The sequence below is a fragment of the Haematobia irritans genome, chromosome 2 (assembly GCF_050003625.1).
Source record: "Haematobia irritans isolate KBUSLIRL chromosome 2, ASM5000362v1, whole genome shotgun sequence".
Lineage (NCBI taxonomy): Eukaryota > Metazoa > Arthropoda > Insecta > Diptera > Muscidae > Haematobia > Haematobia irritans.
In genome coordinates this window covers 103,187,451-103,259,539 of record NC_134398.1, presented here as the reverse complement: position 1 = coordinate 103,259,539, position 72,089 = coordinate 103,187,451, and the positions used below count along the sequence as shown (strand labels likewise).

The following is a 72,089-nucleotide window of genomic DNA, read 5'->3' as shown; positions in this document are numbered from 1 at the left end:
ACAGCAGGAGAAAGTGGATAATGCTTATGGATAATGCTTTACAGGTGTTGCCCCTCGATTAGTTTTATTTCATATTTTTCCAAGAAGGTGCAACCTAAGCCCTTTTCCTCAAATGTTGGAAATAACTTTACTACATCCTGAAGTTCTTTCTGTTGTTCTGGAGGTAATGTATGCATCTTGCAGTCATCTTGTATTGATTCCCCATGGATCTTTCTTTGAAGGTCTAGATTCACTTCTTCAACTTCAAATATTTCTGGAGCTAAATCAAACGCAAGCCAGAAATCTACTACTAGATACAGATGTTGTTCCAAATCGAGGCATAAATATAAATCTATTTGTTTCTCATTTTCTTTGTATTTAACTTGAGCATATATCTTGCCTAATACTCGGTGTGGTGTCCCTGATGCAGTTTTAACAATCGAATAAAAATCGATTACCGGTATCCCTAAACGATCCACTAGTTCTCGACATCCTTTACCTAACAGACTCACTGTAGCTCCTGAATCCAAGAGTCCTCGAACATCCACACCTTCAATTTCCACATTGGCATACGGTCTTACATCATTTTTATTTTAGAATTTCTCGATGGCTTCACATATTTGTTTCCTTAACATTTTGTTTTCTCTCTGCCGCTGCCTTAGTTTCAATATCTTTTCATTGATTTTTCTCGCCTTTTCTGGATTGTGTCTCTTCAACAGTTCGATGGGCCTTTCCGTTTCGTTTTCTACAGTGACCTTTTCTTCAATGATTCGATTTCTCGCATTATCGTAAACTTCATTTCTTACTTCAATGGGTAGGTAATGCCGTATAGCCGGGTAACTCGGTTCATTGTTTACAAATTGAGTCTCTAATGTTGTGTTGGCAATGCGGGTTGCTCTGAACGCAGTAACCATGTTCTTTTTCGTGTTTCCCGACTTGCAACTAATGCATCTCGGGGTGGTTGTATTAGGTTTGCCACACTTGAAGCAAAAGAGGTTACGTTGAGTAGATGGACAATCCCTAAAAACGTGACCGGGAGTCTGGCAGTTCCAGCATGTCACAACACCTGTTATAGCTTCAACTTCTACACTATCATTGTCATCTCCGTGTTCGAATTGTTGTTCCTCATTCATTATAGCATCCAACCGCATAGGTCGTTGGGGTAATTGTGGCATATGTTGCTGCTCCCGTTTAAAGAAAGTTTTCTCTATCTCCAAACATTCAACCCTTAATTGTTCCAGGGAAGAGACTTGCATAGGTTAGGTTAGGTGGCAGCCCGATGTATCAGGCTCACCAAAGATAATTGAGAAGAAGATGCAGTCTTGTCATAGCAAAACTGAAGCACCAGAGGACTCTGCCAACAAAATATCATAAAGTTTGCGTCGACGTGTCTCTCAAATGTACTGCCGTTTGCGTCGGAATATATCATAACATTAGCGTTTTTCATAAATTTCTGAATAAAAACCCACAAAAGCAATACCGAAACGATTGTAGAAAATTAAAATAAAACGTATGTGTATTTTAAAGCGAATATTCATTATGGTTTTATGTGAATATTGCCGTTTTAAATTTATTCCTGGGCATAGCTGCTCTGGAAAAAATTGACAAATAAAACAATTTTTTTCTCATAGCCCTCTACACCTTGACATTTGTTTTCTCTTTATAAGAGCACAATGCTTAATCTTGTTATACTCAATTATCTTTGGGCTCACTTAGACTATTCATTCAGTCCATTGTGATACCACATTGGTGAACTTCTCTCTTATCACTGAGTGCTGCCCGATTCCATGTTAAGCTCAATGACAAGGGACCTCCTTTTATCGCCGAGTCCGAACGGCGTTCCACATTGCAGTGAAACCACTTTGAGAAGTTTTGAAACCCTCAGAAATGTCACCAGCATTACTGAGGTGGGATAATCCACCGCTGAAAAACTTTTTGGTGTTCGGTCGAAGCAGGAATCGAACCCACGACCTTGTGTATGCAAGGCGGGCATGCTAACCATTGCACCACGGTGGCTCCCTGAGACTTGCATAGAATAGACGATACTAGATAAAGATTTTCTTATATTCCGTTTAGCTATTCGTATCATCTCGAATTCTGAAACTGGACGTTCTAGTTTAGAGCGCATTATATTCAGGTCGTGAAAAAATGAGTCGATACTTTCACCGGGCATCTGTTTTCGTTCCAAGAGATCTCTCATTTCCTCAAAACAAGATCTCCTAGTCTTATATCTTTCGGTCAATGCATCTTTCAAAGAAGACCAGTCTGTTACAATTTTGTTGCGTTGCTGCAGCCAAAACCATTCTAGGGCTGAACCTGACAGTAACAAGTGTACTTCACCCATAATTTCATCCCATCTCAACCGGTGATGCTTCTGAAAGTACTCTAGACGATATATGAAATCATCTACTGTTAGCCTGTTTGGGTTCCCATCGAAATTCAACCCAAAGCGCTCGATCTTAATCCCGCGATTTTGCCCATCTCGATAATTATTTGGTACCATTTGATTACCCATATCTCCCGACTGCCCTTCTGATGATGATTCAGACGTGGATGGCCGTCGGGGATTTGGTAAAATTTCATTTGGTATCGCCAACCCTGGTTCAGAATTATCCCTATTACTTGCTAAAGCGTTGATTGTCTCGGTTAATTTCCCTATTGCCGCGTAAACCTTCTCCATCTCTTTGCTCATACTAGCCCGTACCAACGTCCTCAACTGTAACTGTGAATCATTAATACTTTCATTGACCAAACCCTGTATTAAGATATCAAACTTGTCTGACCTATTCGTGGCACCAGCCAGGGCTGATGATCCCATGATATCCTGACCTCTTCTGTCATTAAAAAATTGCTGGTTATTGATTGTGTGGGACATATCAATTATTGCCGGGTCAACGTTCGAGGCATTTGCCATTCTGACACCGTTTAAATCCTTGGCGGATTTAGGCTCTGTTTGAAAAGAAATCCTGCTTCTATCGAAGGCAGTCAAGCAGTTTCTCTTACTTCTTCTCTTGCCATCAAAAACAAAACTCATTGAAAATTATGGAAATACAGCAAAAGAAATGAACAGACTGTCGACAGTTTAAAATCCCAGAATTTCAGAAACAATAAAAAAATGTATCGAATTTCAAGGAAAAAATAGAATAATAAATAAGTGATGGACAGAAATGCATAAAAACAAACGTGTAAAAGCAAGGGGTCATAAATAAAAAAAAAATGTCATGGCTAAGTAATATATCAACAACGAGAAAAAAATAATTATAGATGATAAAAAAAAAACATAAAAAGGATAAATTTGTTAAACAGAAAACGATTACATAAAATTAGTATCAAAATCAAACACCACATAAAACTTTGACGTTCTCGATTTTCTTTTTTTTTCCGACAAACACTATACATTTAGGTAGAGGAGGCTCTCAGAGTGTTATTTTCAAGGCATTTCTTTGTGACGAGTGTGGAGTTGTATTTAATGTCTCAACATTTCATAAAAAAGGTAACCCAATTCTGGACCGCCGTGTTGAAAGACTGGACAATAACAATACGAGTACGAAAAATTACATAGAGTTTCCATCGTCATGGCAGTTTTCTTGCATCTAATATTCTAGAGATCTCATGACTCAGGGTACTTCACAATACAGACCGCATTTCCCATTGGCATTCGGTAAGCTATTGTTTTTTCCCATTTCGAAACTCTCACACTATGGACATTACTTTACACGCTATTGAAAAAAAAACAGGTCATCGACAATACAATCTTTGTTGTACATTACACGAAACAAGATATTGACAGACCTATTGATTAATGGGGGCTAAAGCCCAAATTTTTAATTTGCTTATAACTAATATTGCACATTATCACATTTCCCTCAGAATTTGTGGTTGCAATAATAGCCAGAGAATCAAAAATGTGGTTTATCCCTTTCATACCTATTGATCCCTATTGTCTATTGCACGGTGTATAGCTGTTATCACACCGAATTCATATATTAACCTAAGCCACATCGGCCGCCATTTTGCCGCAATGAAAACGCGAGAACTCGCGGCCTATCCTTATTGTCGGCTTGGGTTGCGTCATTCGTTTGGGCGCCATTACTGTTACGGACCTCATATATCAGCACTAAGGCGATGTCCGGTAGCTCATGACAAAATTCCAGAGGGTTCCAACCCTTTGCCTTAGCCCACAAGACCGAACACTAAAAAAGGTAACTTTGACGAAACAAATCTCACAAAAAAACGATCATTATACACAAAACACACTGCCTGACGGTGGGAGCTTGGTCTTCTTCTCCTCACCTTCCCCTCCCTGCCATGATCCTTGTTGTCTAGCTCATTATTTTACTAAGGACCCCATATTCCACACACTCACCTTACATGCCTATCCCACTCAGATTACCTACTCATAGTGTCAACACTAGCACATCATAATTTCAATATCATAAAACATTACAAACATTTTGGTCAACATTTGGTCATAATTAAAGATAGTAACGCTAACATATAAATTACCTTAAATACTAACTTTGTTTTTCCTTAAGATATTACACACTGACAAAAAAAAATACACTGAACAACTAACACCAATTTTAATTATTAAGGTGAGCCATTGGCTCAGATTTGCCTATGTTTAAGATTCCAGACGTATTTTGATGTCTCAGCCCTTTAACGGCTCGCAAAAATTGTTTTACTTAAACTTTCCTAACTGAAAGAGCTCTCTTAATTAAGTTTGTGGGATCTACCCAATCACTGATCCCAAAAGATGAAACAGACTAAATTAAATAACTACCGTCTAGACCCTTTTGCGACAAATCCTACGCTCACGAATTTTGGCATTAATTATCCTTACAATAAACACAACACTAATTTAGAAATTTTCCTAACACTTAACAACAAAAAAACTAAACAAATCTTAACCTAGTTAGTTATTAGTGTCTTTGTGTGTTTTAACTGCTAGTTCGTTCGAAGATCTATATATTTTTTTAGTTTTGGTAGTGCATTTAGTAGTATATTATGTGTTTTAGAATTTTAAAATTATTTTTCTTTAATTTTTCTAGTGTATTCAGTTATATATTATGTTTCAGAATTTTAAAATTTTTTTAAATTATCACCAGTAAGTAATAGCCTTTTTTCCTTTCAGAAGGGATGTTGAAGGATGTCCAAACTATTTCCTGATGAACTTCAAAAGTCTAGGGCGTCCAAATCCCTCGATTTCAACTGTAAGTAAAATAATCTAGTTTTACCTTATTTTTCAATGGTAATATTAGAAATCTTTCGTTTTAATATTTTAGATTGAAGCTCCGTGGATTACAATTGCACCCTCGCTGAACACTATATGTAGCCCAGTCGAGAAATCCAGCGCCGTTGACAAAAACAACTCCATCCGCAATTTTACTAGCTACTAAATATCGCTTTGTGCTCCGTGCTGTCGCGGATTCCGGCTGACCGATTCCTTGTGTGGCCGTTTTTTTTTTCAAAATGTACGGCACAATTCACACAACAAACCACAATTAATATTAATCAATAAAGATATCGATCTAAATGTCTCTACAATTCACTTGGTGACCACTTCTGAAAGCTCTTTTATTTGAAGCTCCAAAGTATACGCTAAATCTCACTGGCGATAATGCCCTTTTCGACTCGCGTCTACCCTTATATAGCCGTCCCTAGACGCTCCAAACTTCTCCTAATTTTTCGCTCGATTTGTTTGTTTCTATATATTCATTTATGTATGTGAAAAATAACAACAATTCCTATAGTCTGTCCCTCCTTATATTACAGTGTTGTATCGCCCCCCATACTATACTCCAGGGTTGTACCCCACCCTTAAAACTTGGCCGCACTTTCCTCGACATCGCCGAACATCTGGTTTCTATAAACCACGCTTTATTTCCTGCGTTGCAGGAAACCGAATCCGTGCCTACACTCAGCTAAATCAATACATCGCATTCTACTGCAACCAATTAATTATTAATTACTTAAAAGACGCACATCCTACCCCGCACCTATTTCGTTATGGGGACACCATTCCCCATCAGAGGACCGAGACTGTAGTGCCATGCGCTCCACCCCCGTCTCCAGCTGAGATACCCATGATTCGGTCATCCCAACATACGCCAATGAATCTCGGTGGACGTCATCCCCGCCCTTAGGATATCAGTATATGCACCAGCAATAAGTTGTAAACAACAAACCTATTATGAACAAACATTTTCATTAGAGGTGCGTACTAGCTTTCGAAATTGAACGTTACCGAAAATTTCGTTAGCATAAATAGCGATGCATTTCTTATGGGAATGAAATTTTTCGCTAGAGGTGCATACCTGTCTTAAATAGCACTGTATTTCTTATGAGAACGAAATTTTTCGCTAGAGGTGCATACCGGCCTTTATTTGGATCCGAATTTATAATTTCCATACTTGTTTTTAAAATGTAAAGGTGGGTATTAAGTTCGAGATAAATGTGAGTACTAAGATCGAGTTTAGTAATTCTATATTCCCACTGATTCGTTTTTCCAAAAGATTTCACCGTTCATACCGAGTTGAGATGTTTTAGTTTGATAGTTAGGTATTTTGTTTTTTTTTTCGAGTTGAAAAACTGACATTTATAGCATGGCGCCATTTGCAATGTGAATTAAGAAATAATTTATTTATTAAAACTACACTGGTAGAAAAATGGCGGTACGTGGCCATTACCGTGTGGTATTAACAAATTGATTCGCGTTACCTTTTAATTTTGATACCACATTGTATCCAATCATTTACATCAGGTATTATTATGGTATTAACAATCACATAACCGTAAGATATGATATGTAGCCGTTGCGACCAATTGTAATTGGTCGCCTTGGTAGTTTATTATTTCATATGGGTTGTAAAGAACTATATTTTGGGATAACATGGCTACAGAAAAAATTAATTCTGTGAATATAGCGAAATATAAGTAAGTATAATACTTTTTAGCAATATTAATGTTTACTAATACAAATGTTCTTTAATTAGATGCGCAAGTGACATACCAAACCCATCCATATACCACAACAGACGACTTGTGGAATGCAGTGCTGAGGTGTGGCATGGAACTGAATTGGTAGAAAAACTTTGCATGGTGAAATGATAAGGTGTATGTATGTATGTTATGTATTAAATGCATTAAAGAAACAAAGATTTTTACTTGTGTATTATTAAACTATATACCATAATTAATACTGTGTTTGTATTAAAACCCAATACCGTTTTGGTATTATTTGGTAATACCGCACTGTTTATACACCAATACCTTTACGGTATAAATATTAATACCGCTTAGGCTTTGTGTTTAATACCATATTGGTATGGTAATAATTTTTCTACGGGTGTATTTTTGTGGATTATAACGCAAACGCGGATTATATTTTTGTTCCGAAAATGTACAAAGGAGTAGCAGATCAATTGCCCAAGGAAAAAAATGTTAATTTTGTAATAGCACGCAGCAACCACCAATTTAATTCAATATCGCTCCCTGTTAAATAGCGCTCCCTGTTACTTAAACAAACACCGCTTTCTAGTTGCGAAATAATGGTTTCTATTACTCAACCGTCGAACTGAACGGACGTGTTTTTTTAATAGCGGATTATCTCATCGTAATAAGTACTTATTATGAATTTCAAGTGTGGTGGGAAATTAAGCCACCATGCAGCGAAATTCAAAGTCATTCACTGGGTTGCTAACTTTAGGGCTCAGTGGACGGGTATCAACTGAAGTTATAAATTTGGGCAATGACCAAGAGTTAGGACCAATTAGTAGACCTGCAGACGGGTTGCGATAATTTGCCAAGTCGAACCTTACGTAAGGAAACGACATCAAAAGGAGGTAATTTCTCAAAAAAGAGATTTAAATAACGCAGAAATGCCTTGTTAATCCTAAAGAAATTAGGATCAGTCGACCCAAGCACGTTGTCGACTAAGCAAAGCAATTCCTTAAAATGGGCGCAAGGAATTGTTGAAGCTGGAAAGAGGGAAAGATCACCGGATGAACTGCCATCGTCCAAAAGGGATCAAAGATCGATTGCCTCAGTGGAAAAAAACGGTCTTGTGATGGCGATTGTTAATAGGGGAGCAGTGGACGGTATTGTTCCAAAGCACAAGTGGGGGGAAATTGAGAATGCTTTGTCTGGCTGGAAAAGTTTCCCGGCCCAGATCCTCGACACCAAGAGGCTGGTTGGTATCAAAGACGATTTAAGCTAGTCGCATTTGAGGACCAGAGGTCTATAGAATGTTTTAAAGCTGCGTTGATACTAATTGGTGAAGTTTGGGAAGGAGCTGCTCTAGAGTTAGTCGAGAAGAAAGACATACCGACTAGACCTAGAGCACATGCGTGGAACCCTGCAAACGCTCCTGACCCTGAATCTATTTTAAATAGACTGACACAATGCAATCCAGATCTTCCAACAGCTGATTGGAAGGTTGGCCGTTTGGATGAAATGGATGGACCAAGACGACATATTGAACACTCAGTCTTTGCCACATATAGCAAAGTCCCAGGGCAGTGTATGTTATGGCTTTCATTATCTCCAAATGAAGGTATATAGAAACGATCATTTAACCCTCTAACGCCCCAATTTTTTTGCCAGCTGATTTTTTCAATGTTAACGACACAAAAGCAAGAGAACTAAGCAAGAAAAATGTATACGGTAAAATTCAGCATATGCTGCAAAGCCTCTTGAATAGTTTCAAATAAGTTTTCTTTTTATTTTGTCCATTTTTGTTGTCTTAAGGTGTGTTTTACAAAAAGCTTCCTTATTAAATGAAGACCGCCTAAAGGCGGGCTTGGGCATTAGAGGGTTAAGGGATTCGGAAATGGACAAGCCTTTATCTGAATCAGAAATAAGCGGATCCTCTTGCGAAGTCGAGGGAGATACCAAAGATGCAGACATGGATAGACACCGTATGCGAGAGGAATTTTCTACTGCTTCAAAACTCACCAAAGTTGAACCCATGGTTATTGCGAGAGTCACCGAGATCTCTGAAGAGGACATTCTTGATGACTCGATTGAAACGGTTGATGTGACGGTTGTTGGAAATCACGATGGTCCTACGGATCCTCCAGATAAATCTTCACCATTTTAAAGCTACTTGTGCTGCCTTAAAAGTTCTCCTGATGAAAGGGGACATATATATAGTTCTTATTCAAGAACCATATGTTTATAGAAACAAAATATGTGAATTAAGTACTCCGGAGTTCAAACTATTGCAGTATACTGGTAATGATGTAAATCGAGCCTGTATAATTGCTAAAAACGAGCTTAACTTTTTTTCTGGGAATCAGATGGTTGACGGTTCTGGTGGTGCCACAGTGGCTCAGCGGACATTTCCTATCAAGGAAATTGTATCGGAATCTAGAATAAAATGGGCGTTAAATAGCTTTGGACCATTCAAATCCCCCGCAACTGATGGAATTACTCCGGCGGAGTTACAAGCAGTGACTGACAGAATTATCCCCTGGTTGTCGGTGATATATACAGGATGTATCAACTTAACATATATTCCAGGAAAGTGGAGGGAAACAAAAGTCGTTTCATTACTTAAGGCGGGAAAAGCATCTAACTCGAATGCGAAGAATTTCCGACCAATCAGCTTATCCTCATTCCTACTTGTGTATCTCAGACTCTGGAGAGGATGATAGATATTTATCTTACAACTAGAGTAAATTCATGTTTGCTCTCGAAACGACAGCATGCATTCTCGAAGGGCAGGTCTACTGAGACTGCATTGCATGAACTAGTCAGTGTTATTGAAAGCTCACTATCTGTCAATGAATACACAATCGTGGCGTTTCTAGGGGCGTTCAATAACGTCCATCCGAGCTCGATATTAAATGGACTGATAACTCCGAATGTTGATCCAGGTATACTTATGTTAGGCTGTTAGACGAACTTCTAATGAAGAGACGTATTTCAGCCACACTAGGACAAGCAAACATACAATACAAACATATGTGAACAGAGGCACTCCCCAAGGAGGAGTTATATAATCTCTTCTTTAGAATGTTGCTATAAACAACCTTCTGGTTTCCCTAGAAAAATAAAGGATAAAAGTGGTGGCATAGGCAGACAGTAGTATGTTAATGCCGATTCTAATTCAATTTTAATGGGTTTAAGTCCGTTATGTAAATAATCTTTTAATCGGTTTAAGTCCGTTATGTAAACAATTACACAGTGGGGTGGGTTGTTTAATTGGCTAAATTAAATTGTTGTGTAGAATTTAATGGGTTTGAGGACATAAAGTAAACACTTGATCGGTAATGCTGCTTCTAGATTTGTTTATGAAATTTAATTGGTTAGTGGGCTTTAATGGGTTTGAGGCCGTTAGGTAAACAATCTCCGAGTAGGTGGGGGTGTAAAAATTTAGTGTCGATAATGCCGCTTTTTGATAAAAGAACCGCTAACTATGGATTAATGGTTTTGAGGAAGTTAAGTAAATATGATCGGTGATTTTTTAAGGCCGTTAGGTAAATAATCTCAGTCGGTGGGGGTCTAAAAAAATGTGGTTTGTTTATGAAAATTTGAAGAAAATTATTCACTTGAAGGATATGGAGGCGAACAAAGACTATGAGATCATTGGGTGCTATAGAACTTCTACAAAGTATGGCGAATCGGTGGTTCTCAATCTGAAGGAGGATGATCAGATGTTTTATTTACCGAAGAGGTTCAACACCTTCACCCAAAGAAAAGAAGACTTCTAAAATCAAGTTTCAAATTCTTATTTCTAGCCTGAATCCGCATTTAAAATTTTAAGTATGCAAATACTAAGTTATACTCATATTAAGTACAAAGTGCGCTTATTTGTGCAATTCAATTACTTAAAATTTGATTTAAGCTGGTTTTGAGTTAAAATAAGAACATTTTTACTTAATTCGTCTGTGAGAGTTAACTAACGAGAGCGCAAAATAAAGATGGCTCTCCTCGATACTCTCATAGATTTTTAACCCCCGAAAACTGTTTTTTTTCTTACAGAGAATTTTCAATTTAATGTTTGTCTTTTAGTGTTAGTGTTGTTGTTTGGCTTGCATTTCGTCCGCTGTCTTAAGCCGACTACGGCTTAAAATAAGAAAACTTTAACTTGATATTCCTTTATGAATCATATCAAATCAGAATACCGAATATGTAAAGGTTTTTGGTTTATTGTTTGCATGTATGTATGAAGCATTGTGAGTGTGTATGTGTGTGTTCGATTTCGAGCTTGTGTTTTTTGGCTTCGCTTGCATTTTGTATTATTGTTCTTTTAGTATTATTGTGTGCTTTGACAATAATTGACAGCAAACTAGTTATTGTCTCCTCACAAGAAAGTGAGAAGGAAGATAAATTAATAAATACTTAAAAGGTAAGTAATATTAAAGTTTATTATTTTGAAATATGTATTTCGATATATATTCCATGCTTTTTACATTTTTCAGGCAAACTTACTATTTAAGGCAACAAGACCTCGAAAAGTTGAATTCCGCTGAGTTGCTTGCTTCATGGTCCAAACTTTCTACTGACTTGGTAAATAAAAATACATATATATTTATATTTTGTATTTTATTATTTATTTTTATATCTATTATATGTTATATATTTTGTTATATAATTTACAGATATTATAAATATATGTATTTCCTTTTTCACCTAGGTGTATTATATGTATTATGTATTATCCTATTTTACGTCATTTTCTTTTCATTACAAAGTATGTATTGATAAAAACAAATAATAATAAATATTTTAAAAATATATGAACCAATGTTTATTTTATGGGTACATGGTTAGTGGTATTCATTATAAACTGAGACAAAGGTCGGATTTAGACAGCTGTATCGAGTATCTTTTAGTAGAAATATTAACATCGTCCAATGAGAAAATGCTTTTAGGATGTGTCTATAGGCCTCATAGACATATTGATTTTGCTTCTGTAGTAGAAAACATAAGAATTATTTCTTTGGATTATAACGACGTTGTCATTGCTTGTGACTTCAATAGTGATTTGTTGGTAGAAAACTCTCTTGCTAATGCAATGGAGGCAATCGGTCTCTTCCCAACTAATATTACTTGGCCAACACATTTCACAAGTACATCGACTACTCTGCTGGATTTGTTTTTTGTAAGTCAAACATCGAAAGTGCTGCTATATGATCAACTTTCAGTTCCGGGATTCTCAAAACATGATCTAATCTTTCAAACATATGAATTCAATGTTGTTAGGAAGCAACAAGTTGTAACATATCGAGATTTCAAAAACCTTAACCAACATGAGTTAGATCAAGCTATTGATGAAGTTCCGTGGAATTTAAGGTATGAGCTTGAATCAGTTTATAATGCTTTATAATTCCTTTATTCCTGTAAAAACCATAAAAATAAAAACACAAAAGCCACCGTGGTTCAACTCTAACATCAGAAAATTGATAGATGACAGAAATCTAGCCTACAAACGCTGGAAACGTTATAAAACTCCGCACTTACATAATATCTTTAAAAGCGCAAGAAAACTAGTGGAGAAACATGGCGAAAAAATCATATTTTCAAGAAAGATTCCGGAAAGCCGTTGATTCTAAAAGTAAGTGGAAAGAAATTCGTAACATCGGCATTGGGTCCGAAGTACATGTACCAAATAAATTTGAAATTGATATTAATCAGCTGAATAAACGTTTTGCTAACATCGAATCAACGCCACCTTCTCCAGAAATTTATGACCAAATGTCTACTGCACCTATTGAAAATCCATTTACATTTCGATGTGTTGACCAGAATGAAGTTTATGAAAGCATCGAGTATATTAAGTCTAACGCCACAGGACTAGATGAAATAAATCCACTGATTCCTAGGCTGTTACCGTACATTTCACATATTTTCAATACTGCACTAACAAAATCAAATTTTCCTAATGAATGGAAAGTTGCGAAAATAATCCCAATACCCAAGAATAATAATGAGTATAGGCCTATAGCCATACTACCGTTTTTGTCGAAAGCTCTGGAACGAATCATGTCTCTTCAGATGATCAAATTTATAGAGAGCAGAAATTTATTGACTGACAGACAGTCTGGCTTTCGGAAAAGGAGGAGCTGTACAACCGTTCTTATAGATGTAATTGAGGACATACGCCATAACATGGATGAAAAAATGGTATCTTTCTTAGTTCTTCTGGACTACAGCAAAGCCTTTGATACTGTCGACCATCACATTTTAGTTACTAAACTTAACAAACTATTTCACTTCTCTGACTCGGCATGTAAGCTTCTATCTTCGTATTTGTCAAACAGAACACAAGCGGTTACTTCAGATAACGTATGTTCTAGTATGTTGGAATTAACCAAAGGTGTCCCTCAAGGATCTATACTTGGGCCTTTATTGTTTTCTATATATATAAACGACCTACCAGACGTGCTAACCAATTGTAAAACTCAAATGTACGCAGATGATGTACAATTATATACTGCTCCAAAACTGTCTGAAGTTCAGCAATGTCTAGTAAACATAAATGACGACTTATATTGCGTCCATGCATGGGCAAAGAGTAATGGTCTATGTATAAATCCCATGAAATCTAAACTTTTAACAATTTACAAGCGAAAACTACAGAACTGGATAACATCAGCATTAAACTCAATAACAGTATCATACCCAGTGTAGTTACAGCCACAAATTTAGGATTAATGTTTAATTCAAATTTGAATTGGACCAATCACATAAATCGAAATATTGGAATGGTGTATGGGATGCTACGAAATTTATGGGCTGTACGCATGAGCACATCTTTTGAGATTCGAATGTTGCTGGCAAAATCTTACCTAATCCCTACTCTTTTATATGGCAGTGAAATCTTCGGTAGCTGTAACTACAACGATAGTCGCAGACTTCAAGTTATCATCAATGACATAACTAGATACGTATACAATCGGAAACGGTACGAAAGTATATCACAATATACACATCAAATATTTAATGTGTCGTTTAAAAATTATTTGAATATAAAAAGCCTTGTTCTGCTACATTATATCATAAACACTGGTGAACCTGAATACTTATTTAACCGACTGAAATTTGCTCGCTCACAGAGAGGAATGAAACACCTAGAATGGTATGTCTAAATTCAGAAAGACAATTTCTTCCCTCTACAATACGTCTCTGGAATGAACTACCTCCAAACATACAGCGCATAAGCAACTCTACATGTTTTAAAACTGAGCTCTATAAATTATTTAATTAAATTTGTGTATCCATATTCATATCTATATTAAGTTAAGTTAAATATCCTAATATTGTATTTTACTCCAATGCGTCCAACACTTTCACATATAAGAGTTCTTCTTGTTGTGTTGGTTTACAAATATAAATAAATAAATAAATAAAAAAAATCACACTAAAATTAAGCGCATGTAAAATAACATCGAATACGGTTCGGGATTAAATCAAGCATAGTGGGATTATATTCAAGAATAAAAACGATCGATCTAAGCCTTGATTCCGCTTAAAACAAGTTCGTTTTGGCTCAAGTTAAGCGTTAATTGGGTTTAATATAAGCTTAAATGCGGATTGAATCAAGTACAGATTAGGATTAAATAGAGCTCCATTAGGCTTGAATCAAGCACTTTCCGTACTAAAAGGAATCACAACGCGATTGAAAATTTCTAAAATGAAGAAATCCGTACTTAATATTTTCGGGATTGAATTAAGAATTTCACACTTGGATTTAGAAAAACCGTACTTACCGTACTTTTGACACCGGTACGGCTTGAATCAAGTAAACTTTTCTCTATTAATTTTTTGGGTGTTGAGCGATGAATCCATTCAACGTCTAAGTGGGGGAGAATTCTCGATATTAAGGAAACCGCTTTCCGAAGAGGAATATTCTACTAGCAGATTGGAGTTGAAGCAATGTTTGTCTGCGGATGCTTTTTATATATCGTACTGTATTACTAACTATATAAAAAAATAAAAATAAATGAAAATGTTTTTAATTTTCACAGAATTTGCATAGAAAAGACCCATGAAGCATCTCTATGCAAAATGGCAAACAGTGGGTCACACATATATATTTTTGGAGTATGGTGTGTGTTTGCGACAACATCATTAATTTTTTCTAAGTGCAGTTATTTAAGATTTGAAATACAGGTGTCGTTGCGATTGTTTCGTTAAGCCAACAAAATGAAATTGTCAAAGCTAGTTTTTAAGTACAATTGAAAATAAAAAGTCACTTTGAATTCAACCACCAAATCGTTCTGACTGGTAAGCCTTTTCTTTCTTCCATACGGGTCTCGAACATAACCACCCGTTTTCTATTCCTTTTTTCGACACCAACACTAAATGAGGAAACAACCTGGTTCTCTGTGAGGTGATATTTCTATCATTAAGAATCTGTCCTAACCATCGGTTCCGATATCCTTGATCGCCAACCACCCACATTATCATTGTGATCCATACGAACCGGATAATTCTACAGATCGGTTACCAGTTCGCTGACGGCTCCTTAATCCCACATCACTTTGGATCATCTCACTACTTCCATTTGTTCCAGGTTTGTTTGTTAATCCCACATTGGTATGTACACTTGTATTCGTATGAAGGCTATGCCAATCTTGAGAAGCAACTGAACTAACGAGCGGAAAAACTAAAACGCTATTTTGTTTATTATACGTTGTTTCTTATGCGAAGATATTGAAATGTCGTTAACTTTTCCTATATAAAACTGTGGGTTCCGGAAAGTGTAGTGCTAAACACTAAAAATCCTAACTCCCCAAACATCCATATTTTAGATAAAATGCTATTTTTCACATGAATCAAGAGGGAAATGGATATAGAAAAAGAGTGAATTTTTATGTTGTGTTGCGGAATATTTCCACGTATATACTATTTCTTATACATTTCTTGCAGAGAAATAGTGATAAAATTTTATGTGAAGAGTGTATTGGGCATTTAAGATAATAAAAATTATCGAAAGAGAATATTGAAATCAAAGAATAAACAAAAGTGAGATATCACGTGCTACATACATACATATGTATATATAGATAAATCATAACCTCTAAATAGCCTATATTGTGATATACATATGGATAACATACATACTTTTTGGCGCTTCTTCTAACTGGTATGTACATATGTATGTTAATTTTTTGTACTTTCGCCATTTTTATATTTTATACATTTTTTCGATGTGATCAATGCTTTAGAGTGAGATTGAAAGAAACGCATCACTAAAAGCAGAAAGAGCAAAAATCACTCAAACTTCCATCTTGATCTATGATCTTTATGTCTTCTTCTCACTACATGCAAATATAGAAATTCCTATTTTTCGTAATTTTAATTATTTTTGATGAACGAGGCCAATGTTCCCTAAATTAAAAGAAAAAAAATACGTAGAATTTTTGGTCATATGGTCATATAAAAAGTGTTACACAATTCATCATAACATGAAACACAAGGTTTTGATTTCAAGCACTCGTTCTTTTTGTTGCATCTTTCAATCCATGGGGAAGAATCCTCACTAATATATCACCATTTTTGATATCGGATTAGAAAGAAGAAATCTTTTATTCCGAACAAAATTTTTACAATCTAAATATTCCTAGAAGAAGGAAGCACAAACCTATAATTTGCCGTGCGAAGTGATCCAGATTAAATGAAAGGAAAAAATACTTAAGAGAAATATAGAGCTGTATTTCATAAATGATTTTCCATTCGCAGTGTTTGAGCAAATTGTCAAAATAGATGGAAAATCTGTTAAATTTTTGATAATTGTTTTTCCAACTACATCTATATATTTACTTTTACATTTTCTCGAGTGTCTAAAATTCCGTTTGTCCTTGAATCTAAACAATTTATTTTATATCTAGTAGCCCGAACTTTCTTTTTCGTTTACTTTTTCTCGAGTGTAGGAAATTCCATTTGTCCTTAAATTTAAAACAAATTATTTTGAATCTATTTTAGTTGCGCAAACCTACATTTTGTCTCGCTCACATTTTTATACTTGTTTTTCCATATTCCATACTAACGTTGCTTTTTCTCGAGTGTATAAAATTACATTTTTAATTACTCGTAATATTTTACTTCTTAATTACTACTGCATAATCTACCTGATTGATTTTTTGGAAAACTCTCTGCTGAATATTTTTTTTATTCTTAAAGGACCTAAAAACTAGTAGAAACTTTGAGTAAACACGAAATTCGGAGAAGACAAAACGTTAATTATTTAGTATTCGTTGCTTGAGCTTTCTACCTTGCCACGAACTTTTCCTTTTCTAAAATGACTTCATTGGAAAGATTCATACGAGCCAATGACAAACTCGTTTTGTTTGAGCAAGAATTGACCGATTCTGCTATAAAGGAAGCTACTATATTTGCCCTCGAAGTTCACAGGGACGAACTCAAATCTACATGGTCCTCTATCAAGGTTCTGTATGACAAGTGTATAGATGATTTCGATAAAGCTTCAGCGACCACTGCTGGTGGGGAGAAAAAAGCGTCCAAGTCTGACTCTGATTCTGCAGATGGTGATTCTGAATTAGATAGTTTAAATGCTAGGTTCCATGCGTCCTATGAAACATATGTCAGAATTGTATCAAAAATTAGTTCCACTATACATGACCGATCTAATACATCCACAATTCGCTCTTTCCCTGCTCAGCAATCGAATTTCCACTTGCCAGCCTGCGATACTGAATCGTTCAAAGGGGATTATCAATCGTGGCCATCGTTTCGAGATATGTTCTCGGCGATATACGTTAATAATTCCAACCTATCAAAAGTTCAGAATTATTCCACTTAAGAAAAAACTGAAGGCGAGGCTCATGATATAGTAAAAAATGTCCCTTGACAAACAGTGGCTTTGACGTTGCCTGGGCCAATTTGAAAGATAGGTTCGAGAACAAGCGCATGCTGGTTCACAGCCAGCTCCGAATACTCTTTAATCTTACCACGATCACCCACGAGTCTAGCGAAGGAATCAAATGTCTACAACGCGATATCAATTCGTGTATTTCTTCGTTAAGAATGTATGATATAGATGTGTCCAGCTGGGATGCAGTGTTTGTTTATGTTTGTTCCACCAAACTCCCAAAAATGTCCTTGTCCTTATGGGAGCAGTCCATCAAAAATAAAACAGATATCTCTAAATGGTCCGATTTGGACACCTTTTTATCTAACAGAAATCAAACCTTAGAGACCATCAGTGAGATCAATGGTCCACGTAATTTAGAAATTTCTCCACTACCCATGTCCTCGGTAAAGAAACAAAGCACTCCTAGCAGGAAAAGTGTGAAGATAAATCATGCTAAAGTACTGCCAACCCCACCTTCTTGTAATGAATCCCACAGCATTCGGAAATGTCCGAAATTCAATCAGATGACATATGACGAAAGGACCTCCTGTATAAAAAAGCTTAAACTGTGTCTGAATTGCTTCGCAAAATCTCACACGGTGAAGGATTGCAAGTGCCCTCACAACTGTTTCTATTGTAGTAAAAGGCACAACACACTCCTTCATCGTGATTCTAATGTTCCAAATGCACCTAATACACACGTATCCCCTAACTCCGAAATACAGTCCACAAATTCTCAGCGATTTACAAATTCGAGTTCTTTTCCTGTGGAACCTTCTACATCAAGGTTGAATGTTCAATCGTGCTTTGCCTTATACTCTGAAAATATCATCTTGGATATTTTGTTTAGTTAGAATAATTTTGAAAAACAGCTAAAGCGTTTTTGGGAGGTGGAGGATGTTCCACGAAAAACTTTTGTATCTGAATCCGATAGATATTGTGAAAAATTGTATTCTGAAACAACAAAACGGGACAAAAATGGCCGATTCATTGTATCCCTACCATTTAAGCCTGCTACACTTGAGGATTCCGGTCAGCTAGGGCAATCACGATCCATTGCGAATGCACAATTTTTGCGAAACGAGTCCCGATTGCTTAGAAATATTGATCTAAAAGCAAAGTACGACTCTGTAATCCAGGAATACATAGATTTGGGTCATATGAGGGAAATTCCTATCCCGTCTTTCGAACATTCTCCTAAGTATTACTATCTTCCACACCACGCGGTTTTTAAACCGGATAGTACAACCACGAAAATCGGAGTAGTTTTCAACGCCTCGTCTCCTACTTCTTCGGGCGTTTCCCTAAACGATATCCTATTGTTGTATATGTTAAGTGTATACTTATAAGCATTCACATTACGTTCATACTTTATTTATGTAAATACATTTAATTCTAATATGTGTAACCCTACAAATCTACCATACATAGTACAAAAACTTGTAACTATATTATGAAATAGAATAAAGAGTCATTCGTGAATTTGACTTAAATTAAAACACAACTCTTTCACATAACATGGTGTCAGAAGTGCAAAATATAATAAGTTGAAAAGTTGAGAGGAATTCAGGACATTTTGATTAAGATGCCGGACGTGAAAAGTTATGAAGCAAGTGGTCAAGTGTTTGCTACTTCACTTCAGCCATTGAATTTTAAAGCCCCAAATATTGCCAAGGAGTGGAAAACTTGGCACACAAAATTTTAAATATTTTTGAGAGCGTCAAACTTGGAAAGCGAAACCGATCAGAGGAAGGTGGCGTTACTGTTACATCACCTTGGGACACAGTCCTTAGATGTTTTCAATTCCTTTGATATGGATATTGATACAGTCAAGTATGCAGATTTGGTGATGAAACTTTGTTCGTACTTTACTCCACGGATTAATATAGTAATGGAGCGGTATAAATTTTTCACCTACAAGCAACAAGAAGAGCAGTCCGTGGATGAATATGTGACAGCATTGAAAAATTTAAGTTTAAGCTGTGAATTTGGGGGCTTGAGAAATGATTTGGTTCGGGACATTTAAGATTCAGGCTCACTTAGACTATTCAGTCCATTGTGATACCACATTAACTAAAAGTACCTATTACATATGGGCACTTCTAGTTTGAGCCGTTGAACCTTCTCGATTATTTTCTTCTGTTGAACCAACCAGATTGTTCCAAAAACATTAGCAGACTGCTTAAGTTAACGTTTTCCAGGTCCGCCAGTAATCTGAAACTATGTGCCCCTAAAATTTGCTTACGCCTTACACAAAATGCAGGACACTCACACATGAGGTGTTTTATTGATTCCTTTTCCTCCGCATCATGACAGCTCATACAATAGTCATTATACTTCGCACCAATAGTTTTTGCAAAATCGCCTATCAGGCAGCGACCCGTTATAACAGATTTTGTCGAAAAGTGGACTCGCCAAAGTGTAATCCACTACGTTAGGCACATCTGGCATTATTTTGAGGACCGAACTGTGACCGTAACTTTTTTCCGACCACAGCGATACTCGCGCAACCGCACAGCCGTTGTTGCAGCTGACTGTTTGGCCAAAATGTCTAAAGGCAATAGATGCATTAAGGGAGTTTGTTCCTGTCTTGCTGAATGCACCTGAGATACACAAGTACGCCATACGTTGAACTTTGTCTAAACTTGTCGGCTGGTGAAGTGCCGGCCACCAGACTACAACACCATATAGCATTATAGGTCTAACCACTGCCGTATATAGCCAATGTACAATTTTTGGTTTTAGTCCCCACTTTTTCCCTATTGCCTTTTTGCACGAGTATAAAGCTACCGTTGCTTTCCTCGCCCTTTCTTCAATATTAAGCTTAAAGTTCAGCTTCCTGTCCAAAATAACGCCAAGGTATTTTGCACACTCCCTAAAGGGAATTTCAATACCCCCTAAGGAAGTGGGTCTAACCGTGGGAGTTTTGCGACCTTTGCAGTACATGACTATTTCTGTCTTTGCAGGATTCACCCCAAGACCATTATACTTCGCCCATTTCTCAGTCATCCGGAGCGCTCTCTGTATAATATCTTTAACTGTTGATGGGAATTTTCCCCTGACTGCTAGCGCCACATCTGCGTATGCCACCACTTGTATCCTTTATTTTTCTAGGGAAACCAGAAGGTCGTTTATAGCAACATTCCAAAGAAGAGGTGATAGAACTCCTCCTTGAGGAGTGCCTCTGTTCACATACCTTTGTATGTTTGCTTGTCCTAGTGTGGCTGAAATGCGTCTCTTCCTTTGAAGTTCGTCTGACAGTCTAAGTATACTAGGATCAACATTCAGAGTTGTCAGTCCATTTAATATCGAGCTCGGATGGACGTTATTGAACGTCCCTTCGATGTCTAGAAACGCCACGATTGTGTATTCTTTGACAGATAGTGAGCTTTCAATAAAGCTGACTAGTTCGTGTAATACGGTCTCAGTAGACCTGCCCTTCGAGTATGCATGTTGTCGTTTCAAGAGCAAACTTGAATCGACGCTAGTTCTAGGTTAGGTTAGGTTAGAGTCTTAAGTAGGAATGATGATAAGCTGATTGGTCGGAAATCCTTCGCATTCGAGTGAGAGGCTTTTCCTGCTTTAGGTATGAAAACTACTTTTGATTCCCTCCATTTTCGTGGAATATATGCTAAGTTGATACATCCTATATATATCGCCGACAACCAGGGGATAATTCTGTCAGCCACCGCTTGTAACTCCGCCGGAGTAATTCCATCAGGTCCGGGGGATTTGAATGATCCAAAGGTATTTAACGCCCATTTTATTCTAGATTCTGATACAATTTCCTCGATAGGAAACGACCGCTGAGCCACTGTGGCACCGCCAGTGCATGGTTCAACCGTCTGATTTCCGGGAAAATGTGTGTCCAATAGTACCTCCAGCGTCTCCTCACTGGACGTTGTCCAATTGCCCTCCGATGTTTTAATGAAACCTGGAGCGGAGCTCGTGGATGCTAGAACCTTCCGTAGTCTGGAAGCCTCGGACGTATTCTCAATGCTGCTGCAGTAATCGTTCCAAGAGTTATGCAGAGCCTTTCTCAGTTCTCGCTTGTATCCTCTCAGATTCTTCTTGTAAGCGTCCCAATCCACAGGAGCTCTGGTGGACTTTGCTTTATTAAAGAGCTTCCTGCACGATTTCCTCATATTACCTAACTCCGTAGACCACCATGGTGGTCGATTTTTCCCCCTTGGCTTCCCTTTAGGGCATGCAGCTTTCAGTGAAATGTTGAAGGCCTTAGTAATCCTCTCCACTGCGTGTTCGATAACTTGCACAGTGCTCATATTTGTCTCTGGTATTTCCGGTATCATCATATTGAATGATTCCCTATACCTATTCCAGTCAGCTTTCCTAACATTTGGCGGAAATATGGTCTTGGTGGTATGAACATCAAATTTGAAACTGATGTAGCGATGATCTGAGAAGCTGTGTTCACTTAAAACCTGCCACTCAGATATCATTTCATTCAGTTCTTGCGAGGCCAAGGTGATGTCCAAAACCTCTTGCCTGTTTTTAGTGACAAAGGTTGGGGCATCTCCCATGTTGAAAACTACCAGATTAGTACGCAAAATAAACTCTATTAGCGACTAACCCCTTGCATTAGTATCACTACTTCCCCATATAATACGATGCGCATTCGCATCGCATCCCATAATGAGTTTCGTCTTTGTTTTCAGTGACTCCTCAACTAAGGTCTTAACGGCGCATGGAGGCATCTCCCTGTCATGTCCCATATAGACCGAAGATACCCAATATTTGCATTTGGCTATTTCTAAATTGGCAACGACAGTGTCTGCATTGCACATTGAAGGAAGCAGAAACAAGTTAAGCTCGTTTTTAGCAATTATACAGGCTCGAATTACATCATTACCAGTATACTGCAATAGTTTGAACCCCGGAGTACTTAATTCACATATTTTGTTTCTATAAACATATGGTTCTTGAATAAGAACTATGTCTATGTCCCCTTTCATCAGGAGAACTTTTAAGGCAGCACATGCAGCCTTACAATGATGAAGATTTATCTGGAGGATCCGTAGGACCATCGAGATTTTCAACAACCGTCACATCAGCCGCTTCAATCGAGTCATCAAGAATGTCCTCTTCAGAGATATCGGTGACTCTCGCAATAACCATAGGTTCAACTTTGGTGAGTTCTGATGCAGTAGAAGCCTCCTCACGCATACGGTATCTATCCATGTCTTCGACTTTGGTATCTCCCTCCGCTTACTTCTGATTCAGACAGAGGCTTGTCCACTTCTGAATCCTTTAGCTGATCGTTTTTATAAACCTTCATTTGGATATAATGAAAGCCATAACATACACGGCCCTGAGACTTTGCTAGATGTGGCAAAGACTGAGTGTTCAATATAAACACTGCATGCCGTCTTGGCCCATCCACTTCATCCAAACGGCCAACCTTCCAATCAGCTGTTGGAAGATCTGGATTGCATTGTTTCAGTCTATTTAAAATAGATTCAGGGTCAGGAGGGTTTGCAGGTATCCACGCATGTGCTCTTGGTCTAGCCGGTATGTCTTTCTTCTCGACTAACTCTAGAGCAGCTCCTTCCCAAAATTCACCAATTAGTATCAGAGTAGCTTTAAAACATTCTATAGACCTTTGGTCCTCAAATGCGACTAGCTTAAATCGTCCTTGATACCAACTTTTCCAGCACCTGTGAGTAGACGCCAGACAAAGCATTCTCAATTTCCCCCCATTTTTGCTTTGGAACCATACCGTCCAATGCTCCTTTATTTATGATAGCCATTACAAGGCTGTCTTTAGCAACTGAGGCAAACGATCGTTGATCCCTTTTGGAGGATGGCAGCTCATCCGGTGATCGTTCCCTTTTTCCAGCCTCAAGAATTCCTTGAGCCCATTTTAAGGAATCGCTTTGTCTAGCCGACAGCGTGCTTGGGTCGACTGATCCTAACTTCTTTAGGATAGACAAAGCATTTCTGCGTTCCTTGAATCTCTTTCGTGAGGGATTACCTCCTTTTGATGCCGTTACCGTGGAAAAGGTTCAACTTGTCAAATTGTCGCCACCTGTCGACCCGTCTACAGGTCGACTAATTAGGCCTAACTCTTGGTCATTGCCCAAATTTATAACTCCAGTCGATACCCGTCCACTGGGCCCTGAAGTTAGCAACCCAGTTGATGTCTTTGAATTTCTCTGCATGGTGGCCTAATATCCCACCACACTTGAAATTCGTAGTAGGTACTTATTACGATGATTTTATCCGCTATTAAAAAACACGTCCGTTCCGTTTGACGGTTGAATTGAACAGTGGTAACTGCAATAGATGTGGTCAAATACATCGGGATAAATGTCCAGAAGATGGTGCGAAGTGCTATGAATGTGGAAAAGTTAATCATTTTGCCAGAATGTGTACTTTTAGAAAAAGATTTGTGAAGCAAATGTATGCCGATCAAAACGAAGGTAAAGAAGAAGAAGATGATGAAGATGATTTGTTCATTGGAGTGGTGGACAAAAAGAAGAATGTAACTGAATGGAATGTGGAGGTAACAATAAAACATCAAAAAATTATTTGCCAAATTGATACAGGGGCACAGGTAAACATAATGTCAGCTAAAACAGCAGATTTGTTGAAAATTAAATCATTTTTGAAAACATCAGTTCGAATTTTTACGTTCAGTGGTGAGAGGATTCCTGTGTTGGGAACAGTTGATCTAGATTTTATATATAAAGATGAACTTTTTAATGCAACATTTTTTATTGTGAATATGGAATGTAAAAATATTATAGGTATTGAAATGGCAGTCAAAATGAATTTAGTTAAAGAAATTAATAGCATTTCAATTAATAAAACTATTGAAAAATATTCTGATGTTTTACATGGCCTTGGTCTTTTGCAAAATAAATGCAGTTTTAAGATAAGAGACAATATTGAACCGGTGATTGAACCACCTCGTAAAATTCCATTTAAGCTATATGAAAGTTTACGAAAAGAATTAGGGAGAATGATGAAAATTAATGTAATCATGCCAGTGAGTGAACCAACAGAATGGGTGAATTCCATTGTGTTGGTTGCGAAACCAAATGGAAGTATGAGGATTTGCTTGGACCCAAGGCATTTGAATAAGGCCATTTTGAGGCCCCATTATCCTTTTCCAAATATTGAAGACTGTAAGGCAAAGTTGGTAGGTTCTAGGTATTTTACAGCTCTGGATGCTAAAAATGGTTTTTGGATGATTCCGTTGGATGATGGGTCATCTAAATTGTGCACATTCAATACACCTTTTGGACGTTATCGGTTTTTAAGATTGCCATTTGGCATTAATGCTGCGCCGGATATATTTCATGCTGAAATGATGAAACTATTTGGGGATATTCCCAATTTGATAATATACTGTAACGAGCCAGTTGCTCGTACATATTATTCCTACTTTTTATTTAAATGATTTATACGGATACCACACTTTTTTTCCCTGTGTACCACTGTACCCATTTAATTGCTGTGAGCCATGGTATCCATTACAGCCGTAATCATTTTATTTATCTTGGATTTAATCAATTTATATAAATACCACATTTTTTCCCCTTTGTACTACTGTATCCATTTAGTCGCTGCGGGCCACGGTAACCATTGCAACCGTAGTCATTGACTGGCATGGAGTACAAGTAGTACGAAGGAAACATGTTTTCCATCATCAACATCGTTAAAGTTACATGTTGATAATTCTCATTGGGTTGATGACTCAACCTACTTAAGAATGTGGGTTTTCGTCGGCAGTGGAATGAATCAACCGAGGATTGACGAACAGTAAAGCGAGTGGCAACGACCGCTGCCGAACTTCCGAAAGCAACAACCGATTCATCTTAATGCGGTTCGTCCGCTTACGCGATTCGTTCGCATCCGAACACAGTAGAGTAGAATTCCCGACTACTTTTCTCCTATCCTTTCCCTTTCCCCCCCTCTCTATACTAACCCCTCCCTTAACGCGGTTCGTCCGCTTACGCGATTCGTTCGCTTACGCAGTTCGTCTGCTTACGCGGTTCGGCCGCTTACGCGATTCGTTCGCTTACGCGATTAGTTCGCTTACGCGGTTCGTCCGCTTACGCGGTTCGTTCGCTTACGCGGTTCGTCCGCTTACGCGGTTCGTCCGCTTACGCGATTCGTTCGCTTACGCGATTAGTTCGCTTACGCGGTTCGTCCGCTTACGCGGTTCGTCCGCTTACGCGGTTCGTCCGCTTACGCGATTCGTTCGCTTACGCAGTTCGGCTGCTTACGCGGTTCGTCCGCTTACGCGATTCGTTCGCTTACGCGGTTCGTCCACTTCAACCAGTTGTATTCCCTTGCCCCTCTTTTCGTTACAGAAACCAGTGCGAGCTCCATCGGCCGTCACCATCATCACCCTCGTATACGAGCACCGCCGGCCCGACTCAACTGTCACCTTCGTGCACGAACACCATCATTAACATCAACGTCCCCGACCATCGTCGACCCGACTCCATCATCGTCATCACGCACGAGCATCAGCAACCTGACATCAACATCGTCAACCCACACGACCATCGTCATCGTACCCGAATATCATCAACCCGACATCATCGTCATCTCAGTACACAACACCGTCGACCCGACTCCACCGTCGTCACCGAACCCGAATCAGTCACCGTCGTCGGCCCGACACCATCGTCATCCCAGTACACGAACACTGTCGGCCCGACCGCACCGTCGTCACCTCACACGATCAACATCGGCACGACCCCACCGTCATCTTCGTGGCCGAACAACACCAGCCCGATACCACCGTCATCACCGTCCACGATCAACGTCGGCCCAACATCATCGTCACTACCGCACACGAACATCATTGGCCCGACCCCACCATCATCAACGTACACGAACACCGTCTGCCCAATATCGTCACACCAGCCAGTTCATCGGCCCTGTTCATCATCGTATCCAGTCAACTCGCCGTCAAGCAATATCGTCCACTCACCACCCCGCGCTGCACGAGTCTCCGTCATCGTCCGACCAACCCAGCCCACCATTCCTAGTCAAAGCCCCGCCAGTCGTCGCCAATCATTGCCCTTACCCACGATTGTATTGTACATAAACAAGAATTATCAATAAAACCTCATAAAAGTATATAAGTAGTGTGTTATTATTTAAGGTTTGTGGATCCTTGAAAGACAACCCTGGACGGCCACTGGCCTACCTCAGCCCACGAAGAAAACCACGTTACAAATGGCGCCCGAGCAGGGACCCGATCAAAATCGATCTGCGGAAAATCGTAAAACAACCGCCAGCGAGGATGAATCGAGTCCCACACACTACAACGACAAACCCAGCGGTTCCACACAATTGACGACTGAATCGTTGGGGTGGATATACCTACTACGGAAGGAGCAATTGATTGAACAGTATCAAACGGCTAACATCCCCACCGAAGGCTATACGGTGGACGGCCTGAGGAAGGAGTTAGCCAAATACATTCGAGCCAAACGGATGAGAGCTTCGACCGAAAATATTCTCAAGGGGCTAGAAGCCGAATTAAAGGCCGAAGAGAGCACAGTAGTGGAATCCCTGATAGTGCCAAACATGGCCAGAATGAAAACTCACCCAGCAACGACTCCCAGACCCGAACCGGCCGATCACGAAGTAATGGGTATGGTCCAACGATGGGATTTGAAATATACTGGTGAGGGAGATCTAATGGAGTTCCTCGAGAGGATGGAAGAGCTCGCCGAATGCCACCATCTCTCCCATGATCGGCTGTTGCCCACGCTCCTCAGTGTCCTACAAGGAAACGCCCTGAAGTGGTTCAGAGTAAAAAGGGTTGACATCACGAGCTGGTCCCAATTCCGAGCAGAGGTGGAAAAATTTTTCTTATCTAAACGACATGCCACCCAGCTGGAACATGCATTTTATAACCACAGGCATTTCCAGCGCGAAAGGGCAAAAGACTACATTCTGAATATGTTGACAACAGCACGACAACACCCAAGGCTTCGCGAGATGAACCACCTCGACCGAATATACGACGGGCTGAGATCCGAATATCGCCACTATATCCGACGAAACGATTTCCATACGTTGGACGAACTAATCGGGTTAACCGATGACTATGAGCTATTGAAGAGAGACGAGTCGCGCCAATCGCAGCCCCATACGTCACACATGGTGGTAGAAACACCATACTCCAGAAACGACCACTGTTGGCGTTGCAAGCGTCCGGGTCACATCCGTACTCAGTGTAGAAACCCCCGCAGTTTGTTCTGCTCTTATTATGGTACGGAAGGAAAATTCACTAAGGACTGCAGTTGCAGAGCTCAGCACTACGACGGACAAAACGATGAGCCACCCACAACCCGATACTTCATTGAGGTAATGATATATGACCACCCTTTCGAGGCGCTTATCGACACCGGGGCCTCCTCGAGCTATATCTCGGATACCGTAAAGAACTTCTTGGCCCATCGAGGCATTCAGCAGGAAGTAGTGCAACGTAACGTCCAAATGTCAGACGGACGCTTAACCACATGCACGAATTTGTATGACATCGACGTACTATATAATGAGAAGAGTACCCCCCTGAAAATAGCAGTACTTCCGACGCTTGCCGAGAACATCATACTTGGAATGGATTTTCTCTGCCAGCGAAACATCACTCTTTATCTAGATGACAAGCCCATGTGCCGCCCGACTACTAAACCCTCCGAGTCCGCCCACCTCCTTAGTGCGCTGACGTCATATAATTTCATTCCAGAAGGGCGAAACGCTACAGTGGGTTGTCCTCTACGGGAGCATGAAACTTATGCTAAACCACCATTTCTCGAAAACCAGACAAACGAAGATACTTTTCCAGTGATTGCCACTCATTCATAAAAGTGCACTCGAGAAGAACAGAGCAAAAGGCAAAACGCCCAAGGAAGCTTGCTCTGCCAAAAGTACTAAAGCCACCACTTCTATACTTACCGTCGATAGAAGTCAGGCCAAGAGCAATTTCAGCGCAAGAAACTTGTCGTAAAGGGGCAAGGGTGCCCACAGCAAAGAGGTTCATACCGTCGCTACCGCCAACAAGACACTTCAGAGCCACAACACCCAGACGACCAAAACCAGCAACAGAGCCAACGCCCGAAACAAAAACGGCCAACACCACTACAGGGAAACCGAAATGGAAGGGATGCGTCGACAGAAGAGGTATTGTTCTCGGGGAACCGCCATCAGACACACGTCGTGAAGCAAAACCTGTTATTAACAGAACAGAACCACGCAACGCCATTGCCAGCAAGCCCAATACACACGTCAAGGCGGAGTAGAAGTACAATGGAGACAGATCTTTGTATTTACTACTAATAGTTTAGAATAGTTAAAGTTTTAACAGTCTTAGAGAAAAAAAAAATAATAATAATAATAAAAAAAAAAAAAATGGATATATAGTAATAAGATTTATTAGCTTACCATAAGAATTTGCGTTTTTTATATAGTGATAAGCTTACCAAAAGAATTAGAATTTAGAACACTTATCAATATATGGCATCGAGTGCAGTGTTTATTTTTCTGGGCTGAGCTCTCTTTCAGGGAGTAAAATATACCTCGTCGAGGTAGTGCGGGTCTTCGGACCAAAACTCGCCCACGGGTATGACTCGGAAAAGAAAACTTACGTTTTCTTTTCATTAAGTAGGGGGGGAATGTAACGAGCCAGTTGCTCGTACATATTATTCCTACTTTTTATCTAAATGATTTATACGGATACCACACTTTTTTTCCCTGTGTACCACTGTACCCATTTAATTGCTGTGAGCCATGGTATCCATTACAACGACCGCTGCCGAACTTCCGAAAGCAACAACCGATTCATCTTAACGCGGTTCGTCCGCTTACGCGATTCGTTCGCATCCGAACACAGTAGAGTAGAATTCCCGACTACTTTTCTCCTATCCTTTCCCTTTCCCTCCCCCTCTCTATACTAACCCCTCCCTTAACACGGTTCGTCTGCTTACGCGATTCGTTCGCTTACGCAGTTCGTCTGCTTACGCGGTTCGTCCGCTTACGCGATTCGTTCGCTTACGCGATTAGTTCGCTTACGCGGTTCGTCCGCTTACGCGGTTCGTCCGCTTACGCAGTTCGGCTGCTTACGCGGTTCGGCTGCTTACGCGGTTCGTCCGCTTACGCGATTCGTTCGCTTACGCGGTTCGTCCGCTTCAACCAGTTGTATTCCCCTGCCCCTCTTTTCGTTACAGAAACCAGTGCGAGCTCCATCGGCCGTCACCATCATCACCCTCGTATACGAGCACCGCCGGTCCGACTCAACTGTCACCTTCGTGCACGAACACCATCATTAACATCAACGTCCCCGACCATCGTCGACCCGACTCCATCATCGTCATCACGCACGAGCATCAGCAACCTGACATCAACATCGTCAACCCACACGACCATCGTCGACCCGACTCCACCATCGTCATCGTACCCGAATATCATCAACCCGACATCATCGTCATCTCAGTACACAACACCGTCGACCCGACTCCACCGTCGTCACCGAACCCGAATCAGTCACCGTCGTCGGCCCGACACCATCGTCATCCCAGTACACGAACACTGTCGGCCCGACCGCACCGTCGTCACCTCACACGATCAACATCGGCACGACCCCACCGTCATCTTCGTGGCCGAACAACACCAGCCCGATACCACCGTCATCACCGTCCACGATCAACGTCGGCCCAACATCATCGTCACTACCGCACACGAACATCATTGGCCCGACCCCACCATCATCAACGTACACGAACACCGTCTGCCCAATATCGTCACACCAGCCAGTTCATCGGCCCTGTTCATCATCGTATCCAGTCAACTCGCCGTCAAGCAATATCGTCCACTCACCACCCCGCGCTGCACGAGTCTCCGTCATCGTCCGACCAACCCAGCCCACCATTTCTAGTCAAAGCCCCGCCAGTCGTCGCCAATCATTGCCCTTACCCACGATTGTATTGTACATAAACAAGAATTATCAATAAAACCTCATAAAAGTATATAAGTAGTGTGTTATTATTTAAGGTTTGTGGATCCTTGAAAGACAACCCTGGACGGCCACTGGCCTACCTCAGCCCACGAAGAAAACCACGTTACAATACATAGATGATTTTTTGATCTATTCATCGACTATAGAGGAGCATGATAGAACATTAGAGGCGGTTTTTCAAAGGGCTAGAGAAGTAGGTTTGAAGTTTAACGAATCTAAGTGCAAATTTTTAAGGACTGAAATAAAATTTTTAGGTCATATTTTTGATAGGACGGGAGTGAGTCTGGATAATGAGAAAGTGAGGGCAGTTCTGGATATGCCAAGACCAAATAATGTAAAGGAGATGCAGATATTTTTAGGCATGGTTAATTATTTGGGTCCATTTATCAAAAATTTGTCGGAGAAGAATCATAACTTAAGGGAATTGTTAAAGAATGATGTTCAGTGGCATTGGTCGGCTATACATGAGAATGAGTTCAGAAATTTGAAAAGGGAAATAACAAAGGCTCCTGTGCTTACATATTTCGATAAGAGTAAAAGATTGATTTTATCGGTAGATGCCTCTAGAGTTGCTGTTGGTGCCACAATTTTGCATGAGGGTCAGCCTATAGCGTATGCGTCAGGTTCGTTAACGGAATCTCTAAAAAATTATGCTCAGATTGAGAAGGAGCTTTTTGCTATATTATTTGGATGCAGAAAATTTCATCAGTATATTTATGGTTCCAATGTGACTGTGGAAACAGATCACAAGCCTTTGGTAACTCTATTCGATAAGCCTTTATATAAAATTCCACCACGACTACAGCGTTTTATGTTGTGTTTGCAGAGTTATAGTTTATCCGTGCAATATAGACCTGGCAGGGATTTGAAAATAGCTGACACACTGTCGAGAGCTCCCTTGGAGGATAAAGCATTATCTGAAATTGATAGCGAGGTCAATATTCACTGCAATTTTATTTCTTCGCATTTGGAAATTCCTTTTGTTGATGTTTATTCCATTGGGGAGCATAGTAAGAAGGATGACACTTTAATGAAGATTGCAGGATACACACGTAATGGTTGGCCGGATTGTCGTAGTAAACTTGAGGATGATGTAAAGCCTTATTTTAAGATTAGGGATGATATAACGATTTTGGATGATGTATTGCTGAAAAATAGTCAAATATTGATACCGAAAACTTTGAGACGGGGTGTTTTAGATAAAATTCACGAGGGTCACATGGGGGTATTAAGATGTTAGAATCTTGCTCGTCAATTTGTTTACTGGCCTAACATCTATAAAGATATTGAGGATTTGGCATTGAATTGTGAGATTTGTGCTAAGTATCAAAACTCTAATAGTAGACCTGAGTTAATGCCTCATGAGGTAATCGATATTCCTTGGTACAAAGTAGGGTGTGATCTTTTTGAGTTTCAAAGCAAAACATATTTACTTGTGGTTGATTACTTTTCGAAATTTGTTGAAATAGATATTCTTTCATCTGGTTACAGTAGTGCCAATTTAATTATTAAATTAAAGTCGATATTTGCGAGACACGATATTCCTACAATTTTTATTTCAGATAATGGTCCGCCATTTAATTCTAAGGAATTTGGGACATTTTGTCAAGACTGGGGAATTGATCATCGGACATCTAGTCCATATTTACCCAGATCCAATGGTCTAGCGGAACGTATGGTGCAGACTATGAAAAAACTTCTTATGAAATCGGTAGAGAGCAAGTCTGATCCATATGTGGCATTGTTGCATTATAGAACAACTCCGAAGGGTGATTTACAAGTCCATCTGAACTGTTAATGTCTAGAACTTTGCGTACTAAAATTCCTTCTGTTGCCAACAATTTTGATTCTAAATTGATAAATAAAACTGAATATACTGATAAGATACAGTCAAATATGAGGAAAGTGACAGAAAGGTATAATGCTAAATCAAAATCCTTAAAACCAATGCATGAGGGTGACAAGGTAATGTTCAAAAAGAATCCTCAAAGTCATTGGTATCCGGGAAAAGTTGCAGAAATTTGCAAGGAACCAAGGTCATATATTATATTAGATCAAAATGTCTCTAAATTTAGAAGAAGTCATAATCATATAAGAAAATCAACTCAGAGTAGTTTAAATTATGCTAATATTGAGAATGATATAAATTCTGATAATTACGAAAACACAACGAATATACAGGAAACAGAAAGGTCTATACAAAATAATTTATCTGAGGAACAAAATGTTGAAAATTATATTACTCGAAGTGGCAGAATGGTTAAAGAACCTGATAGACTCAATTTGTAATTTTGATATACATAACATTGTATTTATTAAATATAGATGTATTAATTTTATGTTGCAAAGGGAGATGTTGTATATGTTAATACGGCGTTCTCACCAAGCATGTTTTGGGGTTTGAAATGTTTTCCCTTTATAAGCATTTCAAAACGAGTCGTTTTCCCCATATAAAAAAGCAAGTCCAAAACACAAGTTTTCCTCAAAAACACCTAAATTTTAGAATGTGAACCCACCTAATTTGGAATATACCCCGAATAACATACCAATTTCGAAATATATGTCAAATTATTGATATAAATTTCATAGAAAAAGGGGAATAAACAAAGGCTGTGAAGAACATGGACATGTGAAAATAACATAAATCTTTTTCCCTTTGCGCTCGCGTATGTTATTTGAACATACGTTGCATATATTTGAATTTCGAGTAAATGTGAATTTCTAGTTTGCATGGTAACTGTCAAACTAAAACATCTCAACTCGGTGTGAACGGTGAAATGTTTTGGAAAAATGAATGAGGAAAACGAGTCAGTGGGAACATAGCATAAGTGTATACTTATAAGCATTCACATTACGTTCATACTTTATTTATGTAAATACATTTAATTCTAATATGTGTAACCCTACAAATCTACCATACATAGTATAAAAACTTGTAACTATATTATGAAATAGAATAAAGAGTCATTCGTGAATTTGACTTAAATTAAAAAACAACTCTTTCACATAACACCTATATCCAGGTCCAATTCTCCAGAATGACCTCACCATTATTCTTTTAAATGACACATGTTTTCAAAGAATATTATTTCGTAAAAATCCAAACAACAAAATCCAAGATTTCGAGCTAAAAACCGTAACCTTCGGGGTTAATGCGGCTCCATATTTAGCTTTTCGAACCCTCATGCAGCTCGCACAGGATTGTCAGAATATGTTTCCAATAGCAAGTCAAATCATAAAGGATGACATGTATGTAGATGATGTTCTAACCGGCAGCCATGATATCCACTCCGCTTTGAAGGCAAAAGATCAACTGATTGGGGCCCTGAATACTGCATGTTTTCCACTAAGAAAATTGACATCAAACTGCACTGAAATTCTTGAAACATTGCCAAAGGAACACGTTTTGAAGGAAGATTTTCTTGTTTTCGATGAGAGCAGTCAGACCAAAGCACTTGGTGTAAAATGGAACGCCAAGTTAGATTGTTTTTTATTCATTGTACGGAAATTATCCAACAAACCTAATTACACTAAGAGAGAAATCCTCTCTGAAATATCAAAGATTTTTGACCCCGCAGGTTGGTTGGCACCAATCGTTATTCTTGCCAAAATTCTTATGAGACAAATATGGTTAACCAAAATTGATTGGGACGAAGATCTTTTACCCAACGATCCCCAAGATTGGAAGAAATTTTTAGATAGCTATATGGCTATAGATTCCATCCAAATCCCCAGATGGATTTCTTACTCCCCAACATGTCGCATACACTTTCATGCATTTTGTGACGCATCTGAGAATGCGTATGTCACGGCATTATATACTCGTGTCCAATTGGAAAATAATTCAGTTTTTGTAAATCTCCTCACTTCCAAATCCAGAGTTTCGCCAATTAAAACGCTATCAATTCCGAAACTTGCGCTCTGTGGAGCTACTTTACTAGCAGAAGTGGTTGATTCTGTAATTCCTTCTTTGAAAGTTTCCCAGGATGAGATTTATAAATGGACAGACTCAACTATTGTGTTGGCCTGGCTTCAGAAACCAGCTTGTAGTTGGAAAGTGTTTGTTGCCAACCGAGTTTCGATTATTGCCAACAAGGTAGGCGTGGACAACTGGTTCCATGTTGACACTTTTTCAAACCCGGCAGATTTGGCAACGCGCGGAGTTTACCCAAAAGATTTAATCAATTGTCACTTGTGGTGGCAAGGTCCTCCATGGTTGGCAAAATCTCCTGACTCTTGGCCAGTCGCTAATAACTTTGTGCTAGGAACAGATTTGGAGCAAAAGGTAGTAAGAGTTCACGTCGCAATCACTCCAGACCAACAAGATATCCTAGAACGTTTTTCTTCGTATAACTGGGCGTTTCCTCCATCGCAGTCACCCTAAATATCGCCTATCTTTTTATCGTGATTCGTGGGTATTAACGGCAAACGAGGTCCAATATGTGAAAACCAGGCTCATATCTCTAACTCAAGAAGTATTATTGCGAAACAATGAAAGCTTTAACCCGAAAGGAAAACATTCCGAAATCATCTACAATTCGTAATCTTAACCCGTTTTTAGACAAGAATGGAATAATCGTCTCGCATATTCGCCTTCCCTTACATACGATGAGAGGTACCCCATTATACTCCCATATAGTTGTCAATTGAGCCGTCTTTTAGTTCGATTTACTCACATCCTGTGTCTTCATGGGGGGAATCAGCAGGTCGTCAATCTTGTTCTTGAAGAATTTAGTGAAGACTATAATACACCAGTGTAAGGATTGTGTTGTACATAGAAAGAAGGTGCAAACGCAGATTATGGCAGCCTTGCCACCCGAGAGAACAATCCTCGATCGTCCATTCCATTCCACGGGCTTAGATTTTGCAGGTCGATTTGAAATTAAAAGTTTTTCAGGACGGTGTTGCAAAATCAATATGGGATATGTTTGTGTTTTCGTTTGATTTGCAACGAAAGCTATCCATTTGGAAGCCACTTCCTCCCTGTCCACTTCTACATTCCTGGCCGCCTTCCAACGTTTCGTCTCAAGACGTGGTTGCCCTTTAAATGTATATTCCGATAATGGTACCAACTACGTAGGTGCTTCCAAAGAACTCACAAAAGACTTCCTTGTATCATCCAAATCTCATGTTGTGTCCCATTTTTATCCATAATAACCTATCTTGGCATTTCATCCCTCCAGGAGCCCCACATATGGGTGGAATATGGGAGGCTGGGGTGAAAAGCTTTAAGACCCATTTTAGGAAGGTATCAGGGTCGTTTACATACACCTTTGAATAGTTCTGTACATTGCTCGCCAAGATTGAGGCATGTCTTAATTCCAGGCCGATTTACACTATGTCGGAGGACACTGCCGATTTGAACCCACTTACACCTGGGCACTTCCTTACGGGAGGTGTCATTCTTTCTGCTCCAGAACCTATTTACGATAGGCACCCTCAGTCAATAGTAAACCTTTGGCAGCGGGTGAAAGTTTTACACCAACATTTTTGTCAACGATGGAAGTCCGAATATTTAATGGAACTCCATAAACAAATGGAAAGATCCTCAAAAAGATATCGAAGTAGGCTCAATTGTCGTCATCCGCGATGAGAATCTCCCTTCAAACGAATGGAGAATTGGTCGAGTGAAGAGAGTTTTTCCTGGTAGGGACAATCGTACTCGAGTCGCTGAGATCTACACACAAAAAGGAACCATCACTCGACCAATCGTCAAACTCGTAATTCTTCCCACACAGTAGATAATATCCTTTTCATTTTGCGCTCATATTTTTTTTGTTTCTTTCTCCAAATTCTACTATGCAATTTATTACAGAATGCCCCGAATCGTAAAAATCGTGCAACCAGTCAAGAGCTGACAACTACACACAACAGGAGGCCATTTCGATGTCGTATATGTAAGCGTTTCCATCCTCTCCGAAAATGCAGAAAATTCCTTGGAATGGGAATTGCTCAAAGGAAACAAGACGTTAAACTTTTGACTATTGCCGGAATTGTTTAGCTCATAAACTCTCAAAGAAAGGCTGCCTATCCAAATCAGGCTGTCACGTTTGCCGCCGACAGCATCATACACTTGTCTACGATACTCAGCCTCGACAACTAGTTGACGATGTTGTCCCAACCATGAATGAATTACGATGATAAAGAACTCAGTATTCGGATGGTTAATATTCGGAACATATCAAAATTAAAACCATAACTCGTGTATAATTTTGAATATTCAGGGACGCATCTGAGAATGCGTATGTCACGGCATTATATACTCGTGTCCAATTGGAAAATAATTCAGTTTTTGTAAATCTCCTCACTTCCAAATCCAGAGTTTCGCCAATTAAAACGCTATCAATTCCGAAACTTGCGCTCTGTGGAGCTACTTTACTAGCAGAAGTGGTTGATTCTGTAATTCCTTCTTTGAAAGTTTCCCAGGATGAGATTTATAAATGGACAGACTCAACTATTGTGTTGGCCTGGCTTCAGAAACCAGCTTGTAGTTGGAAAGTGTTTGTTGCCAACCGAGTTTCGATTATTGCCAACAAGGTAGGCGTGGACAACTGGTTCCATGTTGACACTTTTTCAAACCCGGCAGATTTGGCAACGCGCGGAGTTTACCCAAAAGATTTAATCAATTGTCACTTGTGGTGGCAAGGTCCTCCATGGTTGGCAAAATCTCCTGACTCTTGGCCAGTCGCTAATAACTTTGTGCTAGGAACAGATTTGGAGCAAAAGGTAGTAAGAGTTCACGTCGCAATCACTCCAGACCAACAAGATATCCTAGAACGTTTTTCTTCGTATAACTGGGCGTTTCCTCCATCGCAGTCACCCTAAATATCGCCTATCTTTTTATCGTGATTCGTGGGTATTAACGGCAAACGAGGTCCAATATGTGAAAACCAGGCTCATATCTCTAACTCAAGAAGTATTATTGCGAAACAATGAAAGCTTTAACCCGAAAGGAAAACATTCCGAAATCATCTACAATTCGTAATCTTAACCCGTTTTTAGACAAGAATGGAATAATCGTCTCGCATATTCGCCTTCCCTTACATACGATGAGAGGTACCCCATTATACTCCCATATAGTTGTCAATTGAGCCGTCTTTTAGTTCGATTTACTCACATCCTGTGTCTTCATGGGGGGAATCAGCAGGTCGTCAATCTTGTTCTTGAAGAATTTAGTGAAGACTATAATACACCAGTGTAAGGATTGTGTTGTACATAGAAAGAAGGTGCAAACGCAGATTATGGCAGCCTTGCCACCCGAGAGAACAATCCTCGATCGTCCATTCCATTCCACGGGCTTAGATTTTGCAGGTCGATTTGAAATTAAAAGTTTTTCAGGACGGTGTTGCAAAATCAATATGGGATATGTTTGTGTTTTCGTTTGATTTGCAACGAAAGCTATCCATTTGGAAGCCACTTCCTCCCTGTCCACTTCTACATTCTTGGCCGCCTTCCAACGTTTCGTCTCAAGACGTGGTTGCCCTTTAAATGTATATTCCGATAATGGTACCAACTACGTAGGTGCTTCCAAAGAACTCACAAAAGACTTCCTTGTATCATCCAAATCTCATGTTGTGTCCCATTTTTATCCATAATAACCTATCTTGGCATTTCATCCCTCCAGGAGCCCCACATATGGGTGGAATATGGGAGGCTGGGGTGAAAAGCTTTAAGACCCATTTTAGGAAGGTATCAGGGTCGTTTACATACACCTTTGAATAGTTCTGTACATTGCTCGCCAAGATTGAGGCATGTCTTAATTCCAGGCCGATTTACACTATGTCGGAGGACACTGCCGATTTGAACCCACTTACACCTGGGCACTTCCTTACGGGAGGTGTCATTCTTTCTGCTCCAGAACCTATTTACGATAGGCACCCTCAGTCAATAGTAAACCTTTGGCAGCGGGTGAAAGTTTTACACCAACATTTTTGTCAACGATGGAAGTCCGAATATTTAATGGAACTCCATAAACAAATGGAAAGATCCTCAAAAAGATATCGAAGTAGGCTCAATTGTCGTCATCCGCGATGAGAATCTCCCTTCAAACGAATGGAGAATTGGTCGAGTGAAGAGAGTTTTTCCTGGTAGGGACAATCGTACTCGAGTCGCTGAGATCTACACACAAAAAGGAACCATCACTCGACCAATCGTCAAACTCGTAATTCTTCCCACACAGTAGATAATATCCTTTTCATTTTGCGCTCATATTTTTTTTGTTTCTTTCTCCAAATTCTACTATGCAATTTATTACAGAATGCCCCGAATCGTAAAAATCGTGCAACCAGTCAAGAGCTGACAACTACACACAACAGGAGGCCATTTCGATGTCGTATATGTAAGCGTTTCCATCCTCTCCGAAAATGCAGAAAATTCCTTGGAATGGGAATTGCTCAAAGGAAACAAGACGTTAAACTTTTGACTATTGCCGGAATTGTTTAGCTCATAAACTCTCAAAGAAAGGCTGCCTATCCAAATCAGGCTGTCACGTTTGCCGCCGACAGCATCATACACTTGTCTACGATACTCAGCCTCGACAACTAGTTGACGATGTTGTCCCAACCATGAATGAATTACGATGATAAAGAACTCAGTATTCGGATGGTTAATATTCGGAACATATCAAAATTAAAACCATAACTCGTGTATAATTTTGAATATTCAGGGACGCATCTGAGAATGCGTATGTCACGGCATTATATACTCGTGTCCAATTGGAAAATAATTCAGTTTTTGTAAATCTCCTCACTTCCAAATCCAGAGTTTCGCCAATTAAAACGCTATCAATTCCGAAACTTGCGCTCTGTGGAGCTACTTTACTAGCAGAAGTGGTTGATTCTGTAATTCCTTCTTTGAAAGTTTCCCAGGATGAGATTTATAAATGGACAGACTCAACTATTGTGTTGGCCTGGCTTCAGAAACCAGCTTGTAGTTGGAAAGTGTTTGTTGCCAACCGAGTTTCGATTATTGCCAACAAGGTAGGCGTGGACAACTGGTTCCATGTTGACACTTTTTCAAACCCGGCAGATTTGGCAACGCGCGGAGTTTACCCAAAAGATTTAATCAATTGTCACTTGTGGTGGCAAGGTCCTCCATGGTTGGCAAAATCTCCTGACTCTTGGCCAGTCGCTAATAACTTTGTGCTAGGAACAGATTTGGAGCAAAAGGTAGTAAGAGTTCACGTCGCAATCACTCCAGACCAACAAGATATCCTAGAACGTTTTTCTTCGTATAACTGGGCGTTTCCTCCATCGCAGTCACCCTAAATATCGCCTATCTTTTTATCGTGATTCGTGGGTATTAACGGCAAACGAGGTCCAATATGTGAAAACCAGGCTCATATCTCTAACTCAAGAAGTATTATTGCGAAACAATGAAAGCTTTAACCCGAAAGGAAAACATTCCGAAATCATCTACAATTCGTAATCTTAACCCGTTTTTAGACAAGAATGGAATAATCGTCTCGCATATTCGCCTTCCCTTACATACGATGAGAGGTACCCCATTATACTCCCATATAGTTGTCAATTGAGCCGTCTTTTAGTTCGATTTACTCACATCCTGTGTCTTCATGGGGGGAATCAGCAGGTCGTCAATCTTGTTCTTGAAGAATTTAGTGAAGACTATAATACACCAGTGTAAGGATTGTGTTGTACATAGAAAGAAGGTGCAAACGCAGATTATGGCAGCCTTGCCACCCGAGAGAACAATCCTCGATCGTCCATTCCATTCCACGGGCTTAGATTTTGCAGGTCGATTTGAAATTAAAAGTTTTTCAGGACGGTGTTGCAAAATCAATATGGGATATGTTTGTGTTTTCGTTTGATTTGCAACGAAAGCTATCCATTTGGAAGCCACTTCCTCCCTGTCCACTTCTACATTCCTGGCCGCCTTCCAACGTTTCGTCTCAAGACGTGGTTGCCCTTTAAATGTATATTCCGATAATGGTACCAACTACGTAGGTGCTTCCAAAGAACTCACAAAAGACTTCCTTGTATCATCCAAATCTCATGTTGTGTCCCATTTTTATCCATAATAACCTATCTTGGCATTTCATCCCTCCAGGAGCCCCACATATGGGTGGAATATGGGAGGCTGGGGTGAAAAGCTTTAAGACCCATTTTAGGAAGGTATCAGGGTCGTTTACATACACCTTTGAATAGTTCTGTACATTGCTCGCCAAGATTGAGGCATGTCTTAATTCCAGGCCGATTTACACTATGTCGGAGGACACTGCCGATTTGAACCCACTTACACCTGGGCACTTCCTTACGGGAGGTGTCATTCTTTCTGCTCCAGAACCTATTTACGATAGGCACCCTCAGTCAATAGTAAACCTTTGGCAGCGGGTGAAAGTTTTACACCAACATTTTTGTCAACGATGGAAGTCCGAATATTTAATGGAACTCCATAAACAAATGGAAAGATCCTCAAAAAGATATCGAAGTAGGCTCAATTGTCGTCATCCGCGATGAGAATCTCCCTTCAAACGAATGGAGAATTGGTCGAGTGAAGAGAGTTTTTCCTGGTAGGGACAATCGTACTCGAGTCGCTGAGATCTACACACAAAAAGGAACCATCACTCGACCAATCGTCAAACTCGTAATTCTTCCCACACAGTAGATAATATCCTTTTCATTTTGCGCTCATATTTTTTTTGTTTCTTTCTCCAAATTCTACTATGCAATTTATTACAGAATGCCCCGAATCGTAAAAATCGTGCAACCAGTCAAGAGCTGACAACTACACACAACAGGAGGCCATTTCGATGTCGTATATGTAAGCGTTTCCATCCTCTCCGAAAATGCAGAAAATTCCTTGGAATGGGAATTGCTCAAAGGAAACAAGACGTTAAACTTTTGACTATTGCCGGAATTGTTTAGCTCATAAACTCTCAAAGAAAGGCTGCCTATCCAAATCAGGCTGTCACGTTTGCCGCCGACAGCATCATACACTTGTCTACGATACTCAGCCTCGACAACTAGTTGACGATGTTGTCCCAACCATGAATGAATTACGATGATAAAGAACTCAGTATTCGGATGGTTAATATTCGGAACATATCAAAATTAAAACCATAACTCGTGTATAATTTTGAATATTCAGGGAATATTCTTTTCCTAATATTGTTCAAGTACAAAACAAGAACAGTTGTAGATGGGACATAGGGTACTTGAACCGTATGTTGATTTTAATGATGTAGAATGCAAATTTGTTCTAGCATAATGTTTTATTTCATTCACGTTATTTATAATAAATAACTGATGAATTATCGATATACTAAGTTAACACGTACCGTATAACTAGCCTATGCTATGTCAATGACTTAAGTAATATTTATGCTGATTTAGTATATTAGTGTAAATGAACTAGTGTAGCAGAAGTCGACAACCTGTCCAATTGTTGACGGTGAAATTAGATTCTTTATTTAAATTGGTCGGCTATTGACTTCTGCTGCTTACAATGCAAATAATATTTAAATATATATGCTTTATAATATAGCAGCGCAAAAGCTGGGCAGTGCACGAGTCCGGAACGGTTTGACGTGGTTGTGGAGTGGGTGGTTGGATTGATTCACCTCCTCTGTTCAGAAATCTCCATCCAAGGTAAAACATCAACAGCATTGAAGACATGATAAGAGCTGTGTAACTTATCGCCATATGGTGATGTCTGTCGGAACGGTAGGTGGTGCGTAAATTTGAAATGTCAGCTTCCCGTAGTTTGTTCTGGAGATCTGTTAGCTGCTCGGTATGGTTTATTAAAAGCTGATCAGTCGAGTTGAGAATTGCAGCGGGCTCTCTCTCATGCGTTGTTAGATTAAATTTCGGAAAGCAAGAGTAAGATGCTTGAATAAAGCTTGATGCATTATAATGACCTCGAAGAGTGACTTCCGAGGTTTTAAGGGTGCAAATTGGTTCAAGGTTGATGATTCCGGAACCTTGGAGCGTGTATTGTAGAGTTTTTGTTCCGCAAACAGTGCTGACGTCAATTTCACATGTGGTAGCATAAATCCATTGGTTCTTGTAATGTAGTTGTTGCCAGATGATAGGCTCCTTGTAAATGTTGACTTTGCACCTGTTTGTTGGTTTATGTCTGAACATATCTACTTCGCACGAAGCCGCCATAGATCCCTTCGAAAACATTGCGTGATTATTATCGCAGATAAAAATGTCACTGCTTGGTTGAATACAGGTGCGAATGTCATCGCTGGAGAGTGGCATGTATTCATCTCGATGGAGATTGATCGCCAAGTACTCTTTTTGGGGGTGTATCGTAACAAGGGTGTCGTTCTCGTTTGCGGGCACCGCAAATATCTTCAACAACTCAAACGTTTGCTGGCCAACTAGAGGAAGTCTTATCTCGAACATAACCTTGTCTTTAGTGACTGCTGCCTTTGTTCGCATGATTTTGTAGAATTGAATGAGGTCAATGTCATCGAAATGTAGAACACGTGATATCGGTAGATGAGCCTTGATTACGTTAATTTCTCTTTGCAGCTGATCCGGCGTTAGTAAGGATGGACTGATCCTACCGTGATGAGAGTCTGTAAGAACATTAACGATTTCCGCTTCAACTTGGCGTAGTCTTGCTGCTGCTAGAGTTAGTTCGTTGGCAAGAAGAGCTACTGTGTGAGCTATCCTTTGCTGAGCTTTGTCTTCTACCACTTGGTTATGTATCGTCGATATGGTGGTTTGGACTTCATATATTCTAGTTTTTAAGGATAACTCGTCTTCCTTTATTATATTCAAGGTCGAGTCGATAATTGAGGTTTGATTGTGTAACAGCGATGTGAGGTGGCTTCTGTCCGTCTCTGCTCTTTGTATCGTATTGTCCATTTCGGCGGCATAGTCCGCGTCTAGAATTCCAAACAGAGATCTTGCGACATTACCGACAATATTTAGAGCACCTCTACGCAATCTCCTTGGCATGATGATATCTCTATCTTGGATTAAATCTGCTCTAGTTTGCTTGAGATGAGATGCGAAATTGTTACATATTGCTTCGTGAGGAGACATTTTGCATAGGTCGGAGAACGTCTTTATACCGTCAGCGAAGTTGTCAATTTCTGATCTAAAGGGTATAAGATTGTAGTAGACCATGAGTTTCCATTCTGCTGTGGCTATCCGTGCCGTACCAATACCTTCGAAATATAATCCGGGTTTAGTTTCCAATGGTTGTGGTCGCATGGGATTGCATAATACAACTGGTTTAACAGTATGTGGCTATCCGTGCCATACCAATACCTTCGAAATATAATCCGGGTTTTGTTTCAAATGGTTGTGGTCGCATGGGATTGCATAATACTACCGGTAGTATAAGAAGAGCCAGTAGTGTTGTGAACAATAAATTAAAGTTATTGGGCCTCGATCGTTTTAATGTGTTTGGCTTCTGTTCATCTGTTGGCCTTGTTCTTTTGTGATCCTCCTTTTCTTTGATATCATCATTGAATAATGGCGCTAGGCGATGGATTGGCCGTTTAATTACACCTGATGAAGTTTTGACATCGACTACGCGCACGTTTCCATCTTGTCCTTTGTAGGTTTTGATGATGCGTCCAAGTGGCCATTGCATGACCGGAACGTTATCCTCCTTGATGATGACAAGTTGGTCGGGTTTGATATTTGCTGAGGTCGTCCTCCATTTGTGTCTCTGTTGGAGTTGTGACAAATATTCACTGAACCACCTATTCCAAAAACTGTGTCTTAGTTCTGACACGAGTTTCCATCTTTTAGATAGTGGTGTTGGTGGCTGGTTTGTTCTGGCGTCAATTTGTGCGGTCAGGGGTTCTCCTATAAGGAAATGTCCTGGCGTCAGTGCGGTTAGATCGTTGGGGTTTGAAGATATGGGAGTTAGTGGTCTTGAATTTTAAATTGCTTCAATTTCTATGACTACCGCTTCCAGTTCTTCATAAGTGAGGGAGGCGGTGGAAACCGAACGCAGAAGAAGATGCTTGGCTGATTTCACCGCTGCTTCCCAAAGGCCTCCGAAATGGGGGGGCTCTGGGTGGGATGAATTTAAATTCGATCATTTCTTTGGTACATGCCCTTCCAATAGTCTCCTGTGATTCCTTCCCGAATATTGAGGTCTCCAGTTCTTTCAGTTGATTTCTAGCCCCAACAAAGTTTGTGCGGTTGTCTGAATATATCGTTTGGCATCGCCCGCGTCGCGAGATGAATCTTTTTAGGGCTCCAATAAAGGCGTCTGTAGTGAGATCTGTCACAACTTCCATGTGGATTGCCTTTGTGGCAAAACAGCAAAAGACTGTGATATACACCTTGTGTGGACGCTTTCCCCTAAGCTTGTAGTGTACCCAAAATGGACCGCAATAATCTACTCCAGTGTTTAAGAAGGGTCGACATGGCGTTATTCTGTCTTCTGGTAAATCACCCATTATGTGTTGATACATTTTTGGTTTGCCCTTCGTACAACGAATGCAATTGTGAAATGTGTTCCTTGCCATTGTTTTGCCCTTTATAATCCAGAATCCCCTTTCTCTTGTAGTATTTAGCAACGTTTGTGGACCGCAGTGATGGTTTTTATTGTGCAGCATCACGAGGATTAGTTTGACGATGGGGTCATTATAAGGCAATATTATTTCATTTCGTATGAGAGATTTGACGCATCTAGTCTTCCGCCAACTCGAAGAATATCTGATTTGTCAAGGAAGGGGGATAGACTGATAATTGGGCTGGATCTGCTGAGTTCTTTGGTTGTCTTTAACTTGTTAATGTCGTCTTTGAAGTCAGCTGATTGTATGGTTTTTGACTATTAGATGCAAAGCTGAAGTTAATTCTATTGGGCTTAGTAGCTTGGTTGCTGGTCGGTCGGCTGACGATGTCCTGCTGTTTTTGATAAATCGCTGCATATAAGCCACAACTCTTTGAAGACAACCGAACGAATTGCGGTGGTTGATTTTGTAGATGATTTGTTCCAATCCCATTTGTAGTGACAATAACAGGCTTTCGTTTGAATTCTAATTCACTTGTTGGATGCAATTCCTTCGCGAATTCCTTAGGCCAACTGTCTTCATTTCCATGTAAAAAAAAGGGGTCCATAGAACCACATGTTGCACTCCGGTAATTGTTCTGTTCTTAAACCTCTGGAGATTAAGACTGCGGGGTTGTTTTTGGAGTCGACGTGTCTCCATTGACTGTTGGTGGTGAGGTCTTGTATTTTGCTGATTCGGTTAGCTACAAAAGTTTTGAGTGATGATGATGCCGAATTTACCCAATGCAAGACAATTTCGGAATCAGACCAGAAGAAGAGCTGTTTGTCTTCGTATCTTAGTTCATTTTTTGTTTTGTTGGCCAGTTCTGCTCCTAGAAGATCTGCGCAAAGTTCTAGCCTTGGCAGCGATACCTTTTGGATAGGCGCTACTCTGGATTTGGCGCACAACAGCCGGACGATTATCCTTTTATTTGGGAGTTCAGATCGAATGTAATGTAATGTAATGTAATAAGCCTTTTCTGATGCGTCCACAAAGACATGCATTTGAACTCCCAAAGTTGTTGAATGAATATCTTGGCTGCCACTACGACTGGGCCTGCTATACCCAACGGATCGTAGATTCGTGCTACATCTGATATGACAGATCGCTTTGTTATCACTGAGACTGGCTGAAGATTTGACCTAAGGCAGAATTGATCCGATGCTGGGGTCCATATTAGTCCCAATGCCTTGATTGACGCGTTTTCAAAATCAAGTTTGACTTCTTGATCATCTTGCGGTATGTCTTGGAGGAGTTGGCGATGGTTTGCACACCACTTCCGCAACTTGAAGCCGGCTTCCTTAAGTAAGGAGGTGAGTTGAGATTGCATTTCCTTAGCTGTTACTAAACTATCTGAACAGCTCATGTGACCAAGATCTTCGTATGACTTCATGAATTCCTTGTATTGTTTTTCAAGATTGTTATCGCGTTTATATCGTCGTTCCAAGGCAAGGAACCTGGAATATGCGGATGTTTCTGATTCACCAAGTGTTGCGGCATCCTCAGACAGGGGTAGACGAACAAATCTTCCATTGAGATCTCTGGTTGTGGTTTGAATGAAGTGAGTTTCACACGCCTGCTCTGCAACTGTGAGATTGCTTTCTGCAGGAACTTCCTCGATTTTCTAGAATCTTTCAAGTAGTTCGTTTGTTGCTGTATCGTCTTCACTAAAAACTGCACATGTTGCTTCGGTTGTGCTGTCGTCGGCTAATCGTCCACTGGCAATCCACCCAAGTTTTGTGTTCCTCAGGACGGGTAAATTGTCTGCTAAGTGTAATGTTCCTGATAGCAGAAGATGAAAGTAAAATTCTGCGCCAAGTAATACATCAATTTTTGCCGAATTTTGGAACGATGGGTCTGCCAGCATTATGTTTTTGGGAATAGACCAGGATGAAATGTCGAACGATACACTAGGTTGATGTGGTATTATGTTTGAGAGAACATAAGCCTCCAGCCTGGATGAAAACTTGCTTGTGAGTGAGTCGAATTTAACGTTTACCCGCTGTGTAGCTTCTCTGGATCTTCCACTAATTCCTTGAATACTTAGTGTTGCTCGTTCTGGTTGAATGGATAGGGTTTTAATTAGTCTTTCGGAGACTATGATGAGTTGGGATCCTGAGTCCAACAATGCTCGGAATTTTCCGGATCGTCCATTGTTGGCTGTTATTTCTATTACTGCTGTTGCGAGTAGAATCCTTGCCGGGCGAGCGTTCGCTGATGCCACTGTGGTTGAGCGTAATGCTTCACTACTAGATTGTGAGGGTTTGTTGCTGGCAATTTGTTGTTTTTCAAGATGGAGCAGCGAATTGTGTTTACATGAACACTTAGTGCATGTCTTGGATGTGCATTCCTTGGAACGATGATCGGGTTTAATACAGTTTACGCAAAACCCTTTCTTTTGTACCCACTTAAGGCGATCCGCAATGTTCATTGCCAAGAACTGTTTACAGTAATATATTGGATGGCCTTCCGCACACAGGGGACATCCGCTTGATTTGTACGTTGTTGTTGTTGCAATTTGCTTTGCCTTGTCCTTTCCACCAACAGCTTCAAGTGCTTGGAAGCGGTTTCGTAAAACCTTCAGGAAATTGTTTAACGTCTGTTGCTCTGTGGGGTTTTCCAGCGATTGTTCGTACATGATGTGTGTTTGGCGATACAATTTTTTGACCAACACATGTAAAAGTACCTGGTCCCAGTTGTCGATGTTGATTCCAATGTTCGTCAGTGCGGACAGACTTTCGTTGAGGACGTCGTGGAAGTCTTTCAGAGATTTGGACTCGGCCGTTAAGTTTCCCCAGCCAAACAATTTTTGAAGTATTGTGGATACTAGGACTCGCTTGTTGTCGTACCTGTCCTTCAACGTGTTCCATGCCATTGTGTAGTTCCCTTCAGTAAGATCCAAGTGACGTATTAATCGTTCTGCTTCCCCGCTCAAATTGGCCTTGAGATACCACATCTTTTGGATTGCCGGAATATCTTGTTCATGTATCATTTTCGAGAATATGTCCGAAAATGGTTGCCGCGATAGGCAATCTCCATTGAACCTTGGTATGGATATCTTTGGTAGCTGTAGGTTAGGTTAGGTTAAAGTGGCAGCCCGATTAAATTTCAGGCTCACTTAGACTATTCAGTCCATTGTGATACCACATTTAACTAAAAGTACCTATTACATATGGGCACTTCTAGTCTTAACCACTGAACCTTCTCTATTATTAACTTTTGTGGAACCAACCAGATTGCTCCAAAAACATTAACAAACTGCTTAAGTTAACGTTTTCCAGGTCAGCCTTACACAAAAAGCAGGACACTCACACAAGAGGTGTTTAATTGATTCCTTTTCCTCCACGTCATGACAGCTTATACAATAGTCATTATACTTCGCACCTATAGTTTTTGCAAATTCGCCTATCAGGCAGCGACCCGTTATAGCAGATATTAGGAGTGCTATCTGACGCCTTGAGAACACTAGCATATCTAGTGTGCGGTTTAAGTTTAAATGGGGCCATATTTGCTTGGTGTCGTTACAACCCTTGCAATTTTCCCATCGAATATTGGCCATCATAACAGCCTTCTCACGCAGTAAGAGCTTGCAGGTGGCCAGAGGCATACCAACAGATTCTAGTTCCCCTGGAATATGTAAGGTAGTTCCTAGCCTTGCTAACACATCTGCTTCACAGTTCCCCGGTATGTTCCTATGACCAGGCACCCATATTAGGTGAATATTGTACTGCTCAGCCATCTCGTTGAGAGATTTGCGGCAGTCTATGGCCGTTTTTGAGTTAAGGAACACAGAGTCCAAGGATTTTATTGCAGGTTGACTGTCTGAGTATATATTAATGCCAATATTTGTTGGAACATTACTTCTCAGCCAATTCACCACCTCTCTTATTGCCAATATTTCAGCCTGAAAAACACTACAGTGATTAGGTAATCTTTTCGCTATTCGAATTTCCAGATCTTTAGAATATACTCCGAACCCCACTTGTCCATTCAATTTGGAGCTATCAGTATAGAAATCTATATATCTTTTATTCCCCGGGGTCTGTGTACACCACGCCTCACTGTTGGGAATTAGAGTTTCAAACTTTTTGTCGAAAAGTGGTTTTGCCAGGGTGTAATCCACTACGTTAGGCACATCTGGCATTACTTTGAGGACCGAACTATGACCGTACATTTTTTCCGACCACAGCGATAGCTCGCGCAACCGCATAGCCGTTGTTGCAGCTGAATGTTTGGCCAAAATGTCTAAAGGCAATAGATGTAGCATGACATTAAGGGAGTCTGTTCCTGCCTTACTAAATGCTCCTGAGATACATAAGCTCGCCATACGCTGAACTTTATCTAAACAAGTCGGTTTCTGAAGTGCCGGCCACCAGACTACAACACCATATAGCATTATAGGTCTAACCACTGCCGTGTATAGCCAATGCTCAATTTTTGGTCTTAGTCCCCACTTTTTCCCTATTGCCTTTTTGCACGAGTACAAAGCTACCGTGGCTTTTCTCGCCCTCTCTTCAATATTAAGCCTAAAATTCAGCTTCCTGTCCAAAATAACGCCAAGGTATTCTGCACACTCACCAAAGGGAATTTCAGTACCCCCTAAGGAAATGGGCCTAACCGTGGGAGTTTTGCGATCTTTGCAGTACATGACTATTTCTGTCTTTGCTGGATTTACACCAAGACCATTATCTTTCGCCCATTTCTCAGTCATCCGGAGAGCTCTCTGTATAATATCTCTGATTGTGGATGGGAATTTTCCCCTGACTGCTAGCGCCACATCATCTGCGTATGCCACCACTTTTATCCTTTCTTTTTCTAGAGAAACCAGATGGTTGTTTATAGCAACATTCCAAAGAAGAGGTGATAGAACTCCTCCTTGGGGAGTGCCTCTGTTCACATACCTTTGTATGTTTGCTTGCCCTAGTGTGGCTGAAATACGTCTCTTCATTAGAAGTTCGTCTAACAGCCTTAGAATACCTGGATCAACATTCAGAGTTGTCAGTCCATTTAATATCGAGCTCGGATGGACATTATTGAACGCCCCTTCGATGTCTAGAAACGCCACGATTGTGTATTCTTTGACAGATAGTGAGCTTTCAATAAAGCTGACCAGTTCATGCAATGCGGTCTCAGTAGACCTGCCCTTCGAGTATGCATGCTGTAGTTTCGAGAGCAAACCTGAATCCACGGTAGTTCTAAGATACATGTCTATCATCCTCTCCAGGGTCTTAAGTAGGAATGAGGATAAGCTGATTGGTCGGAAATCCTTCGCACTCGAGTGAGAGGCTTTTCCTGCTTTAGGTATGAAGACGACTTTTGTTTCCCTCCACTTTTCTGGAATATATGCTAAGTTTACACATCGTTTATATATCACCGTCAACCAGGGGATAATTCTTTCAGCCACTGCCTGTAACTCCGCCGGAGTAATTCCATCAGGTCCGGGGGATTTGAATGGTCCAAAGCTATTTAGCGCCCATTTTATTCTAGATTCCGACACAATTTCCTCGATAGGAAATGATCGCTGAGCCTCTGTTACACCGCCGGAACATGGTTCAACCGTCTGATTTCCAGGGAAGTGTGTGTCCAAAAGTACCTCCAACGTCTCCTCACTGGACGTTGTCCAATTTCCCTCCGATGTTTTAATGAAACCTGGAGCGGTGTTAGTGGATGCTAGTACCTTCCGTAGTCTGGAAGCCTCTGACGTATTCTCAATACTGCTACAGTAATCATCCCAAGAGTTTTGTTGAGACCTTCTCAGTTCTCGTTTATATTCTCTCAGATTCATCTTGTAAGTGTCCCAATCCTCCGGAGCTCTTGTGGACTTTGCTTTGTTAGAGAGCTTCCTGCAGGATTTCCTCATATTACTTAACTCCGTAGTCCACCATGGCGGCCGATTTTTCCCCTTGGCTTTCCTCTAGGGCATGCAGCTTTCAGTGAAATGTTGAAGGCCTTAGTAATCCGCTCCACTGCGTGTTCGATATCTTGCACAGTGCCCATATTTGTCTCCGGCACTTCCGGTATCATCAAATTGAACGATTCCCTATACCTATTCCAATCAGCTTTCCTAACATTTGGCGGAAATATGGTCTTTGAAGTACGAACAGCCAATCTGAAACTGATGTAGCGATGATCTGAGAAGCTATGTTCCCTCAAAACTTGCCACTCAGATATCTTATCATTCAGTTCCGGAGAGGTCAACGTTACGTCCAAAACCTCTTGTCTGTTCCTGGTGACGAAGGTTGGTGCATCTCCCTTATTGCAAACTACCAGGTTAGTACGCAAAATAAACTCTATTAGCGACTCTCCCCTTGCATTAGTATCACTACTTCCCCAAATACTATGATGTGCATTTGCATCGCATCCCATAATGAGTTTTGTCTTTGTTTTTAGTGACTCCTCAACTAAGGTCTTAATGGCACAGGGTGGCATATCCCTATCATGTCCCATGTAGACCGAAGATACCCAATATTTGCATGTGGATATCTCTAGACTGGCTACGACAGTGTCTGCATTGCTCAATGAAGGAAGCAGAAACAAGTTTAGTTCGTTTTTAGCAATTATACATGCTCTATTTATATCGTTACCGGTATTATGCAAAAGTTTGAACCCCGGAGTGCTTAATTCACAGATCTTGTTCTTATATATGTATGGTTCTTGAATAAGAACTATATCTATGTCTCCATTCATCAGGAGAACTTTTAAGGCAGCACAAGCGGCCTTACAATGGTGAAGATTTATCTGGAGGAACCGTAGAACCATCCAAATTTTCAACCACCGTCACATCAGCCGCTTCAATTGAGTCATCAAGGGCTTCCTCTTCACAGATCTCGGTGACTCTCGCAACAATCCGCGGTTCAGTTTTGGTGAGGCTTGAGCCTGTAGAAACTTCCCGCATATGATTTTCGCCATAGTCTGTAGGTTTTATGTCTCCTTCGGCTTCGCTAGGAGATTTTTTCACTGCTGACTCTACCGGAGGCTTTTCCGTTTCGGTATCCTTTGGCTGATCGCTTTTGTATACCTTCATATGGATATCATGAAAGCCATAACTTACACGTCCTTGGGTCTGGGCTAGATGTGGCAGCGACTCTATGTTTAATATAAACACCGCATGTCGTCTTGGTCCATCCACCTCATCCAAACGACCAACCTTCCAATCGGCGGTTGGAAGATCTGGGTTACATTCTTTTAGTCTCTCTAGTATTGACTCACGATCAGGAGGGTTTGCCGGTATCCATGCATGTGTTCTAGGTTTAGCCGGTATGTCTTTTTTATCTACTAACTCCAAAGCGGCTCCTTCCCAAACTTCACCAATTAGCATCAATGCAGCTTTAAAGCAATCCATAGACCTCTGGTCTGCAAAATCTATTAATTTATATCGTCCTTGATACCATCCACCATCTTGCCGTCGAGGACTTGGTCCGGGAAACTTTTTTCGCACCTCTGAGTAGACACCAGACATCGCGTTCTCAATTTCCCCCTCATACCGTCCAATGCTCCTTTATTAATAATAGCCATCACAAGGCTGTCTTTTGCAACTGAGGCAAACGATCTTTGATCCCGTTTAGAGGTTGGCAGCTCATCCGGTGATCGTTCCCTTTTTCCAGCTTCAAGAATTCCTTGAGCCCATTTTAAGGAATCGCTTTGCTTAGCCGACAACGTGCTTGGGTCGACTGATCCTAATTTCTTTAGGATAAACAAAGCATTTCTTCGTTCCTTGAATCTCTTTCGAGAGGGATTGCCTCCTTTTGATGTCGTCACCTTAGAAAAGGTTCGACTTGCCAAAGTGTCACCGCCAGTCGACCCGTCTACAGGTCGATTAATTGGGCCTGACTCTTGGTCGCTGCCCAAATTTATAACTTCAGTCGTTACCCGTCCACTGGGCCCTGAAGTTAGCAACCCAGTGGATGACTTTGAATTTCGCTGCATGGTGGTTTATTATTTCCACCACACGTGAAATTCGTAATAAGTACTTATTACGATGAAATACTCCGCTATTAGAAAACACGTCCGTTCAGTTCGACGGTTGAATAATATGTGTGTTTGGCGATACAATTTTTTGACCAACACATGTAAAAGTACCTGGTCCCAGTTGTCGATGTTGATTCCAATGTTCGTCAGTGTGGACAGACTTTCGTTGAGGACGTCGTGGAAGTCTTTCAGAGATTTGGACTCGGCCGTTAAGTTTCTCCAGCCAAACAATTTTTGAAGTATTGTGGATACTAGGACTCGCTTGTTGTCGTACCTGTCCTTCAACGTGTTCCATGCCGTTGTGTAGTTCCCTTCAGTGAGATCCAGGTGACGTATTAATCGTTCTGCTTCCCCGCTCAAATTGGCCTTGAGATACCACATCTTTTGGATTGCCGGAATATCTTGTTCATGTATCATTTTCGAGAATATGTCCGAAAATGGTTGCCGCGATAGGCAATCTCCATTGAACCTTGGTATGGATATCTTTGGTAGCTGTAGGTTGGAACTACCCTTTGCTTGCTGCACTGATTCCGAGGTTATGCTTTCGCTTGATTGTGTTTTAGAAAGAGACGCTATTTGAATTGCTACGTTCTCTTCTAAGGCTTCATAGTCTTCATTGTCATAACCCTCAGCCGCCGGGTTAGCACACATTTCCCAAATGTCCAAATGGATAGTCTCGATCTTCTGCCATAATCTGTCTATAGCAGATAGAGATTGGACTGGTGATTCCTTCGTAGCGTTACATTGAATTAGACGTTTCAATGACGATTTAAGTGCTCCTTGACGTCTTATCAATCCATGAATTTTGTTTGTAATGCTGGACCATGATGAAGATTGTTTGCCTGGGGGTGAACCAGCTCCTTGATCTACTACCAATGATGAAGTGGATGCGGATGGGTTGGCTGCGGTAAACCCTGCTCCTCGTTCTGCTGGCAATGGCTTCGTTTGCCTGCTCAGACCTTTAATTAGCTGCTCTACTTCCTCAACAGTTGTATTGTATACGATTCCTATTGATTTATGGATGTCTTCGACAATATACGGGTCATCTTCGCTCAACATCGGGTTGTTGCGTATGATATTTTCCGCTGTGTCAAAGGCTTCCCATTGAGCAATTAAATCTTCTTTTTTGTGTAATACTCCACAGATCTTCGCTCGTGTGGAGTTTTCTTTATGTTGGCTACCGCTTTTTCTATGTTTGCGGCCCTTTCCTTTTGACGGATTATCAAATTCTCTAGGTTTTCCATTTTTGAATTTCGCTGGTACGGGAAGACTTCAATATCGACTACGTGCTCTGATTAATGAATTCCTTACCACGGGTGGGGGGGGAACTCGAAATCAATTAATATTTTATTTTTTATTTTTGGGGTCACCAATGTATAATTTTGAATATTCAGGGAATATTCTTTTCCTAATATTGTTCAAGTACAAAACAAGAACAGTTGTAGATGGGACATAGGGTACTTGAACCGTATGTTGATTTTAATGATGTAGAATGCAAATTTGTTCTAGCATCATGTTTTATTTCATTCACGTTATTTATACTAAATAACTGATGATTAATCGATATACTAAGTTAACACGTACCGTATATCTAGCCTATGCTATGTCAATGACTTAAGTAATATTTATGCTGACTTAGTATATTAGTGTAAATGAACTAGTGCAGCAGAAGTCGACAACCTGTCCAATTGTTGACGGTGAAATTAGATTCTTTATTTAAATTGGTCGGCTATTGACTTCTGCTGCTTACAATGCAAATAATATTTAAATATATATGCTTTATAATATAGCAGCGTAAATGCTGTTTACTATGGGTTTAATTGTATTTATGCTATATAATATAGCAGCGTAATGATATAATGAAGCTGCGTTCTTGAATAACTCGAATTGCATACATCTACATCAAACTTTAAAATAATATGAATTTAATTATCGCACGAATATATACTGTAAATAGATCTCTAATAGTCTACTATTATTTCGTATTGAACTTTAAATTTATTTGATTGAATTTCGATGGTACCCATTAAGGGGCCCGGAATGGTTATGACAACATCATTAATTTTTTCTAAGTGTAGTTATTTAAGATTTGAAATACAGGTGTCGTTGCGATTGTTTCGTTAAGTCAACAAAATGAAATTGTCAAAGCTAGTTTTTAAGTACAATTGAAAATAAAAAGTCACTTTGAATTCAACCACCAAATCGTTCTGACTGGTAAGCCTTTTCTTTCCTCCATACGAGTCTCGAACATAACCACCCGTTTTCTATTCCTTCTTTCGACACCAACACTAAGTGAGGAAACAACCAGGTTCTCTGTGAGGTGATATTTCTATTATTAAGAATCTGTCCTAACCATCGGTTCCGATATTCTTGATCGCCAACCACCCACATCATTGGTGGGTCATCGAAGAATATGCTGTTGTTGGTTTTGTTTTAAGTTTCTTTCGCAATCTTGGATGGCTAATTATGTGGCCATGGGATTTTGTTCTCAGTTGATTGTTTACGTATATCTGCAAGCCTTGGTTCGTACGTCTTAGATCCCTCTGTACGAGTTTGTTGGAAAGACTTGCATCTGTGTAGAAGATTCAAAGAATTTGTTTATTTTACATTACAATCGATATTAATCGAGTCTTGAATTCAATGAGATTGAAGGGGGAGTGTCCTTTGTTTTTGTTTTTGTTTGTGACGTAATATTTGAGACTTCAATGTGATACGAATATTCTTTTGGTCCCATTTGGTTGTTTACACGAATTTGTCAAGCTCTTGGTTTTGTTCAATTTCAATCAGTTTGTTCATTGAAAGTTCGTGTGTGTGGCATGTGGAGTGAAGTTGTATGATCAATCGTAGCCTTAAGGTGAGTACTATGTCCGGGTGTTTCACCAAAACACTAAATTAAAAGTACAAATATATTTGTGAAGACGTTTATATTTTGCTCAAATCTTACCAAATAATGGATGGAAAAGATCCAAGGAATTGATTGCAAATAATTTTATATTACTAAATTAATTAATTAAAAAAAGTAACCGTGAAAACAAGCTGGTTTTCAGCTTGAAAACTGAACATAGTACTCTGCCTAACTTTGAAATTGTCGCTGGATTTTTTTTAGTTTTGACGCAATATTTGAGACAAGTATCGTATGATTAAGGTGACTTATTGGTCTCATTTCGATTGTCTACATGAAATTAAGTTTCTGGTTAGCTTTTAATAATCTGGAATGCACTAGTATTATTTTCCCAATTTCAGTCTGTTTGTTTATTAACAGTTTGTGTATGTGTGTAAACGTCTGTCATATAGTGCGTGGAATTGAATGATTAATCGTAAACTTAAGTTTGAAATCGTCGCTCGTTTATTTTCTTAATTTTTCTTTCCCACACTTGCGATTATCTAAGAACTGTTAACCCAGAAAAAATGCAATGGGAAACAGATGCTGAAAACAAATTAAAATTCTAACTGTAGGATGTTGTGGAGGCTAGTGTGTAAACAATTATTCGGGAATCAAATATGTGGATGGACATTCATATCCCATTTTGAGGACTTATCGAGATATGAAGGTCATTGAGGTATAGTAACATTAAAATGGAAATAGTATTCTTAAAACTGTTCTTACAAATGGAAGCAACAATGGAAGCAACAAGCAACAACAGCCAAAGGATGACCAAGGAGGAGCTCTATGAATGGAAAAGAATTGTCAATGCAGGAGTATTAAAGGACACAGACTATGAGCCTGGGAAGCCCGACGTAAATTATATAGCAAAGGATTTAGGACACGTGGATATATATATCGACGATATTGATGAGGTGATAGAGTTCACCAACAGAAAAAGTTCACCACCGTTATTTCCTGTGGAAAGCGATGAAAGCATCGATTCAATGCAAAATGGTCAGAGGATTCCACAATCGTGGCAGAACTCTTTACCTGACCGTCCAGTGGTGCAGTCGGTACAAATCATAACACCACCACCCCCACCACAACCATTTTCTCCACGTGAAAATATATTACTTAGAATAATATCGGGTTATGATGAACTATACCCTAAAGTTATAGATAGCATAATACAAAATTTTTCTCCGGACGAATACTCCTTTTACATGAATAATTTTATGACATAATTTTTAAAAATATTATTTTAAAATAAAATAAAATTATTAATATAAAAAAGATAAAAACATAAATTGTCTCGTCTTTTCATTTGGATATAAGGATGGGATGGGGAAAATCACAAGAAGAATAAAAAACTATACCAAAATAAAATGAATAAGATAAACAAATGCATTACAAAAAAAAAACTAAATGAATAATATAAACAAATGAATGCTAAGGAATAATTCAAAGTAGCTTCATTGATTTTACGTAAATGGTTTAAGTGCTTGCCACAAATCTTTGGTTTGATTTCTGCTTTAATCTGATTTTAAGTGTCAGCGTTATAAGATCAAAAGTGTTCTCCTGTTCGGTTTGTATGGAAATTTTCGCATCCTTCACATCTAAAGCATCATAGAAGATGTGGTGTCTGTGGAAGGATGCTTTTGAATAAGCGTGCGTTAAATTTACATATGGAGCTGCATTCAGCTAACGGAGGACATGGGTTAATGAATGAAGATCTTCAACCTTAATCAACCTCGTGTACATCAGCAGCACATGATGCAAGAAAACCCAAAGTCTGTTTTTAAAAAAATAAATAGTGGATTTAGGAATCGTGTGGCTACATATGAGATAATTCATATGCCTGAGGATTGTTTAGATGTAAATAAAATTTTCACAAATTTGGGGAGAAGTATGAAACAATTAGTACTGAACTCACTGGTTATGCATAATTGCATTAAATTTAATATACAGTTAATAGGGAAGTATATTAAATTTACGGAAGAAGAGCTCCATATGCAATCCATATATCACACATCAAAAATGGTGAAAGTAACTCTCACAGACAACGTCAACGTTATTTTATATATATATATATATATATATATATATATATATATATATATATATATATATATATATATATATATATATATATATATATATATATATATATATATATATATATATATATATATATATATATATATATATATATATATATATATATATATATATATATATATATATATATATATATATATATATATATATATATATATATATAAAGGGTGATACGGATATATATATATATATATATATATATATATATATATATATATATATATATATATATATATATATATATATATATATATATATATATATATATATATATATATATATATATATATATATATATATATATATATATATATATATATATATATATATATATATATATATATATATATATATATATATATATATATATATATATATATATATATATATATATATATATATATATATATATATATATATATATATATATATATATATATATATATATATATAAAGGGTGATACGGTTATATATATATATATATATATATATATATATATATATATATATATATATATATATATATATATATATATATATATATATATATATATATATATATATATATATATATATATATATATATATATATATATATATATATATATATATATATATATATATATATATATATATATAAAGGGTGATACGGTCAAAATTTGGTCAATATAAACTTTACGTATTTCTTTCATTTTTGCATTTAAAAACCTGAACACCCCTCATTTTGAAGGTGTGTGTGTGTAGAATGTTGCTCCTATTTTGATTTTGGAATTCACTCTTCAGTTGTCAAAATGCCGTCCAAGCAAGAAGAGCAGCGTATCAAAATTTTGTTCGCGCATCGCGAAAATCCGAGCTACTCGCACGCAAAGCTGGCAAAATCGCTAAAAGTTGCCAAATCAACCATTACAAATGTAATTAAAGTATTTGGGGAACGTTTGTCGACAGCCAGGAAGTCTGGATCGGGGGGAAATCGAAAACCGGAAGCCGCTGAGACGACAAAGAGAGTTGCCGGTAGTTTCAAGCGAAAACCTAACCTCTCTCTCCAAGATGCCGCAAATAAGCTGGGTGTATCGTCTACAACCGTGCATCGAGCCAAAAAACGAGCCGGACTATCGACTTACAAGAAGGCAGTGACTCCAAATCGCGATGATAAACAAAATACGACGGCCAAAGCGCGATCCCGGAGGCTGTACATGACGATGCTGACGAAGTTTGACTGCGTGGTAATGGACGACGAAACCTACGTCAAAGCCGACTACAAGCAGCTTCCGGGACAGGAGTTTTATACGGCAAAAGGAAGGGGAAAGGTAGCAGATATTTTCAAGCACATAAAACTGTCAAAGTTCGCAAAGAAATACCTGGTTTGGTAAGCCATCTGTAACTGTGGCTTGAAAGCAGCATTTTCATAGCTTCCGGGACTGTCAACCTTTCCTGAAGAAACACGGTTGTTCCGTACTGTTTTGGCCGGATTTGGCATCTTGCCATTACGGTAAAAAGGCCATGGAGTGGTACGCCGCCAACAACGTGCAGGTGGTTCCCAAGGACAAGAACCCTCCCAACACGCCAAAGCTCCGCCCAATTGAGAAATACTGGGCTATTGTCAAGCGGAACCTAAAGAAGACCAAAAAACTGCTAAGGACGAGCAGCAGTTCAAGGCAAACTGACTTTCTGCGGCGAAGAAGGTGGACAAGGTGGCTGTACAAAACCTGATGGCAGGTGTCAAGCGTGAGGCCCGGCAATTCGGATTTGGAAAAGCGAAAGCCTAACTGAATATTTTTCCTGAATTTTATACTAATTGAACTTGAAAAAGAAATTTAATTTGATTTTTCATCACCCTTTATATATATATATATATATATATATATATATATATATATATATATATTATATATATATATATATATATATATATATATATATATATATATATATATATATATATATATATATATATATATATATATATATATATATATATATATATATATATATATATATATATATATATGTTTAAGTTCACATGCCGTTTTATTAGCTTTGTTTAATCATATAATCATTTTCAAGTGTAATACCGCCGTTAGGATTTCTCAATACCTTTTCTGGCTTTTGGTACGAAAATGAGGACATTTTCTAACGTCAAATGTCATCAACCCCCGCCTTTCGCCATCCAAGTTTTTGGACATTCTTACTTTGAGACTCTCTCGCTTCTACAAAGGTAAATATTGTTACGTTTTTTATATTTAGGCGTTTTTAATTACCCGACAATTAAAACACAGTTCTTTTAAATAACGACAATCTACAATTTATTTACTATGACTTCACACTTTACAATTCGTTCACACTGAAGTTATTCGTTTGACGCTTTAATTAAGACTGACTCGTTAGCAGCATGCGAGCGCTTTTATATATGACGGTGTGACAATACGAGAACATTCTGGTAGCACTACAATATTCTGGCAACGCCAGAACATTCTTAGACAATGCTAGAAGGATCTACGACCATTAGGTTGTTCGTCTGGTGGCTGCCAAACACATACACACTCACATAGATATATGCTCGCATTACTACAACAACAACAATAATGACAATAGACAATGAGATGAAATGAGAATGCAAAATAACAAAGCAAAGGGGTTGCTATTCTATGAGAGAGTAAGAACTAACATTTCGATAAGCAAACAAAAGAACATAAAAGAAATTCAGGAAAATACTAGAAAATGAATAGATGATTCCAACAAGTGATAGCGAAATTTTATCGTTACAATTTGAAATTTTAAATTAACGGAAACTAATTTAAATAAACTTATATCTATAATTATCAAATTCGTAACACTGCCTCCCGCTTAAGCCTGTTCGTCCCGAACAGGCACAGAACCTGTTCCGTAAGGAGCCAATCGTTCCAGATGTACAACTTTCATCTTTGATCTAGGGCTGTCGTCCTTCTGAATCCGGTATACAACATCATTGATCTTCTTGATGACTTTGTATGGGCCTTCCCACTGTGTTTGCAGTTTAGGACACAATCCTTTCTTTCGTTGCGGGTTAAATAGCAGAACCAATTCTTCTTCTTGGAAGCCCTCAGTATTTACAGCACGATCGTATCTCGCCTTCATTCTGTTGCTGACCATTTTTATTTTGTTGCGCACTGATTCGTGAACTTCACCGAAAGTGTTTGGGATGTCGTTTCTGTTTTCTTCCATGGCGAGCTCATTAGGTTTAGCGCCGAATACCAGATCTCCAGGCAACTTCAACTCAGTTCCGAATAGAAAATTGGCCGGTGAGGTGGAATCATGAATGGCAGATCTATACGACAGCAAAAACTTTGGTATATGCTCGTCCCAGTCCCTCTGGCCGTTGTCCACCACTTTTCGAAGATGTTCCTCCAGGGTGCGATTAAACCTTTCTACCATGCCATCGGATTGTGGATGTAATGGCGTAGTCCTCGTTTTCTTGATACCAAGGGATTCACACATCTCTTTGAATATGGCCGATTCAAAATTTCTTCCCTGGTCTGAGTGAATCTCGGACGGCACACCGTAGCGACATATCCAGTTTTTGTTGACCACATCCACAATCGTTTTTGCCTCTTGGTTTGGAATTGCATACACCTCCGGCCATTTGCTGAAGTAATCCATGACCACAAGGACATAACGGTTTCCAGAATCACTTACTGGGAAAGGGCCTGCCACGTCCATTGCTATTCTTTCAAACGGGGCTCCAGGTCTATACTCTTGCATAGGACCTCGACTTTTCCTTGTTGGACCTTTCGCCTTCATGCACTTCTCGCAATTGGCTACCCATTCAGCAATTGATTTCTGGCATCCAACCCAGTAGAATCGTTGCTTCACTTTCTCGGCGGTTTTGGTTATTCCCAGATGACCTCCACTGGGACCATTATGGAACTCCGCCAAAACGTCTCTTATTTTGGAATCCGGTACGATGATCAAATTTCGGCTGCTCTTGCCATCTTCGCTTTCCCATTTACGTTGCAGGGATCCATTGACTAGAACTAAACTATCCCATTGAGCCCAGTATGCTTTCATAAGTGGACTTTCGGCTGCGATGTCTTTCTTGCTGGGTTTCTTATTTTCTTGTTTTGCCGAAATAATTTTTCTCAGAATGGGATCTTTACGTTGCTCTGTTGACCAGTCTGTACCAGATTCGATGTGTAACTGTCTGACATTTACAACTGTCTCCTTTGGTTCGTTGTTACCAGGGCATTTGCTATCAAGATGTTGTTGCTTTTGTTTTCTGCTGGTTCAACAACCCACAATTGGCCGACTTCACAATCTCCATTCATAGAAACCCATATAATTGCTTCGGCATTCGGTGGTATAGACTCTGACTGGCTCGTTGTCAAACGTCTGACAGGTGTATTCCCGTCGTATCCCACGTTTACCGTTATTTCGGCATCGCACAATGTCATTACACGACGCTTCATATCCAAATTGAGACCAAAAGCAATCATGAAATCCGCTCCAATTATAACTTCGTCTACTATATCGGCCACAATGAAATCATAAGTAACGGATTTGTTAGCAATAGTTAATTTTACGGTTACCTTTCCATATACGGTTGCGGGTTCCCCTGTAGCCGTGCGTAGCTTGACTCCAATCAGTGGTGTAACTTTTCCTTTTACTAAATCAGATCTAATGATAGACTTTGATGCACCAGTATCCAACGTCAAAGTACGCTTGTCGCCATAAATAACACCCGCAATAGTTAAATTGTTATTTTTCTGTTGAACTATTGCTATGGAGATGGTGGGGCCATCGTCTGTGGGAGCCAGCTCTTGCCCCGCTGAACTAGCTCGATTTAGTTTAAAGGTGACTCACTTGACTGTGGGGTCACCTTCTTATGGTTATTGTTTAATGGAGATGGTGATGTGGATCTTGACCGTTTGCGTCGTGCTTTGCATTCTCGAGCTAGATGTCCCGTCTTATCACAGTTATAGCATTTGATTCGGGATTTAGTTGCATCCTGTTTCAATTCTTGCATTACCTGCTTCATTGCCTCTTTCATCGAGTCAATGATAGATTTCGATTCTTCACACTCGGTCTCTACTCTGTGTACTTTGTGAATTTGAGGCCGTGCCAGCAATCTCGCAGTTTCTTGCGCAAGTGCAAATGTTACTGTTTCTGCGAATGTAGCCTTTTGTGACGCATATGTTGCACATTTTATGTCTGGGTCTCGAATGCCATTCACAAAGGTCTCAATTTTGATGCGGTCCACAAGTGGGTGACTCTCTCCTGGGTATGTCAGTAGCACCAACCGCTCAACTTCTGTTGCAAAGTCTTGTAGAGTCTCGTTTGATTTCTGGACTCTACCTCTTAATTCCATTCTAAAGATGTCTTGCTTGTGCTCTCCACCATACTTGCGTTGAAGCGCCGCTATTACTTCATTATAGTTATTTCTAGAAACAGCGGGAATGCTTTGTATCACATCAGCAGCATTGCCCTTTAATGCCAATAGAAGTTCAATTGCTTTATCATCGTCATTCCACAAATTTCTAGAAGCAACCATTTCGAATTGGAATTTGAAGACATCAAATGACGTTGAGCCATCGAAAACAGGAGTTTTGATTTTTGAGCCCTCGATGACGCGCACTGGACCACCTTTAATTTCCAGCTCTGACATTTTTTTCTCGATGTGCAGAAACTTCTCATCATGAACCATAATTTTCTCATCCACGGAAAGAACTTTCTTATCCAATTCCACAATTTGATTTTCTATATGGTCCACACGTTTCTCCATGCCTTCAGAAATTTGTTGTAATTTTTCGTTGACCATTCTAGAATTTTCGTCGAATTTTTCTTCCAATTTTCTAGAATTTTCTTCCATTTTTCTAGAATTTTCTTCCATCATTTTGCTCAAAGCATTGAGCATTGATGTGTACACGCTCACAAAAAATCGCTTCTGTAACATATACTCCCAAACATATTTTGCTTCAAACATATACATTTTTGGGTATTGCCCAAACATTTATATGTTTGATCTCTACCAATATATAATATGTTTGAAAGCATATTGGTCTAAACAATATATGTTTGGGTAGTCTAAGTTCCAAACATTTTGTATTTTTGCATCCAAATTCAATAATGTTGTCTTCCAAAAAACAATATGTTATTATGTGAACATATAATATGTTTGGAAGCATTTTGCACCCAAAAATATTGTATGCTTAAAAAAAATTCTCCCAAACAATATTGTGCTCAAAATTTTATTTATTTATTTATATATTTACAATCATAATGAATTATGAAAATAAACAGGTAATATAGGTGCTAACAACATAGGTTTTCGACCTGAATGCTCAAAATTTTGTTTCTGCCCAATTGTATATTCCCCCACATCTTTCTCACTTCCACGAGATTTTTTAGTTCTTAGCACCTTTTTCTGTAATACAAACATTGTAGAAGAAATTATTCAATTTTATGATTTTTTTTTATTTTAATTTTACCTTTTGCCGGACGGGGATTCGAACAGCGGACCACACAGTTTGCAAGGATCAAAGAAGTAGCTGATCAATTGCCCAAGGAAAAATAAAATGTTAATTTTGTAATAACAAGCAACAACCACCAACTTAATTCAATATCGCTCCCTGTTAAATAGCGCTCCAAGCTACTAAACACATATATGTTTATAGGCTATTTCTAAATTAATATATGTTTGCATCCAAGCATATTATATTTACAAACATTTTATGTCCCAAACATAATATGTTCTAACATATTAACATATATGTCCCAAACATGTTATGCTAGTTTATGAACATTATATGCTTGCACTCAAAAATATTGTGTTTAAAAATTTGTGTTCCAAACATATAATGTTTATATCCAAACATATGAAAAACAGTCTTTTTCATCCGTGTAATCCACAACATTCGAAGCCACAGATGGAGTTTCTACACTGCTTGTATTGACGAGTATTGATTCATCAATGTCTTCCTTATAATCAAACTCATGCGTCGCAATGTCCATATTACGCCGTTCAAACTCTTCCAGTAGACGCTTTTGAAGCTGGGCCTTATTGCCCGTTGTCGGCAGCTCCAGTTTGCTCAATTCCTTTTTTAAGTCTTCCACTCGAAGCTCATTAAACTTCATTGTAGATTTTTTTTCGTTATTCCACTTCTGACACCAATTGTTACGTTTTTTATATTTAGGCGTTTTTAATTACCCGACAATTAAAACACAGTTCTTTTAAATAACGACAATCTACAATTTATTTACTATGACTTCACACTTTACAATTCGTTCACACTGAAGTTATTCGTTTGACGCTTTAATTAAGACTGACTCGTTAGCAGCATGCGAGCGCTTTTATATATGACGGTGTGACAATACGAGAACATTCTGGTAGCACTACAATATTCTGGCAACGCCAGAACATTCTTAGACAATGCTAGAAGGATCTACGACCATTAGGTTGTTCGTCTGGTAGCTGCCAAACACATACACACTCACATAGATATATGCTCGCATTACTACAACAACAACAATAATGACAATAGACAATGAGATGAAATGAGAATGCAAAATAACAAAGCAAAGGGGTTGCTATTCTATGAGAGAGTAAGAACTAACATTTCGATAAGCAAACAAAAGAACATAAAAGAAATTCAGGAAAATACTAGAAAATGAATAGATGATTCCAACAAGTGATAGCGAAATTTTATCGTTACAATTTGAAATTTTAAATTAACGGAAACTAATTTAAATAAACTTATATCTATAATTATCAAATTCGTAACAATATTGTTTGACGAACAATAATTTATTAAATAGAGCCCATACATTTTGGTTCAAATTCTAAACCAGTGCCTTTTAATTTCTTTTCTACTTTTATGCCACGCATTCATTGGTCCTTCGAACCGGATAATTTTTGGAAAGTATTAATTCGGGTTTTTTTATTTCTTCCTCGAAGGCAAAGGCTACGCCAATCAACAACAAACGATTGACGATCACCATCCTCTACGAGGCATTTTCAATTTATTACACAAATATTTTTATTATCAACAACCAAGGTATGTACTTTCAGTGATAATTAAAAAGTGAGCATATCCTTCGGTGTAAATATAAATAAAACAAAAATAAACACTCGCCTACGGTCGCTTTACAACTCGTATTTTATATCTCTACGAAACAAAATTAAATTATCCGTCGGTCTTTAATACCCGGTTACATTGTCATTAAAGTGTTGAAAAGTGCGTTTAATTCCACTTTGTTTTCGTCCAAATATTCAACGTCAAAGTTGCATTTAATTTTCGCTGTATTTTGTCATTTGTTTGCGTATATATTGTTGTGTTTTTCTTTTGGTTTTTTGATCAAAAACAATAGATGATGAAGACGGGAGAATGGGCAACGTCATGCCAAAAGTTGCATTTACGGTGTTCGATACACACGTTCGTTCATTTTTAATTTGCAATATTTTTTGTTAAAAACTCACAAATGATGTTAAATTTTGTGTAAATAATAATGAGAAACTTTTGACCGATTGTTCTACGTCATTCCCTGATATAAATTTCTTTTTATTCTTAGTTTAATTTGTGGAACAAAAAATCATAAACGACACGTTTGCATCGAACGCCGTCAATGTTTTGATACCCTCTGCTGCCATTTTCCCATCTTCATCTTCCATTGTTTTTGTTTTTGATCTTCGATCTGCAAAAAAAAACAAAAACAATTGCATTGGTTGTAAGCATTGGTTTGCCAATAGGCATCAATAGTAAAGTGTTATACAGTTGCCGTTCAACTTGATATACACACGTACGCACACAGGTGTTCGAACTGCATACACGTTGGTTTATTAGCGTGGGTCGCTTACGGCGCTAAATTATAAAAATAATTTTTTGCAAGTTCAATTGAGAGAAGTATTTATTGTTGATTCCTACGGATATCGGTCGTTTACTATTATCGTTCGTGTTACGTGCTAGTGTACCCTACGGTCGGTCGATATAAACAATAAAATAACAGTATTTATTATATTGTTACGTTTTTATATTTAGGCGTTTTTAATTACCCGACAATTAAAACACAGTTCTTTTAAATATCGACAATCTACAATTTATTTACTATGACTTCACACTTTACAATTCGTTCACACTGAAGTTATTCGTTTGACGCTTTAATTAAGACTGACTCGTTAGCAGCATGCGAGCGCTTTTATATATGACGGTGTGGCAATACGAGAACATTCTGGTAGCACTACAATATTCTGGCAACGCCAGAACATTCTTAGACAATGCTAGAAGGATCTACGACCATTAAGTAATTCGTCTGGTGGCTGCCAAACACATACACACTCACATAGATATATGCTCGCATTACTACAACAACAATGACAATAGACAATGAAATGAGAAAGCAAAATAACAAAGCAAAGGGGTTGTTATTCTATGAGAGAGTAAGAACTAACATTTCGGTAAGCAAACAAAAGAACATAAAAGAAATTCAGGAAAATACTAGAAAATGAATAGATGATTCCAACAAGTGATAGCGAAATTTTATCGTTACAATTTTAAATTTTAAATTAACGGAAACTAATTTAAATAAACTTATATCTATAATTATCAAATTCGTAACACTGCCTCCCGCTTAAGCCTGTTCGTCCCGAACAGGCACAGAACCTGTTCCGTAAGGAGCCAATCGTTCCAGATGTACAACTTTCATCTTTGATCTAGGGCTGTCGTCCTTCTGAATCCGGTATACAACATCATTGATCTTCTTGATGACTTTGTATGGGCCTTCCCACTGTGTTTGCAGTTTAGGAGACAATCCTTTCTTTCGTTGCGGGTTAAATAGCAGAACCAATTCTTCTTCTTGGAAGCCTTCAGTATTTACAGCACGATCGTATCTCGCCTTCATTCTGTTGCTGACCATTTTTATTTTGTTGCGCACTGATTCGTGAACTTCACCGAAAGTGTTTGGGATGTCGTTTCTGTTTTCTTCCATGGCGAGCTCATTAGGTTTAGCCCCGAATATCAGAATACCCGGCAACTTCAACTCAGTTCCGAATAGAACATTGGCCGGTGTTCGAGAGGTGGAATCATGAATGGCAGATCTATACGACAGCAAAAACTTTGGTATATGCTCGTCCCAGTCCCTCTGGCCGTTGTCCACTACTTTTCGAAGATGTTCCTCCAGAGTGCGATTAAACCTTTCTACCATGCCATCGGATTGTGGATGTAATGGTGTAGTCCTCGTTTTCTTGATACCAAGGGATTCACACATCTCTTTGAATATGGCCGATTCAAAATTTCTTCCCTGGTCTGAGTGAATCTCGGAAGGCACGCCGTAGCGGCATATCCAATTTTTGTTGACCACATCCACAATCGTTTTTGCCTCTTGGTTTGGAATTGCATACACCTCCGGCCATTTGCTGAAGTAATCCATGACCACAAGGACATAACGGTTTCCAGAATCACTTACTGGGAAAGGGCCTGCCACGTCCATTGCTATTCTTTCAAACGGGGCTCCTGGTCTATATTCTTGCATAGGACCTCGACTTTTCCTTGTTGGACCTTTCGCCTTCATGCACTTCTCGCAATTGGCTACCCATTCAGCAATTGATTTCTGGCATCCAACCCAGTAGAATCGTTGCTTCACTTTCTCGGCGGTTTTGGTTATTCCCAGATGACCTCCACTGGGACCATTATGGAACTCCGCCAAAACATCTCTTATTTTGGAATCTGGAACGATGATCAAATTTCGGCTGCTCTTACCATCTTCGCTTTCCCATTTACGTTGCAGGGATCCATTGACTAGAACTAAACTATCCCATTGAGCCCAGTATGATTTCATAAGTGGACTTTCGGCTGCGATGTCTTTCTTACTGGGCTTCTGGTTCTCTTCCTTGATTTCCCTTTTCAGAAGCAAAAGCACAGGCGTTTTTCCACAACAATTTCTTGGCTTTATTTCTCTTTAACGGCGATAGATGACGTGTCCAAGCCTCGACATACGCTTCTAGATGTTTTCTCACTGCTCCATGTGTCTTTGATGAGTTGCCTTCCAAATTGACTATTGCCTCGGCTGGTGTACATTTGCCAATGTCAGAAAATTTTACAATTTGCTCGTGATTGTCAGACAAGTTCAAGACACGAACTGGTATTAGTCTCTCTTCGTTCGTTGTTACCAGGGCATTTGCTATCAAGATGTTGTTGCTTTTGTTTTCTGCTGGTTCAACAACCCACAATTGGCCGACTTCACAATCTCCATTCATAGAAACCCATATAATTGCTTCGGCATTCGGTGGTATAGACTCTGACTGGCTCGTTGTCAAACGTCTGACGGGTGTATTCTGACTATAGCCCACGTTTACCGTTATTTCGGCATCGCACCATGTCATTACACGACGCTTCATATCCAGATTGATACCAAAAGCAATCATGAAATCCGCTCCAATTATAACTTCGTCTATTATATCGGCCACAATGAAATCATAAGTAACGGATTTGTTAGCAATAGTTAATTTTACGGCGACCTTTCCATATACGGTTGCGGGTTCCCCTGTAGCCGTGCGTAGCTTTACTCCAATCAGTGGTGTAACTTTTCCTTTTACTAAATCAGATCTAATGATAGACTTTGATGCACCAGTATCCAACGTCAAAGTACGCTTGTCGCCATTAATAACACCCGCAATAGTTAAATTGTTATTTTTCTGTTGAACTATTGCTATGGAGATGGTGGGGCCATCGTCTGTGGGAGCCAGCTCTTGCCCCGCTGAACTAGCTCGATTTAGTTTAAAGGTGACTCACTTGACTGTGGGGTCACCTTCTTATGGTTATTGTTTAATGGAGATGGTGATGTGGATCTTGACCGTTTGCGTCGTGCTTTGCATTCTCGAGCTAGATGTCCCGTCTTATCACAGTTATAGCATTTGATTCGGGATTTAGTTGCATCCTGTTTCAATTCTTGCATTAACTGCTTCATTGCCTCTTTCATCGAGTCAATGATAGATTTCGATTCTTCACACTCGGTCTCTACTCTGCGTACTTTGTGAATTTGAGGCCGTGCCAGCAATCTCGCAGTTTCTTGCGCAAGTGCAAATGTTACTGTTTCTGCGAATGTAGCCTTTTGTGACGCATATGTTGCACATTTTATGTCTGGGTCTCGAATGCCATTCACAAAGGTCTCAATTTTGATGCGGTCCACAAGTGGGTGACTCTCTCCTGGGTATGTCAGTAGCACCAACCGCTCAACTTCTGTTGCAAAGTCTTGTAGAGTCTCGTTTGATTTCTGGACTCTACCTCTTAATTCCATTCTAAAGATGTCTTGCTTGTGCTCTCCACCATACTTGCGTTGAAGCGCCGCTATTACTTCATTATAGTTATTTCTAGAAGCAGCGGGAATGCTTTGTATCACATCAGCAGCATTGCCCTTTAATGCCAATAGAAGTTCAATTGCTTTATCATCGTCATTCCACAAATTTCTAGAATCAACCATTTCGAATTGGAATTTGAAGACATCAAATGACGTTGAGCCATCGAAAACAGGAGTTTTGATTTTTGAGCCCTCAATGACGCGCACTGGACCACCTTTAATTTCCAGCTCTGACATTTTTTTCTCGATGTGCAGAATCTTCTCATCATGAACCATAATTTTCTCATCCACAGAAAGAACTTTCTTATCCAATTCCACAATTTGATTTTCTATATGGTCCACACGTTTTTCCATGCCTTCAGAAATTTGTTGTAGTTTTTCATTGAGAATTCTAGAATTTTCGTCGAATTTTTCTTCCAATTTTCTTGAACTTGCTTCCATTTGTAGGGCATTTTCTTTCTGTAATTTTCTAGAATTTTCTTCCATTTTTCTAGAATTTTCGTCGAATTTTTCTTCCATTTTTCTAGAATTTGCTTCCATCATTTTGCTCAAAACATTGAGCATTGATGTGTAATCCACAACACTCGAAGCCACAGATGGAGTTTCTACACTGCTTGTATTGACGAGTATTGATTCATCAATGTCTTCCTTATAATCAAACTCATGCGTCGCAATGTCCATATTACGCCGTTCAAACTCTTCCAGTAGACGCTTTTGAAGCTGGGCCTTATTGCCTGTTGTCGGCAGCTCCAGTTTGCTCAATTCCTTTTTTAAGTCTTCCACACGAAGCTCATTAAACTTCATTGTAGATTTTTTTTCCGTTATTTCACTTCCGACACCAATTGTTACGTTTTTATATTTAGGCGTTTTTAATTACCCGACAATTAAAACACAGTTCTTTTAAATAACGACAATCTACAATTTATTTACTATGACTTCACACTTTACAATTCGTTCACACTGAAGTTATTCGTTTGACGCTTTAATTAAGACTGACTCGTTAGCAGCATGCGAGCGCTTTTATATATGACGGTGTGGCAATACGAGAACATTCTGGTAGCACTACAATATTCTGGCAACGCCAGAACATTCTTAGACAATGCTAGAAGGATCTACGACCATTAAGTAATTCGTCTGGTGGCTGCCAAACACATACACACTCACATAGATATATGCTCGCATTACTACAACAACAATGACAATAGACAATGAAATGAGAAAGCAAAATAACAAAGCAAAGGGGTTGTTATTCTATGAGAGAGTAAGAACTAACATTTCGGTAAGCAAACAAAAGAACATAAAAGAAATTCAGGAAAATACTAGAAAATGAATAGATGATTCCAACAAGTGATAGCGAAATTTTATCGTTACAATTTTAAATTTTAAATTAACGGAAACTAATTTAAATAAACTTATATCTATAATTATCAAATTCGTAACAATATATTATATTATTTTAATATTGACATATGTGAGTTTCCACGAAACTTTTTGATTTTTATATTATTGTTGTTGTTGGACC

General features: G+C 39.2%; 4 protein-coding genes across 4 annotated transcripts; 3 read left to right on the top strand and 1 right to left on the bottom strand.

The window, feature by feature from the left end:
* Positions 1–32,603: 32,603 nt before the first annotated feature.
* On the top strand, positions 32,604–35,190 carry LOC142224903 (uncharacterized). The gene is made up of 2 exons (XM_075294681.1): positions 32,604–32,998; positions 33,888–35,190. The coding sequence occupies exons 1-2, from the start codon at positions 32,604–32,606 to the stop codon at positions 35,188–35,190; spliced, it is 1,698 nt and encodes a 565-aa protein (XP_075150796.1).
* A 1,753-nt stretch (positions 35,191–36,943) lies between these two features.
* On the top strand, positions 36,944–37,631 carry LOC142224902 (uncharacterized). Its single transcript, XM_075294680.1, has 2 exons — positions 36,944–36,969; positions 37,031–37,631. Exons 1-2 carry the CDS (start codon positions 36,944–36,946, stop codon positions 37,629–37,631), a joined length of 627 nt encoding a protein of 208 aa, XP_075150795.1.
* Positions 37,632–39,384: 1,753 nt separating this feature from the next.
* On the top strand, positions 39,385–40,072 carry LOC142224901 (uncharacterized). The gene is made up of 2 exons (XM_075294679.1): positions 39,385–39,410; positions 39,472–40,072. Exons 1-2 carry the CDS (start codon positions 39,385–39,387, stop codon positions 40,070–40,072), a joined length of 627 nt encoding a protein of 208 aa, XP_075150794.1.
* A 2,175-nt stretch (positions 40,073–42,247) lies between these two features.
* LOC142224900 (uncharacterized) lies at positions 42,248–43,993 on the bottom strand. The gene has a single exon (XM_075294678.1). The coding sequence runs from the start codon at positions 43,991–43,993 to the stop codon at positions 42,248–42,250; it is 1,746 nt and encodes a 581-aa protein (XP_075150793.1).
* Between the last annotated feature and the right edge of the window lie 28,096 nt (positions 43,994–72,089).

Coding starts and splice junctions, on each gene's coding strand:
- LOC142224903 (XM_075294681.1), top strand. CDS start 32,604: ATGTCTAGAACTTTGCGTACTAAAATTCCTTCTGTTGCCAACAATTTT. Junction 32,999..33,887: donor AATATACAGGAAACAGAAAG/GTCTATACAAAA, acceptor ATGTTTTCAAAG/AATATTATTTCGTAAAAATC.
- LOC142224902 (XM_075294680.1), top strand. CDS start 36,944: ATGATAAAGAACTCAGTATTCGGATG. Junction 36,970..37,030: donor AAGAACTCAGTATTCGGATG/GTTAATATTCGG, acceptor TTGAATATTCAG/GGACGCATCTGAGAATGCGT.
- LOC142224901 (XM_075294679.1), top strand. CDS start 39,385: ATGATAAAGAACTCAGTATTCGGATG. Junction 39,411..39,471: donor AAGAACTCAGTATTCGGATG/GTTAATATTCGG, acceptor TTGAATATTCAG/GGACGCATCTGAGAATGCGT.
- LOC142224900 (XM_075294678.1), bottom strand. CDS start 43,993: ATGCGACCACAACCATTGGAAACTAAACCCGGATTATATTTCGAAGGT.